The sequence below is a fragment of the Phacochoerus africanus genome, chromosome 8 (assembly GCF_016906955.1).
Source record: "Phacochoerus africanus isolate WHEZ1 chromosome 8, ROS_Pafr_v1, whole genome shotgun sequence".
NCBI lineage: Eukaryota > Metazoa > Chordata > Mammalia > Artiodactyla > Suidae > Phacochoerus > Phacochoerus africanus.
In genome coordinates, this window is record NC_062551.1 from 72357771 (window position 1) to 72410154 (window position 52384).

Consider the following 52384-nt stretch of genomic DNA (forward strand, 5'->3'; position numbering starts at 1 on the left):
GGAAACCAAGTTTCCAATCTCTCTCATAATAATCAATCTATTTGTATTTTCTATTTTTGGGGTGAAATTCAGGTATTTATAGTTTGACAAGGAAATCCTCCATTTTCAAAATCATGGCCACATAGTTTCATGTACTGTAAAAGGAACTTTCTAAGAATAATAAGAGAATAGAAGACAAATTTCACCCTATAAAAATTATGAACAACCGTGCAGAAAAACCAATTAAGGTTAAAAGGTGAACAACCAGAAAAAAAAATGTTCGCAAGAACAAAACAAAGATTTGACTATATGAAGAGCACATCTAAGTCAATGCAAAAGATAAACATATATAGCTAGAAAAAGAAATAAAGGATATGAACACACAAAATCCATTCATATGAATCTATAAGAGAATAAAGTCAAATAGTAAGTAAAATATGAAACAATGCTCTACTTCATTAGATCCAAAGGAATGCAAATGAAAATAACACTGAGAGATCATTTTAACAAGACATTAAAGCTGGCCAAATTCAAACACGATGATAATATCCATGGCTGGTGAGAGTACTGGAAAAAAATAATTTTGGAGGTGTGTAAATTGATACAACTTCTCTGAAGGGCAACATGTTAATATGTTATCAAAAGCCTAAAAAACATTATTATGTTTGACCCATCAGTTCCACATTTAGAAGTTTACTCCATGGAAATAATTGACAATTATGAAAAGATATAGAAAACCCAGAGGCAATGTAGAAGTCTTACGTCTTAGGGATTGGTTAACTAAATTACAGCATATATGAATGGCGGAATAATGAAATATTTTATAATAACTGAAAATTATGTTATAGAATTACATTTATTGATGAGGAAAATTACTGAGCGAAGAGAACAATTTCCAAAAGGACACATTCCATGTGCTCCCATTTAAACACACACACACACACACACACACACACACTGGGTTGGATCAGGTTTTGTGCCACTTATTCAATTCTGAGAATTTTCCTCAAGAAAAGAAGAGCAAAATTACAAAGACAATTCAGATTTAAATGTGAATATACATTTAGAACAAGAAAAGTAAACATGGTAAACTACACATTTTAAAAAACTGAACATGACAAACATCACAAAAATCCAGGAAGTGTTATTTAAATGCCTGGCACAGCTCTATCCTCTAGGCAAGGGACCCTGAAGCTTAAGCTTTCGACATGGAGAAAAGACAGGATGCTGACACACCAAAATGAAGGTGTATTAATTGCAGAATTAAAAAAAAAGATGTTTTAAAAATCAGTAAGTCTGAATAGCTGGTAGACTATTCTTTGCCATTAGGGTTAAATAAATCTTTTTTTTTTTTTTGTCTTTTTGCTATTTCTTGGGCCACATCCGAGGCATATGGAAGTTCCCACGCTAAGGGTTGAATTGGAGCTGTAGCTGCCAGCCTACACCACAGCCACAGCAACGTGGGATCTGAGCTGCATCTGCAACCTACACCACAGCTCATGGCAACGCCAGATCCTTAACCCACTGAACGAGACCAGGGATCAAACCCACAACCTCGTGGATACTAGTCAGATTCATTAACCACTGAGCCACGACAGGAACTCCAGGGTTAAATAAATCTTAACCCTAACCCAGATTTGTAACACAGCTGCCAGTTATGCAATGAGCTGGGAGTTCCGGTTGAGTTTGTTCCTGTTCAGTCAAGTTTCCCCAGAGCCTGGATGGGGGATGGGTCAGTCAAGGTGTAAGATTTGCCAAGAATTTTCTTTGTTCACTGACATTTTGGCGTTGCTCAAAATCAGGGGCCTGAGAAGAGCCTCACTTGGTTATGAGGCCCCCCCAACACAACTTCTATTTACGAGTTTCGTGACCTTGGGGAAGCTACTTAGCCTCATAGAGGCTGATTTTCCTTATACATAAAATGAGGGCAAGATTAGGTCTACCTAAAAGGTTGATGAGAGGGAAAAATGCATTAACCCATGAAGAGGGTTTGGCTCAGCAACAGACACAGGGAAGGGCTCCCAGCTTCATTTTTTTTGTTTTTTTGTTTTGGTCTTTTTAGGGCTGCACCCCAGGCATATGGAGGTGCCCAGGCTAGGGCTCAAATCGGAGCTATAGATGCCACAGCCACAGCAATGCCAGATCCAAGCCTCGTCTGTGGCCTACACCACAGCTCACGGCAACACCGGATCCTTAACCCACTGAGCGAGGCCAGGGACTGAACCTTCGTCCTCACGGATGCTAGTCAGATTCGTTTCCACCGAGTCACGACAGGAACTCCCCAGCTTCGTTTTACAAGTGAAGAGGCTGCCGCAGTCAGAGGGTGAGTACATGGCCCAGTGTTGTTGTGCTGGGTCAGGGGCAGAGCCGGAAGAGCGCCAGGGTGTCTGCTGGTGGGTCCCTTCATGCTCCCCTGAGAGGGTGGTAAAGACAGGGCTCGAACGGGCTTGACTGGGAGGGAGTCTGGTGTCTCGTGGTCAAAGGGTAAAAGCACAAGGAAATAAGCAAGAGTTACGCGAATTAAAGTGAATTTAGACTTTGGTGTTGCAGATGCCCTTTGCAGCTTTCATGCTGTCGTGGAGCTGTATGACTCAGGAGGGGCTAGGGGCCGTGCCAAATAATCCCCCATCGCAGTAGCTTAACCCCAGGACCCTGCACGCCTTCATCAGGCAGCACCTGACAGGTGCTTCTGGTTGGGTCCCCCTCCTGGGATCTCACCTGCAGGAATGACACAGGGTTCCAGCCTCTGCCATTGTGAGGCTTAGCCATTAGGAGAGCCGTCGGTATTTCTCCCTTCTGGAGAGGGGAAGCACCTGTCAGGTGTTGGCTGATGGAGGTGTGCAGGATGGTGTGGACACTCTAGACTGGGCCTGGACGTGGGGGTAGCATGGCCACTCACACCCCTGGGCCCTGCAGAAGCAGCAGGGGCTAGAAAGTGTTGTTCCCTGTGTGCCTGTGATGTGTGCCCGTGAGGAAAGTGAGGGGTCTGGAGAGCATGTGGAAGTGTCTCGGCTTCCCTCACTGACATCTCTTAGGGGTCCCCACACCCACGCTCAGGGGAGCTGCTTACAGACACCGTGACTTTGATGCCCCCAACAACTCCATGGGGTACTATTCTTCTTCTTCCCATTTTCCATATTTGGCAACTGAGGCTTAGAGATTGTAACTTGCCCATGATCAGAGTGTTGGCATTTGGCAGAGTCAGGAGGAGTCAAATCCAAGTCAGGCTAACTCAGCGTTTTTCAACCTCAGCATCACTGATACTGCGGACCAGATCACTCCTTGTTCTGGACCCTGTACCTTGTAGGGTGCTTCCCAACATCTCTGGCATCGACCCGTGAGCCGCCAGTGTCAGTCCCTGCCCCTCACAGGGTTGCGACAAGCAAGAAGTTCTCCAGATGAGGCCAGATGTGTCCTGGGGGTGTAAAATCTCCCTGTTTGAGAACCCCCGCTCTGACACCAGACTGGGGAGGGGGGCGAGCTGGCAGAGCGCGTCACTATCACCGTGAACGTGGGACATTGTGCTTAGGGGAGATTTTGAATGTTGATATCAATCCCTACCCCAACCCCTGGAAAGGCCAGCGAGCTCAGTTTTCTTCCGCTTTACGACGGAAAGGACAAATCCTGTTTATGCATTCCTTCATTCAATAGACATTGCTGAACACTCACTAAGTGTGAGACCCTGGTCTAGTCTTTGAAGAGAAACAAGGAACAAGGCAAAGATCCGTGTCCTCACAGAGGTTATGGTCCAGACAATTAACAACAACAAGCAAAGCGTGTGGTATCTTAGGTGGTGATAAATAATAGAGACACAGCATGAAAGTGGGAGCAGGGTATGCACACTAAGGCTGGGGGGACCCACGAAGTTCAATAAGGCGGCCTCACTCAGAAGGTGACATCTGGGCAGAGACCTGCAGTAGTGGGGATGGGAGTTGAGGCCCCCTGGAGTCTGAGGAAAGAATGTCGCACAAGGAATAGTAAGTGCCAAGGTCCTGGGAGCTCCTTGGCAGGCTGAGGATCCGCAAGCATGGCCTGAGTAGAACTAGGAGGTGGTTTTGAGGTCAGAGAGCAGGTAGAGCGTATAGTGTCTGTGATGGCCATGGTGACTTTCTAGAAGCAATGCCAAGGATGTAAGCTGGAACTTTGGTGCTCCCCTTTCCAGCTTGGTCAGGGTGCATGAGCCACTGTCTCCACTGTATGAGTCCTGTCCTGGAACCAGAGCCTCACCTGAGTCTGTGACTCACCTGGCTGCACCAATGCTTGCAGGACCTGGGGAGGTGGTAGGGCAGGTTGTGATGTATAAAGTGGAGGAAGTCTCAAGGCTCCCAGCCATGTCCTAAATCGCCTGTCTTGAGCACAGCCTCCTCTCCGTCTCTCCCGTGGCGGCAGCAGCAGGATGGCGGTTCTTTTCCTGCTCCTGGTCCTCGCCGCCGCCTGCATGATCTCCGTGGGGGTTGGGCTGTATGTTGTCTGCGACCACTTCCTCACCGCAGACATTCCTGCAGCCATTGGCCACCCCGTGAAGCTGCGGGTCCTCCATTGCATCTTCCAGCTGTTGGTGACCTGGGTGGGTTTTAAGTTTTATTTGTCCTCTCCTCTCTAGGATGAAGGAGGGAAAAACACATACCAGAAGCTTCTAGTCGAATTAACAGTCCTATCATGGTGATGGAGGCTGACAGCCCATCATCGAACCCAAATAATTTCTATTGGGTCGTGAGGTTCTTAACCTCTTCTTGGTGTTTCTTAAACTGGTCTGGGGTAAGAGCCACAACACTCAAAGAATTTACTTTCTCAGGTGAAATTCCACCCTACCCATGTCTTACTTTCTTTACAGCACCCACCACTCTGCGAAGCCATAAAGATAGGAGTAATTTTTCTGACTTTGGGGCCCTGGTTACCACCTCCCTGCTACCTAGAACCAGCCAACAACAAAATAAAGAGATGTAGCGCAAGCAGGCTAATTCATAGAGATGAGCGAAACGCTACAATGTGACATTTTAGAAAAATATTTTGTTGCTTTGGAGGGATGGAAAACTGTGTCTGTAATATAGTCAGATTTTGTTCCTTGTTGCTAGTGTGTGCAATTTAATCAAATCCTTGTAAGTATATCGTGTGAGGATGGCATAAAATTTGCCCATAAGGATGTGCAGCACTTTTCCAGAGGGTTGAAGAAGACTAAATATAGAAAATATGTTTCTTAAGTCTCTTACCTAATGAAAAGTGATTTCAAGCACTTGTTCTCATGGAAAACCTTGGTAGAGGAGAATCCAGGGGCCAAAGCATTTTTATCTGCAGGATCAGCTTTTACAAGATGGGATGGTTTGGTCCTGTGGTTTTCCTGGCCTTGATGCTCATAATCTACACTCTGGGTTTCCAAAAACGGTGTCTCAGTTTCCCCATTTGCAAAACTGGGAAATAAGGGTCGTCACATTTGGTGGAGATGCAGTGAGTTCATCTACCCAGATTGACCTATTTGTTGATTTGTTTTTTCGACAAAGATGTGTAACAGCTATGTGTCATCCTCCACGTACAGCTTTGAGGATCAGTGATGGGCAAGAGAAATAAAGTCACGGGCAGAGTTTGCCTGTAGGGAGTTTGGACGTGCCTGGCAATGGGGGAGGTGGGGAGGCAGCCATAAAGAAGCAAAGTCACTATAAAAAAACAAACAAATGACAGAATAGCAAGTGCTACAAGGGAAGTAAAACATGGCAGTAGAGTAGCAGGGCTTCTTAACCTACAGTTCCTAGAACCCCCAAGGCTGACAGCATGCAATGGGTCCATGAATTCTGATGGGGTAGAAATTGCCCCGTTTTCACTAACTTCTAAAACGAATGTAATATTTCCTTCCATTATGCATGAAGGCGACAAACCACTGTTGGGAGAGCAGAACCGTCGACTTTGTCACCGAGAGGCAGGATGGATATCTTCAAGGCACTTGAAAGTCATTGCAGAGAAGGCAAAAAATCGCATATGTGCCTCATTCCTTTGAAATTATGACAGCATGAGACCGGCGACTAGATCTTATTTTATGTGCTAATAAGGAAGCCCATTTCTATGTTATTATGGCCTACATTTGCTCTAATATTTTGATAACCACATTTAAGTAAAATGTAATAACCCCCCGTATTTTTTTTTTTTTTTTTTAGGGCTGCGCCTGCAGCATATGGAAGTTCCCAGGCTAGGGGTTGAATCAGAGCTGCAGCTGCCAGCCTACACCACAGCCACAGCCACGCCAGATCCTAGCTGTATCTGTGACCTACACCACAGCTCACGGCAACACTGGATCCTTAACCCACTGAGCGAGGCCAGGGGTCGAACCTACATGCTCATGGATCCTAGTTGGGTTCGTTAGTGCGGAGTCACGATCAGAACTTCTAAACCCACATATTTTATTTCATGTATTCAAAAGTATTCTGTGACAAGGTCCACGAGCTTCCCTGGCACAGAAAGTGTTAGGAACTCCTGGGAAGAGAATGCCCAGGGGGAGAGCCTGCATTACTGGTTTGTATTTATTTATTTTTTATTTTTTATTTTTTTGGTCTTTTTGCCATTTCTTGGGCTGCTCCTACGGCATATGGAGGTTCCCAGGCTAGGGGTCGAATCGGAGCTGTAGCTGCCAGCCTTCGCCAGAGCCACAACAACAGGGATCCGAGCCGAGTCTGCGACCCATACCACAGCTCACGGCAACGCCGGATCGTCAACCCACTGAGCAAGGCCAGGGATTGAACCCGAAACCTCATGGTTCCTAGTCGGATTCGTAAACCACTGCGCCACGACGGGAACTCCTGTATTTATTTTCATGATGCAAACTTTCAGTTGTTTATTTTTTGGCTGCACGCACAGCATATGGAAGTTCTAGGGCCAGGGATTGAATCCAAGGGGCAGCTGCAGCAGTGCTAGATCCTTAACCTGCTGCACCACAGCAGGAACCCCTCATGCAAACTTTTAGACAGAAACCAAAGGAGACTGAATAGGATTAAAGAAGCCCCAGGCACCCAACCCACAGAATTCAGTTATTGATTTCCTGCCAATCTCATCTCATCCGTACCCTCACCTTGTCTTGCATTCCCATTTCCTTAGAAAATGGATCCCGGGCACTGTATTACTTTATCCAAAAATATTTCAGTGGGTACCTCTAGAAAATAAGAACAGCCCCCCCCCCATTCCTTTTTAAAACCTATAACCTCAATGCAGTTATCCCAGTCTTAAAAATGGCAGTAAGATTTCCTGTTGTGGCGCAACGGAAACGAATCCGACTAGTTGCCATGAAGTTGTGGGTTTGATCCCTGGCCTCCCTCAGTGGGTTAAGGATCCTGCATTGCCATGAGCTGTGGTGTAGGTCGCAGACGAGGCTCTGATCCGGTTGCTGTGGCTCTGGTGTAGGCCCGGTGGCTACAGCTCCGATTCAACCCCTAGCCTGGGAAACTCCATATGCTGTGGGTGTGGCCCAAAAAAAAAAAAAAAAAAAAGAGAAGGGGTGGTCCAGAAAGGCCCTCTTTGGGAACAGACATCATGTCCAGGCCAAGGCGGGGGTGTTTCCAGTTAGAAGAACTCTGGAGGGGTGGCGGGAAACCTGGTTTGTGGGGGCAGGAGTGTCTGGGGAGAGAGGGTTGGGAGGGGCCGGTGCTGGGGCAGCGTGGGCCTGGGCCGGCGGGTTTTCTGCCTTCTGCCGAGTGACAGAGGCACAGGGGGGAAGCAGCAGCGCTGCGGTCCAGCCTGCCCTCCAGCCGCTCTGCGGGGGGCTTGGCGGCCACCGGACTCCCGCACAGCACAGACTGAGGAACCCCCCCCCCACCCCCGCCCTCTGTTTCCTCTTCTCTCACTGACAGGGGACAATTTTTGAGAAAATGAGAGTCTGTTCTATGCCTCAATTTGTTCGTTTCATTCACGACCTTGCGCCGCTAAAGATGGATCCGGATGTCGTGGTCAAGGACCTCTGGTTTGGGACGATCCCTGTGAGGCTGTACCAGCCCAAGGCGTCCTCAGGCGCCCTCAGGACTGGCATCGTGTTCTACCACGGCGGCGGAGGCATTGTAGGGAGCTTGAGTAAGAGCCCTTCCCTCAGACCTCCCGCCCCTCCGGAGTGATGGTCTCAGAGTAGAGCTGGGTGGTCTCAGTCGGGAGGTGGCATGCTGGTCATCTCCCTGCGGTCTAAAAGCTGCGGTTGTGACCAGGACTGTTAGCGGGGCCCAGCTCGTTTAGGTGGCAAAGTTATGGAATGTATTGATCTCTTCCTGGAAGTAAGGCTGTGTATAGACACATATAGACACACATGCATGTAATACACACACATGTAACACACATATGTACATGTATGTGTGTATATAATAATGTATGCACACGTGTGTAATACACATATCCACATGTATGTGTGTGTATATATAATATATGTAATTCACATAACATAAAATTTCACTATTTTAAAGTATACAATTCAGTGGTATTTAGTACATTCAAATGTATGACCACCATCTCTACTGAGTTGTAAATACGGATTTTTCAAAAAGGAAAATAACTAAAAGCACAATTTTTTTAGTTATATTTATGTATTTTTGGCTGTGCCTGAGGCATGTGGAAGTTCCTGGGCCAGGGATTCAACCCACGCCACAGCAGAGACCCAGGCCGCCGCAGGGAGAGTGCCAGATCCTTAACGTGCTGTACCGCAAGGGTATGCCTAAACACATAGCTGTGTTTCATGACAGGTATTGCTTGAGACAAATTCTAGTACAGATGGACAGGAGGATCAAATATTTGAGGAAAATCTAAGAGAGGGAACAAACTCAAAATTGAAAAAATTTTATTATCTTAATCTCCCGCCACCACCCCATGCTCCCTGGTGAATGAGTTAGGGAGAAAAGCCACCTTTATGTAGTGCTTGCTAATCTATGGAATGCCAGGGCCCCTTTGCTGTAGCTTTTGAGAATAAGGAATTTAACATCACTGTTTGGTCTGCCTAATCAATGATAGTAATAGTCAATATTGATTGATTGATATTTATTAATATTGATATTTACATGGCAGGCACTGTGGAAGCACTTTATAAGCGTGATCACCTCCTCTAAGCCCCCAATAGCCCTATCACTATCATTATCCCCATTTTACAGAAGAGAAAATTGAGCCTCAGGGTAGAAAAGCAACTTGCCCCTTACTACTTCAGCTCAAGCTAAAAGGAGTTCAAATTTGGGATCTGAACTCAGATCTGAATCCAGAGCTCACCTGCTAAACTGCTGTGCTCTACAGCCAGACAGCTTCTCGGATACTGTGAATGACCTGTAGAATCAGTGGGGTTGGGGATGGGGGCGAGTCTTAGAAGAAGTTGTCCAGACATCAAATCAACCCAGGCACTCCATCGTGGTGGTTATCTGTGAGAAGGGGCAGCTGAGGACGGCAGGCAAAGGAAGCCCACTAGCCTTCCTGGTGCGAATGTTTCAAACCTTTTCTTTTGTAGGAACTCACCATGGCGTATGCTGTCATTTGTCCAAGGAGAGTGATGCAGTGGTTCTAGCAGTTGGGTGAGTAAAAGGAGGATGGGGAGATCGGGGTGTGACCTTGAGCGGGGAGCCGTGGTCTGGAATGGGCATGGCTGATCTGGAGGGGCCCCTAAGTTATCTGCCGGCCCCTGTTGGTATTTAAGTCCTCAAGATCCTCCTGCAAAACTTGTGATCATAGGAGGATCACTTAGAATTTATTCTCAGGCAAGCCTGGGCTTGCTTCTAAAAGAGTCACAAAAGCAAGGAATAGGTTAGAGTGAAGGAAGCACCATTGGGTGGGTTCGGAAAGCTGGGGATAGTGCTGGTGATTGCTATATTGTTGACTAGTAGCTGGATGACAGGGCTTTTGGGGTTACAGTCTGTTCCCCCAATTGGCATTGCGACAATGGGAACAGCAGCTATAGCTTACTGAGCTTATGTCCCCAGCACTCAGGGCTTCATGTCCACTACCTCGCTTAAGCCTCCTACCATAAGTTCACCTGCTCAGGCTTCAGAAAGAAGTTTTTTTGAATTGAAATATAGTTGATTTACAAGGTCATGTTAGTTTCAGGTGCATAGCAAAGTGATTAAGTTAATATATATATATGTAAGAATATATATAATTTATATTCTATATATTATATCTAAAATAATATATAATATATATTCTTATATGTAGAATATAAGAATACATAGAAGGCATATTCTATAAAGAATACATTAATATATAAGAATATATGGAATATATATTCTATAAAAGAATATATGGGATATATATTCTATAAAGGAATATATATAAGAATATATGGAATATATATTCTATAAAGGAATATATATAAGGATATATGGAATATATATTCTATAAAGGAATATATAATCTCAAAGAATATATGGAATATATTATATAAGATATAAAATATATATCTTATATATAAAAATATATATTCTTTTTTAGATTCTCTCCCCTTATAGGTTATTACAAAATATTGAGTATAGTTCACCAGAGAGTTAATGAAAGAAATCTGGACTGAAGGATGTTAGGCACAGGTGCCTAGGGCTCTGCAGGGGCAGTGAGTGTCAACTGCTCCTTGCTTCCTTTTCAGGTACCGCAAAGTGCCCAAGCGTAGGTTTCCAGTGGCAATAAGAGACTGCATGGTGGCCACTACTCACTTCTTGAAGTCCTTGAATAAGTACGGGGTGGACCCAGCCCGGGTCCTGGTCTGCGGTGACAGTGTGGGCGGGGGCGTGGCTGTGATAATTTGTCAAAACCTTGTGGACAGTTCAGATCTCCCCAAAATCCATGCTCAGATCCTGGTCTACCCGGCTCTCCAAGCCATGGATTTCCAGTCCCCTTCCTATCAGCAGAACAAGAATGTTCCACTGCTCAGCCAGAATTTTGCCTTCTACTGTTGGTGTCATTACCTGGACATCAGCCCTGCCTGGAAAAGCAGTGTATTTAAAGGCACCCACTTGCCCACCGAGGTCTGGGAAAAGTACAGAAAGTGGTTGGGTGCAGAAAACATCCCGGAGAGGTTTAAGAAGAGAGGCTACCTGCCAATGCCCTGTGAGCCCCTGAATGAGGCTGCCTATCTGGAGACAAACTTAATTTTAGATTTGTTGAACTCACCCCTGATCGCAGGGGATGAAGTAGTGTCTCGGCTCCCCGAAGCTTGTATCGTGAGCTGTGAGTATGATCTTCTCCGGGACCATTCACTGTTGTACAAGAAAAGGCTGGAGGATCTTGGGGTTCCAGTGACTTGGCACCACATGGAGGATGGTTTTCACGGAGTGTTTACCACCCTTGACATGGGCTGCTTGTACTTCCCCTGCTCCAGGAGGATTCTGAATGCCGTGGTCCATTTCATAAAGGGCTTGTGACCATCTTTTCTTCCTACTGAAGTTGCAAGAGTGTGGATTCTGCCTTCATCCTTTTCCTATTGGGGCTCCCCGTTGCTGATGTAGGTGATGCTGAGTAGGGCTGGGGAGAGTGTCAAGGTTGCCTTCTCCTCTTGTGCCAGGTTCTAGAATCATAGAATGCACAACCTTGATATCGAAAGGGAGAGCAGTGGACAAGACAGGTTTTGGGGGGAGGATGGGGCTCTCTGTGATCACCATCAGGAAAATTTGAGCTGACATTCTTCAGTGGCCATTTGCAAGAGTGAATGAGCATGTAGCGACTGCTCATGGCCTTTCCGTGGGAGAGTTCAGATGGCCCAGGCTGATCTAGGGTATGGGCCACAAGAGAGTCTACTTATCTGGGCCTTGGATTTCACAAGGGCCTCATGTGAAATCTCAAAACTTCTTCTAATCTAGCTCAAAGGGCAGAGCTTTGATATCCTAATGCTGGGTAAAGGTAGAGAAACTGGTCTCACCCTCCTCTGGGTACTTGGTGACACTTTTCCTGCTGTTCCTCTGCCTCAGAGTCTCAACTCCCTGGGATGGAAAAGTGAAGACTGAATGGGTAGGTTTTCCATGGTGGTTGACACCTAGTGGCAGGTGAAGCCACTTGATTGGAGGAGCCCTGGAGCTCTTGGAGTCAAAGTCAGGCTTCCAACCGAGAGCCTGGAAGCAACACTGTTAAGTGTTTGGGGAAAGGAGTTTAGAGGGAGGGAAACTGAGTCCTGAGCCAGAGACCCACGAAGATGAAGTCTGACCAAACTCGAGCGTGTCCATGGCGGAAATCAAAGGAGGGCCCAAGGGACAGAAGATGTATTGGAGAGGGCTATTTCTGTCTTAAGACACAGAGCCAACTTAGATTGGCCTAATTCAAAGAGAGAATGTATTGGCTAATGTAGCTACAAATTCCAGGGATAAATTAGGCATGGATTGATCCAGGAACTCAAAGAGTGTCACCAGCTGCCTTCTCTTCTTTTCTCTAGTTTATGCTCTTCTGTGTGAATGGTGGCCCCAAGTACCACCATGCTTATATTCTCCCAGAGTCAAGTCCATTATTATGAACTTGACTCCTTTTCAGCAGTCCCAGCAGAAATCACTTTACAGCCTGATGGCTCTGTTGGCTTTCTGAATGGTGTATCCAGTTTCTATGAGCGAGAGAATGGAATGTTCTGACCAGGCCAAGTCCCATGCCATTCTTGAAGTGGAAGGTGGAGTCAACCAACTGGTGCTTGGACTGGGCATGGGGAGGGTGGGAGTACCTCCCCGACATCAGTGCTTACCAGCTATGGAAGGTCCTGAATCCTGAGTCAAGGACCACTGGGCAAGTTGACCACCTGCCACTTAGGAATAAAAAGGCCTTGGAAAGGATGGCTCAGGCTCCCATGCTGGCTCCACCTCATCTTCAGGAGGCTCTGCTCCTGGTTGGCCAGTGACTTTTATAGGCCAAGATCCAAGTCTCCTGCACAAAGGGTCCCATGTTTGCCTTTCCCTTGCTTTTAGTGGAATGTTCGTCCTGAAACATAGGGCAGCGAGGAATCTCATTGGCTGGCTTCTTATTCCATTCACAAGACCCACAGGTGGCTTTGTTGTAGAAAGAAGAACCCCTCACTGAAAGCACACAATTTGGTGGCCACTCAGTTCTTGGGGAGCATTGCCCCTTCTGACACAGGTCTCCAAGGTGAGGGTAGGTGGGATCCCCTCCTGGAGTGTGGCATTGGTTCACCCCTGCCTCTGAAGATGGGTTAGAGGGACATGAGCTGGCCTTCTGGAAATTTGGGTGATCAGCTCTTGTGTGGTGGGGTGATGAAGAGTAGGAGAACCATTGGAAGATGGTACCCAGGAGAGATGAGTGGGTTACACTTTAGGGCCTGGGAGAACCACCAAGTGGGCTCATTTCTGAGGCTGTTTCCTTCTGCAGATCCTGGAGAGATGAAGCATTTTCATCCACGATGACTGATTGGGTTGATTTGGGGGCTCCATACGCCTCTCTTCTCTTTAATCAGTTCATCACTATCCTTCCTGCAACCCATCCATAAGGCTCAGGGCATGGAAAAGGGATAGGAATTCTTGTTTACTGAGACCCAACAGCATGTAAGACTCCATGCATGTCTAAATCTTCCACCTCGGAGTTCCCGTCATGGTTAATGAATCCGACTAGGAACCATGAGGTTGTGGGTTCGATCCCTGGCCTTGCTCAGTGGGTTAAGGATCTGGTGTTGCCATGAACTGTGGTGTAGGTTGAAGATGAGGCTTGGATCCTGTGTTGCTGTGGCTCTGGCGTAGGCCGGCAGCTACAGCTCCTATTGGACCCCTAGTCTGGGAACCTCCATGTGCCGTGGGAGCGGCCCTAGAAAAGGCAAAAAGATAAATACATAAATACATACATAAATAAATCAATCAATCTTCCACCTCATTGTGATGAGGAAACCACCAAGCTGGGCTGCTGCCTAGGCATTTTACCCTATGACAGCCCTGCTCCCATCCAGAGTCTGGACATTTCGATAAAGACCCGAGCGTAGGATTCCCACCACAAGTCTTGGCTTTGGCTTTGCCCTGGTGGGTCACCTTTTAAAACAACAATCACTTATATCTGGAATATAATATACGGCACAAAGGAACCTTTCCACAGAAAAGAAAATCATGGACTTGGAGAACAGACTTGTGGTTGCCAAGGGGGAAGGGGAGGGACTGGGAGGGACTGGGAGCTTGGGGTAAATAGATGCAGAATGTTGCCTTCGGGATGGACGAGCAATGGGATCCTGCTGTGTAGCACTGGGAACTCTATCTGGTCACTTATGATGGGACATGTAATGTGAGAAAAAAGAATGTATACATGTATGTGTAACTGGGTCACCATGCTTTATAGTAGAAAAAATATGTATATAAATAAAAGATAAAAAATAAAATAAAAATTAAAAAAAACCCAACTACTTAGAGTTGAGCCTGTGAAAACTTAGTGACCGCCACCCCAGCGACCCTGTGAGTAACCAGTGCTTGCTTGCGGCCCCGCTCACCTCCTCTGCTCACTTGTGACCTGGAACAGAGGATTGTCCACCCCCCGGCTCATGGCATCCCCACCCCATTTCTGAGATCTGTAGAGAATAAATCTTGTGCCTTTACATCCTTTGTGTGAGCATGTGGAAACTTCACCTTCATTTGAAAGGACCCTGGGGTTTTCGCTTCCCCAGAGTGGGAGTTCAGGTGCTGGGGGAGCTCCCCGCCGACCCCCATCTCAGCAGCTCATCATCCGCAGTCTTAATTTTATACACTAGCTATGCCCCCCTTTCCTTGGCACCTCACCCTCCATGTGCATCATAGGAATCCTATAAAGTGGCTATTCTTAAGCCCTTTGTACAGATGAGGATACTGAGGTCCAGAGACATTAATAAGTACACTCATTTCCGACTCTTTCCAATCAAGTTCAAGGCCAGCTGATTGAGTAGTTTACCCAAGGCCACATAGTTGGCTAAGTGCCAAGCATTGCAACCCTGCTCTGCTGAACAGTAAACCTTTTCTGTGGAACCACGTGGCCCGTTAGCTCTTTTCTTTCCTATCCTTCAAAATTAAAATTAAAGTCAATGGAGGAGATGTTCATTTGTGCTGGATATTAGATTCCAGTTATCATGGACTTGGAGAAAAGATGTGTGGCTGCCTGATGGGAGGGGGAGGGAGTGGGAGGGATCGGGAGCTTGGGCTTATCAGACACAACTTAGAATAGATTTACAAGGAGATCCTGCTGAATAGCATTGAGAACTTTGTCTAGATACTCATGTTGCAACAGAACAAAGGGTGGGGAAAAAATGTAATTGTAATGTATACATGTAAGGATAACTTGATCCCCTTGCTGTACAGTGGGAAAAAAAAAAAAAAGTCAATGGAGGGAGTTCCCGAAGTGGCGCAGTGGTTAAACGAATCTGACTAGGAACCATGAGGTTTCGGGTTGATTCCCTGGCCTTGCTCAGTGGGTTAAGGATCCGGCGTTGCCGTGAGCTGTGGTGTAGGTCGCAGACGCGGCTCAGATCCTACATTGCTGTGGCTCTGGTGTAGGCTGGCAGCTACAGGTCCGATTCGACCCCTAGCCTGGGAACCTCCATATTCCACGGGAGTGGCCCTAGAAAAGGCAAAAAGACCAAAAAAAAAAAAAAAAAGTCAATGGAATGACCCACATGAGCTTGTGTGAGTTATTTCCCATCCATCAGGTGTCAGCTACCATCTGATATGAGGCAGGTTGATCGGGTCAAGTCTTCTATCTATCTATCTATCTATCTATCTATCTATCTATCTATCTATCTATTTTTTTTTGTCTTTTTAGGGCTGCACTCACAGCATATGGAGGTTCCTAGGCTAGGGGTCGAATCAGAGCTGTAGCTGGGGGCCTACGCCACAGCCGCAGCAATGCCAGATCCGAGTTGAGTCTGCGATTTACACCACAGCTCAAGGCAATGCCAGATCCTTTAACCCACTGATCGAGGCCAGGGTTCGAACCTGCGTCCTCATGCATACTAGTCAGATTCATTTACGCTGAACCACGATGGGAACTCTTATTTATACATACATTTTTGCTTCCTTGACTGTCACTTTCTTTAAGTCTGAAGGGATTTGGAGCTGGTAACCATAGGCCCCTCCAGCAGCGCCCAGCCGAGGTGCCCCCCTGACCTGGCTCAGGGGAGACAGACACCTCCACACCTTAAATTCACAGGACTTGGGTGGGATGATCTGCCAGTTAGCCCAGGGTAAGAGCCGTCACATAAAGGACAATGCATTGCATCACAAATTGCTTTCTTTTGTCGGAGGGCAGTTGAAGATGAGATCTTAGGGCAAGGTAAAAAAATTGTGCCCTCTTTAGGGTACCCTTCACCACACCCAGGACTTGCCTGCCTGTCTGACCCTAACCTTGTCCCACCCACGTACCCTCCCCCCTGCCCCCGCCCCCTCTGCTCCAGAGGGCCTGCCTGCTCTTTCCTCCTGTCCCTGGGCTCACGTGCATATACAGGCTCCTACAGGTTAGGCTCCATGGCAGTGACAAATGGCCCCCCAGTCTCAGTGGCTTATGAGAGCCAAGGTCTATTTCCTGCTCAGTGACCCATTACACATCCCTCGAAGCTCAGTGACAGCTCTGCTCCGCATTTGTCTACTCCTGGACCCAGGCTCTATTTGAAATAGCTCCGGTCTCACGGCAGAGGGAAATAAACACTGCGAATCACACACTGGCCCCCTAAGCTTTTGCTCGGAAGTGATGCTCACCTTTTCTGCTCCCTTTTCATCGGCCAGAGCAAGTCCTGTGGCCAAGGTGGACGTTGACAGGACAGAGAGGGGTAATCCCCTTCAGAGAGGGGCCCCAGATAATTTCGGACAATATCACAGCTGACCACACTCTCAGTCATCATATTTTCATACCCATTCTACCTTAAAAATTAATTTTAAATTATGTAAGTGGTACACAAATATATTCTCCTTTTAAAAAAACCCTTCAACTACTAGAGATAAGACTCAAGGTTCCCTTTTGACTACCCTCCCACAACTCTATTCCCTCCCCTCCCCCCTTTTTTGTCCTTTTAGGGCCACACCCCCGGTGTATGGAGATTCCCAGGCTAGAAGTCTAGTTGGAGCTACAGCCTCAGGCCCAAGCCACAGCCACAGCATTGCCAGATCCGAGCCACCTCTGCAACCTACACTGCAGCTCATAGCAATGCTGGATCCTTAACCCACTGAGCGAGGCCAGGGATTGAACCCATATCCTCATAGACACTAGTTGGTTTCATTACCACTGAGCCACAACAGGGACTCCTCTATTCCCTTGTATCTCTGGATGTATCCACTCTTAACTTTTTGGGGGAAGGTCTGGGAATGGGAGGTTAGTTTTCCAATCCTTCAAAGCCTGTTTCTGTGCATTTTCATAGGCAGATATGTGCCCACACATTTTGCAGGAAGGCTCTGCCGTATGTTGTACATACAGATATTATTCTGTACATGTTGTGCCACTTGAGGTTTTTTTTTTTTTTCCACTCAACTGTGTAGCTTAGGAGTCTATCTTAGTAACAATATAGGGAGTTCCTGTTGTAGCTCAGTAGATTAAGAACCTGACACAGGAGTTCCCGTCGTGGCACAGTGGTTAATGAATCTGACTAGGAACCATGAGGTTGTGGGTTCAATCCCTGCCCTTGCTCAGTGGGTTGGGGATCCGGTGTTGCCATGAGCTGTGTTGTAGGTTGCAGACGCGGCTCGGATCCCACATTTCTGTGGCTCTGGCGTAGGCTGGTGGCTATAGTTCTGATTAGACCCCTAGCCTGGGAACATCCATATGCCGCGGGAGTGGCCCGAGAAATGGCAAAAAGACAGAAAAAAAAAAAAAAAGAACCTGACACAGTGTCTGTGTGGATGCAGGTTCGATCCCTGGTCTTGTTCAGTGGGTTAAGGATCTGGCATTGCCAAAAGCTGCAGTGTAGGTTGCAGAGGGGCTTGGATCCTGCATTGCTGTGGTTGTGGTGTAGGCAGGCAGCTGCCGCTCCTATTCAATCCCTGGCCTGGGAACTTCCATATGCCATGAGTATAGCCACAAAAAGAAAGCAAAAAGCAATATCGATTCATCTTGCTCTTTTCTGACACTGCCTAGTATTCCATGGTGTGGCTATATCACACTTCTTAGCCGTTTAGACCTTTAGACTAAACCACTTGGACGCATTGTCTCTTTCCAGGTTTTCGGAAACAAACTGGTAGTAAACATTGCTGCAACTGCCCCCTGTTACAATTCCTCGGTCCTTGTCCTCCGAAAGGAAAAAATTCAGTTGGAGGACATAGAGCAGTTTCAAGCAGCAGGAGTTTTATTTTTATTTATTTATAATTGTCATAACAGATTTTATTCGTGTCATGTGATAAGAAAGGACACTGCAAAGATTTTTTTGGTTTTGTTTTTGTTTTCTTGTTTGTCTTTCTGTCTTTTCCAGGGCTGCAACCATGGCATATGGAGGTTCCCAGGCTAGGGGTCCAATCGGAGCTGCAGCCACTGGCCTATGCCAGAGCCACGGCAACGCCGGATCCGAGCGGTGTCTGCCACCTACACCGCAGCTCAGGGCAACGCCGGATCCTCAACCTGCTGAGCGACACCGGGAATCGAACCTGCAACCTCATGGTTCCTAGTTGGATTTGCTAACCACTGAACTACACCGGGAACTCCAGCAGGGGTTTTATTGAGCAAAGCAAGCTAAATTATGTTCCCCGAGGGGAGAGAGTGGGCTGTCTGTTGGGAAGGAGAAGCAGCCCAGCAGTGAGGGGAGGGCTGGGTTTTCAGAACAGTGGAAAGTGCCTCCCTGTGTCCTGCATCATTGGATTGACAAGGTCATTGAGAGCTTAAGTTATATAACTTTTCTCCTTGGGCACAGATGCTTTCACCCATCAGCACCCAAGGGAAACCCACCGGGGGAGCAAAAACCGCAATGCTAATGGATTATAAATACGGCATAACGAACCTTGGTGGTTTCGGGCCTCCGTTTAGGTCTTGGAGCACGTGCACAGACAGGTGCTGGCAGTTTGAAAAACCCATCTGTGGTTTTGCCCATCTCCTTGGGTCTGATAAGGCTGGGAATTTAGTGGTTCTTAACCACAAAAGGGAGGATCCCTGGGCGTGTCTTGGTCAGCGTCAAGGCGAGGGGGGAGAAAGATGCCTCTGCCCGGGATGAGGTGGGACCCGTTCATGTCTGACTAGCTTCCTAACACCTCCTTTCTGCATAAGTGATTCTCTGTGATAGATTCAAGAAGGATGGTTGACCCCACAAAATTTTACATATGGTTAGATGTTACCAAGATGCCTGTCCCATTCCCTTTTTCTTTTTCCCCAGCAGATCTCAGCTGAGAGGGAAGTAGTTGGATATAATCCCTAATTCCAAAAGCAAAAGGGACATAGATTGGCCTGAAAAGCAGTTGAGTGGGATGGAGTGGGCCGGCAGGTCTGTATTTTAAAGGGAAATTTCTTTAAGTCAAATAAACCTCTCCAAGAATCAGGCGAGGAGTTGAGGCAGGCTGCAAAATTACCAGTGTGTTTCCACTAACACACTAACTCCATCCAACAACGCAGAGGACGAGGACGCCAGAGTCCGCAGATTGGCTCCTTGTTCCTAGGTTGCCAGGGCTGGCTTGCTATTGTCTTGCAAATTGCTGTGCAAGGTTGACTTAGATAAGGCCGTGCCTGGGACTCAGTTTCAAAGTATTTCTTGCTGTAGGAAAAACCCCCAAGGGTCTGACTCTCTTACTAAGAAATAACTCCTTGCCTATGTCATCATCGAAGGATAGAACAATTTTTGTTTGTTTGTTTGTTTTTAGGGCTGCACCTGCAGCATATGGAAGTTCCCAGGCTAGGGGTTGAATCGGAGTTACAGCAGCTGGCCTATGCCACAGCCACAGCCACAGCAAGAACACTTTTAATTTTAAGTTGGAGAGACACATTCTGGGTTTATTACTGCTGCTTTTGCAAGGCCCCTTCCAGAAGGCAGAGTGATGAGAACCCGTGGTTGGGAGCCAATCAGAGGTCCAACATTTGCTTAACCTTCTAGTCCCTCAATTTTCTTGCCTTGAAATGGAATTAATCATATATAGTGCATAGAGGTGTTTGTGTAAAGCAGCCTAAATCAGTGTAAGTTGTGAATAGGTATCTGCTGTTGGTTGGATGCAGATACAGAGGTGCTGTTTAGCAGACTCACAGTGTCTCCCTCTGCTTTTGTGTTCAAGAATCTTCTCTTCAAAGAGACTCTAAAAGTGTTCCCTTTGGCATATTTCTGCCACAATTTCCCAAATTTACTCCTCTAATACAAGGAAAGGAATGGGTTGTGTTACTAAAATAAAATTGGTTTAGGCACAAAGGAAGGGAGTGTTGATTGTTTATTGACCCCCTACATATTACAGGCATTTTATGAAGGGCTTTATAGGTGACATTTTCCTGAATTCTCAAAATCTCATCTTAGGAAGTATGTGATATTTACTCCCAATTTACAGATTGGGAAACTGAGGCTGGCTTGGCTGAAGTTAAAACTTGGCTTGGAGTTCCCGTTGTGGCACAGCGGAAACAAATCCAACGAGGAACCATGTGGTTGCAGGTTCGATCCCTGGCCTTGCTCAGTGGGTTAAGGATTCGGTGTTGCGGTGAGCTGTGGTGTAGGTCACAGATGTGGCTCTGATGCTGCGTTGCTGTGGCTCTGGTGTAGGCCAGTGGCTACAGCTCCAATTAGACCCCTAGCCTGGGAATCTCCATGTGTCGAGGGTGCGGCCCTAAAAAGACAAAAACAAAAACAAAAAACTTGGCTGGTGAGAGGAGTGACCAGAAGCAGACCAAATTTGCCTGAGTATCCAGTGAAGCCCACACTGTTTTGTGTGCAAGAACCTGAGGCCGAGTGCTCATCTTGAAGACATGTTTCTAGGACGTTCTGGACCAGGAGGAGAGAAGTCTTGTGGTTATCCACCTCTGATGTCTCATCATAGCAAATGGCAATCACATCTGGAGGATGATAATATTGTCCTTGGCTTTATACTGTTTTTGTAATTAATTTTTCAGATACCAGGCACGGGAGAAGAGCTAGCCACAGGAACCCACAGAAACAACTGCAACAACAACCACCAAGGGCTGTGACATTGCTCTGCTTACCATATCCAAGGAGATAAACCTATATAAATATATTTATAGTCTATATAAACAAAATATATAAATCTTTATATAATATATAAATGTAATCTATGAGTCTAAAAGATAATATATAATATGTAAATCTGGAGATTTATAGACCTATAGATTTGAACATTTGGCAGGCAAAAAGGGGTAAGTTGATAATTCAGAAATTATAACATTTGGAACTTTAGAAAGTGACATACATATATTATTAATTAAACAGAAAATTTAGAACTGAAAAATGCAACCAATCAAATAAAAAAGTCAACGGGTGGGTTTAATTTCACATGAGACCCACTTGAGAGAGGGTATGTGAACTGGGATATAGGTCAGAAGAAACGAATCAGAATCAAGTACAAAGAGACAGAAGGATAGGAAATACAGAAAAGGGGCAAGAGTCATGGAGGATTTGGTGAGAAGGTGTGGCAAATAGGCAACTGATGTTCCAGAAAGACAGGAGAAAGAGGCAGAAGCAATAATACTTGAATGTATCGTGGCAGGAAATTTCCTGAAATGATTGACCAATTAAATATTAAAAAGTATTTTTTCCTTCTCAATATATTTATCTTTACACACTTCTTTCTATCTCTTGGGGCAAATCCAGAAATTACAAAATAATCCTACAATAGACGAGATCAACTATTCCCCATTTTGGCTCTTTGAAAAGACGGATAAAATTGATATATCTCATGAGACAAATAGAGGATAAAAGGCAGAAGCAGAAATAGTAAATGCTAGGAATAAGAAGGGCCTTCATAACAGATCCTAGAGATATAAGGAGATACTATGAACAACATATGCCTCCAAATTTGGAAATTTAGGTGCAACGTGTAAATTCCTAGAAAAATGCAACTCACTAAACTGACACAAAAGGAAAGGGGAAAAAAATCTGATTAATTTTGTAACTAATGAAAGATATTAAGTCCAAAATGAAAACCTTCAAAGAAAGATAAACAAAACAAAACAGAAATCTCCCAGTTCCTGCTGTGACTCAGTGGCTTAAGAACCCAACATAATGTCCATGAGGATGCTGGTTTGATCCCTGGCCTTGCTCAGTGGGTTAAGGATCTGGTGTTGCTGCAAGCTGTGGTGTAGTTCACAGATGCATCTCAGATCTGGTGTTGCTGTGGCCTCGGCGTAGGTCCTAGCTGCAGCTCTGATTTGATCCCGGCCCTGGAACTTCCATATGCCACAGGTGCGGCTATAAAAAGAAAAAGAAAAAACCAAACAAACAGAAATCTCCTGGCCCAGATGACTTGACTTAATATTCAGGGAAGAAATACATTAATCTTACATGAACTGTCCTAGAGAATGTCAAAAGCAAGCATGTTCTTTCTATGAAGTTAACAATAATAAAACCCCACAAAAACAGTGGAAATGAAAATTGCAGGCTATGAAAATCTTTCTCTTGGATATAGGACAAAATTATTTCTAAAAAATATTTAACAAGGAGTTCTCTTGTGGCTCAGAGGGTTAAGGATCCTGGGCATTGTCACTGTTTCAGCTTGGGTCGGTGCCGTGGTGCGTGTTCCATCTTTGCCTCAAGTGTGGCCAAAAAATATTTAGCAAGCAGAATCTAGAAATACATAAAAAGGATACTGTATCGTGATCAAGTTGTTTGTACTAGAAATGCAAGATCAGTTTAACATTTCAGAATCAATCAACACACTATCACATTGGACTCAATGAAAGAAACTGTAGGGTTATCTTTTTTGTGTGTAATTATCTTAATAGAAGAAAAAAATTAAGCATTTATTCATGAAAAAGTCTCAGCAAATTTAGAATAAAAAGAAATTTCTTGAGCTCAATAAATGGCATTTCATGGTAAATATTGAGCTTTTTTCCATTGATATTTGGAATAGGATGAGAGTTGCTCAATATCATTTTTATTCAGCATTGTACTGATGGTCCTAGCCAAAGCAAAGGACAAGGAGAAAACAGTTAGTATTGCAAAGAGGAAATAAAATCGTTATTATTTGCACATGTCGTTCTCCTGCATGCAGATTCTCAAAGAATATATGGGGAAATTATTAGAATTGATACTTAACAAGGTTGCTATAACATGGATAAACCTTGAAAATATTAGATCAAGTGAAATAAGCCAAAGACAAAAAGATAAATATTGTATGATTCTACTCTTTTGTTTTTTTGGGGTTTTTTTTTTGCTTTTTTTTTTAGGGCTGCACCTGAAGCATATGGAAGTTCCTAGGCTAGGGATTCAATCAGTGCTATAGCTGCTGGCCTACACCACAGCCACAGCAATGCCAGACCCAAGCTGAATCTGCCACCCATACCACACTCACAGCAATGCCAGATCCTTAACCCACTGAGCAAGGCCAGGGATCAAACCTGCATCCTCATGGATCCTAGTCGGGCTCATTACTGCTGAGTCATGATGGGAACTACTTGTATGACTCTACTCTCATGAGGTACCTGGAGTAGGCAAATTTTTAGAGATAAGAAAGTAGAATAGAGGTTACCAGGGCCTGGAGGAAGAAGGAATGGGGAGTTTTTCCTTTTTTGGGGGGAGGGGCACACCCACAGCATATGGGAATTCTCAGACCAGGGGTGGAATCAGAGCTGCAGCTCTGCCACAGCCATAGCAATGTGGGATCTGAGCCATGTCTGCAAACTATACCACAGCTTAAGGATCTGGCAATACCAGATCCTTAACGTACTGGACAAGACCAGGGATCGAACCCGTATCTCATGGAGAGCTGGGTTCATTTCCCCTGAGCCACAATGGGAACTCCTGGGAGTTATTGCTTAATGGGTATAGAGTTTTAGTTTGGGATGATAAAAAAGTTCTAAAAAGTTCGAAGTAATAGAAAGAAATACTTATACACTGATGGGGAGAAAGGTAGATTGACATAACACTTTGGAAAATAGTTTGGTATTGTCTAGCAAAGTTAACACACATACCCTGTGACCTAGAAATTTCACTCCTAGGTGTATACCTAAGAGCAGAGGTTTTCAAAGTATGGTCCACCGACCCCTGGGGATTCCCAGGCTTCTTTTAGGGGCTCTGAAAGGTCAATGCTATTTTCTTAGTAGCATTAAGATATTATTTGCCTTTTTCCACAGTGTTCACATTTGCACTGACGGTGCAAAAGTGATGATGGGTAAACTGCTGGAGCCTGTGCATAAATCAAGGCAGTGCCATTAATAGTCATATTCTTCACCGTCACATAAAAACATTGCTAGTTTCACATGAGTGTCCTTAATGAGGAATTCACATAGTGACTCGGTTAAGACATGACATTGTCTCTGTGAGGATGTGGGCTCAATCCCTGGCCTCAATCTGTGGGTTAAGGATCCCGTGTTGCCCTGGTTGTGGCATAGGCTTCAATTGCACCTTCAGTTCAACCCCTAGCCTGGGAAATTCCCTATGCCATAGGTATGGATGTTAAAAAAAAAAAAAAAAAAAGAGTGTCCTTGACGAAGTAAAGATGATTAATTTTATTAAATCTTGACCCTTGAGCAGATGTCTTTTCACATGCTATATGATGAAATGGGAAGGATACAGGAGAAAGCTTGGCTGTTGCAAACCCACGCTCAGTGGTTTGCTTGAGAAAAAGCACTGTGTATGAGATTGTTAAGAGTCATGAGTGAAATTAAGTATTTTTTTTTAAATGAAATACCATTTTTACCTGAAAGAATGACAACAGACAAATCATGGTTATTCCAAAGGGAACATATGACAGATACATTCTCAAAAAACGAGTAATGGAAAGCTGTCATTTCAAGGAAAATAATGGACAGTAGTTATTGCCAAAGACAAAGTTTGGGGTTTCAAGCTAAAACTGGACTTTTGGAAAACTTGTGTCCACCATGTGAGCTTGTCAACTTCCTAATACGTGCTTTTCTGATGAGGTCAGCAGGGATACTAAAAAAATGGAAATTTTGATATTGTGTAATGAAAGGTGTCAGCATTTGGAAGATCTCACAGCTCAGTAAAATAATATTTTTCAAATGACCACGATGATGTTACAAAATTACTAAAGGGTGAAAGATCTATCCAAGATCAACCAGTGGATTTTAATGTAATGAAGCGCAAAAAGTGCACTGAATATTTTCAGATTTCATGTTGCAACTAACCTTTAGGAAACTGCCACTCGTTGAGTTTTGGTATAGTAGCAAAAGAATATCCGCAATTAATTGCAAAGGCTGTTAAAATACTTCCCTCTCTTCTAACTACACATCTACACATCTAACTACACATTAATAAATACTAATTAATATAGAATATAATTCATCCGGCTGGCCAATTCTGTGGTGTAAATATTCCTGCCACGACTGATTCCAGTCTACAAAGGTGATTACAGAATGTACATCCTCCCCCCATTTTTAAAAGTTTTATTGAAGTATGGTTGATTTACAAGGTTGTGATAATTTCTGCTGTAAGAATGGAGTTTTGAGAAGGGATGTGCATAATTGGCTCTCATGAACTGGTATGATCTGGCTCTAGACCACTAATATTATCCACATTTAAAAAAGCTCTTTGGGTTCCCAATAATTTTTAAGAGACTAGAAAATTTCAGAACCACTGTTTTAGAGAAATGGTGATATCTTGGTACCAGGAGACATATTCTGTGTCCAGAAATTTATAGGAACCACAGCTAGATGCAACATGGATGATTCTTAAAAACATTAACCACAGTGAGGAAAAGAAACCAGATTCAAATGAATTCATGCTATAGGATTCTATTTATTCAAAGTCCACAAATGGGCAATACTAAGCTTTAGTGTTTAGGGACGCATCGTTTTGTGCTAAGCATGTATGGGAAATCAAGGAAGAGATCGCCATAGGAGTCGGGTTGGAGTGGAAGGAGGCATGTGGGAACATTTTGGGATGCTGGCCATGTTTTATTTATTTCTTGACCTACCTGCTGGCTTTGTGGCTTTTTTTTTTTAATTCATTTTTTCTGTACATTTATTTTTTTAGGTTTGTGTTACTATTTACAATAAAATTTAAAAAGTGGAATTGTACAGAAGACATGGCTCTCTGGAATTTTGATTGGAAGGATACCCTTCTTCCTGGCTTGAACCCTGCCCCAACTATGGTCCCTGCTAAAAAGAGGTTTGCTCTGCTGTCTTCCATGTTCTGTGGCTGCAACAGGGTTAATTTCAATGTGGGAACAAATAGTTTCCTGAATCTCCTCTGCTTTTGTTTAAAGGCTATTGGGAAAAACTTTCTCTGAAGTGCCTGCTTGAAATTGAATGCCTTCATTTGTGACAAGCAAGGCTACAGTATACTGCCTCTTTATCTTAAGATGTATAGCAGGCATTTTTCTATGTCAGCATATTTTTAACAGCTACAAAGTATTTTGGTATACGATATGCCACAATTTCTTTTCCTTTCTTCTTCTTTTTTTTTCTTTTTAAGTCTGCACCTGGGGCATATGGAAGTTCCCAGGCTAGGGGTCGAATTGGAGCTGCAGCTGCCAGCCATGGGCACAGCCACAGAAGCCCAGGATCCAAGCTGCATCTGTGACCCACACCGCAGCTCATAACAATGCTGGATCTTTACCCCACTGACTGAGTGAGGCCAGAGATTGAACCCTCATCCTCATGGACACTGTGCCAGTTTCTTAATCCATGGAACAACAATGGGAACTCCAAATTTGAAAGGTTTTTTTAGGGAAGTGCTTCCCCAAGGCATATGGTGTTCCCAGCCAGGGATCAGATCCGAGTGGATTTAAATCCCAGCTCTCCACATGCGTGACTTGAGGTAGCTACTTAATGCCTCTCTGCTTCAGTATCCTCATCCATAAAATGGGTATAATCATGGCATTGGCTTCATAGGGCTGCTTTGAGGATTAAATAGGTGAATACATGTAAACATGTCAGCATGGGCCTAGCACAGCATCACTCATTAAATAGTAGAACCTGATCATCTCCACTCATTCTGGTTGTGAAAATGCAGCAAGGATGATGACTCCTAGGGGGTGACAACACAGAAACCAAGTCCTTCTGGCTCCTGCTTTGGTGGTGATCTTTGTTGGCTTGATTTGCTTCTGTGGAATCAATTTTGCTTCTGAAGAATCAGCTGCTCCCTTAAAGAGAGTGTTTATACTTAGAGTCTATCACCATGGAGACAGTCAACAATAAGGAATCCAAGATCAAGTCACCTCTCCCTGGAGGCTCAAAGTGGACTTTCAGGGCCCTTTTATGCTGTGAAGTTAGCATAACTAACTTCAGGGTGCCATCTTCTACCACACGGCAGGACTGCTAAAAAGAAAAAAAAAGGCACCCCAAACTCAGCACGTATATAACATCACCCCATCCTCAAAACTTTGAACTGTGTCGAGTCAAAGAAACTCAGGGCAAGTCCTTACCATGCAGTATTTCACAGAGGTAAACCCTCAGTCATTCTCCACTCCAAGCTGGAAGGTTGAGACCAAGTATTCGACCAGAGTGCTCACTGGAAACTGGGTGGAGGAGAGGAGGAAGGTAAGAAAAGAGAAGGTGGGCAGAGGGCTCAGAGGGAGACCTAAGTAGGGAGAGGGAGGGGTGAGGGTATTGTTATTTCCAAAGCAAGGGTCGTAGGTGCTTGCATCTTTGGAAAGTGGCATCAGGAACTCTATGCTATACATAGGGGTGTTACATTCAAGCAACCGTCAAGGTCCCTATTATATCTGGAAAACATCACAGCACAGGTGTCAATATGGCTGTGCCTCACAGTACTATATTCAGAGGAGTGTTCTGAGGCATCTGATGTTTCCTGTCCCTAATTCTGCTGCACCTTGATTTGAAGAACATCTGCTCCCCCAGAATGTGTTAGCTGTCAAGGTAGACTTAATACTCCTAACAATGATGTCCAGGGATCAACTGTTGCTCCCTGGCAGCTGGCGCACAAACTTGCCCTACCTGTTCATTTCAGTTTTCACTTTCAAAAAGAACAAATGGGCTCTTGGTGTTCCTGTGTGATTTAAAGGCCATCACAAAATACTTTGCCTCAACTGCCAGACTTAAAATGGAATACATTCATTCGTGGAAATCAAGACTGACCCCCTTAAATATCTGTAAGGATATCTAGACATCCTCATGTCTTCTTGGCAAATAGGCAAGGGAAAGAGAGTGAGATAGAATTGGCAGCTTCGGTGTAAGTGTGGAGAAGGTTGGTGCTGACTTCTGAGAACTGGAAAAAAGTTGTCTTCATGGGGAACACAAGTATTTACCACCCCTGTGTCCAGATGTGGCTTGTGGCCAATTTAAGCTCTGACTGCACGTGGAGATCAGGTGTGTGTAATTCAAGGTCAGGAGGACTGGCTGAGCAATCCCTTCAGGCTTCTGTGGGCAAAGAAGTACCTAGGGATATTACAGGCTGGTGCTACACCTAGATGAGATTGCATAAAGAGAACAGAGTTGAAAAGATGCAAACTATTGCCTTTGGAATGGATAAGCAATGAGATCCTGCTGTGGAGCACTGGGAACTATATCCTGTCACTTATGATGGAGCATGATAATGTGAGAAAAAGAATGTGAATATGTATGTGTGACTGGGTCACCTTGCTGTCTCCTAGAAAACTGACAGAACACTGTAAACCAGCTATGATGGAAAGAATAAAAATCACTTAAAAAGAGAGAGAGAGAGAAAGAGCAGAGTTGGAACGATGTGAGAAAGATGGCAGACTAAGAAGCTCCAGGTCCTCGCTCTCCCACGGAAACCTTAAAAAAGCAACTGTAGCCACACTGAAACGACTATATAGGTGTTCTGGAAAACAATCAAAGGTCTATAGCAAAAAAATCAAATGCACAATTTAGAAAAAGCCACATTCAAAATGGTTGGAAATCCCATGATATTTTTACTTGCCTTTTCTCCATTCCCTTCCCAGCACGTGATGGTGCAGTGTGGGGAAGCAGTGGCCCAGATCCCAGTCCAGAGGAAATGGAGCAACGTCGTAACCTGTCTAAAGCTGCTTGATGGATTGGTCTCTGTTTTGCCTAACGCAGATCTCAGACAGGGAAAAGTGGACTGTTTCTATTTCAGGCTAGGAAAAGCTATAGAAAGCAGCAGTGGTCACAGACAGTGAAAGCTGCCAGGGGACTACAGACTTGCAAGTGTCTGAGACAGGGAATTATAGGCGAAGAAGGCATAGAACCTCTAAGGCCCCGAAAAGAAGCTGAGGAGAGATGCCTTGGGAAATTAGGGCATTTTAAAGTAGCCATATCCATGTATATAGGGGAAATAAAAAGTGTGTGTGTACACACACACACATGCGCCTAGGCAGGATGCATGCTCTTGCTCCAAAATGTCCCAAGAAGAACTTAAACCTTCATACTTGGCTGATTTCAAGACTTAGAACATGCCCTGGTACTTAGTGGAGATTTTTCCTTGAATGGAATTGGTTTGCAAAGACTAGGAGAGATGGCTGTTTTTTTTTTTTTTTTTTCAAATCCTCAATGTTCTACAATAACAGAAAAAAAATAAGACATGCAAAGAAATAGGAAAACCTGGCTTACTCAAAGAAAGAAAATAAAGTGGCAGAAACAGTCCCTGAAGAAATACAGGCAGCAGGAGTATCAGACAAAAACTTAAAAAAAAATCTTAAATATGGTTAAAGATCAAAAAGAAAATCTGGACAAAGAACTAAAGGAAATCAGGAAAATGATATGTGAGCAAAGTGAGAATATTAATGAAAGATAGAAATTATAAAAAGAAACAAAACAGACATGATGGAGGTGAAAAATATAATAACTAAATTGAAAAATTTCACTAGAGGCATTCAACTTGGACAGGAAGAGGAAAGAATCAGAGAACTTGAAGGCAGATCATTTGAAATTACTGAGTCCAGAGAGAGAGGAAAACAAAAAGGATAAAGGAACATGAACCCAAAGTCTTACAGGGAACCATCAAGTTGACCAATATACAGATTATGAGAAAGAAAAGAAAGTGAGAAAGGGCAGAGAGATTACTGGAAAAAATAATGGCTGTTACCTTTCACAAACTGGAAGAAAAGACACAGATCCAAGAGTCTGAGTGGAGTCCAAATAAGAAATTCCTGGGAGTTCCTGTCATGGCTCAGCGGAAATGACTGACTAGCATCCATGAGGATGCAGGTTTGATCCCTGGCCTTGCTCAGTGGGTTAAGGATCTGGCATTGCTATGAGCTGTGGTTAGGTCACAGAAGTGGTTTGGATATTGTGTTGCTGTGGCTGTGATGTAGGCCAGCAGGTACAGCTCCCATTCAACCTGTAGCCTGGGAACCACCATACACCAAGGGTGCAGCCTTAAAGAGACAAAAAAAGAAAAAATAAATTCCCGAAGAGACCCACACAGAGACAATTATAATCAAATTGTTGAAAGTCAAAGACAAAGAATCTTGAAAGCAGCAAGAGAAAAATACTTATCACATAAAAGGGAGCCCTAATAAGCGTATCATTAAATTTCTCAGCAGAAACTTTGCAGGTCAAAAGGCAGTGGGGTGGAGTTCCTGTTGTGGCTCAGTGGTAAAACGAGCCTGACTAGTAACCATGAGGTGGCAGGTTCCATCCCTGGCCTCCCTCAGTGGGTTAAAGATCTGGCACTGCCATGAGATGTTGTATAGGTCGCAGACGCATCTCGGATGTGGCATTGCTGTGGCTGTGGCAAAGACCAGCAGCTACAGCTCTGATTTGACCCCTAGCCTGGGAACCTCCATATGCCATGAGTGGGGCCCTAAAAATACAAAAGACAAAAAAAAATAGAAATTTTAAAAAGGCAGTAGGGGAGTTCCCGTCGTGGCACAGTGGTTAACGAATCCAACTAGGAACCATGAGGTTGAGGGTTCGATCCCTGCCCTTGCTCAGTGGGTCAAGGTTCCGGCGTTGCCGTGAGCTGTGGTGTAGGTCGCAGACTCGGCTTGGATACTGCGTTGCTATGGCTCTGGCGTAGGCTGGCAGCTGCAGCTCCGATTCGACCCCTAGCCCGGGAACCTCCATATGCTGCAGGAGTGGCCCAAGAAATGGCAAAAAGACAAAAAAAAAAAAAAAAAAGGCAGTAGGGTGATATATTTAAAGGGCTCAAAAAAAAAAAAAAAAAAAAAAACCCGCCAACCAACTGAGACTGCATTAGCCAACAAAACTATCCTTCAAAAATGGAGAAGTTAAAACATACCCAGATCAACAAAAGCTGAGGGACTTCATTACCACTGGATCTGCTCTATAAGAAATGCTAAGGAGAGCCCTTGAAGTTGAAAATGGAACAATGCTAGATAGTAACCTGAAACCACATGAACATATAAGGCCCTCTGGTAAATATACATGCACAGGCAAATATAAAAAGCATTATTAATGTAGCTTTGTTTTGTAATTCCACTCTTTTCTACACGGTTAAAAAAAATGATTGCATAAAACAAGTTAACACTGCATGTTAATGGGTGTGCAGTGTATCAAGATGTAATTTGTCACATCAGTAACACAAAACGGGAGAGGATGCAGGTATAATGGAGTAGAATTTTCATTAAGGAGTTAAGTCAGTATCAATTTAAAAGATTGTTATGAATTTAAGAAGTTATATGTAATCCCCATGATAACTGCAAAGAAAATATCTCTAGAATCTATAAGAAAGGAACCGAAAAAAAATGTGTTGCTACCGAAAAAATCAACTAAACACCAAGTAAGACAGTGATAATGGAGAAAATGAGGGACAAAAAGCCCTATAAGACAAAAAAGGAAACAAATAACAATACAGTAAAAGGAAGCAACAGTAATTTTTTAAAATGTAAATAGGTTAAATACTCATCAAAAGACATAGATTTTGGCAGATTAGGGGAAAAAAGTCCTAGATTCACCCACATGCTATCTATGAGGCTGCCTTTAAATCTAAGGACATGTAAAGGTTGAAAGGAAAGGAGAGAAAGAGACATCTCCTGCAAATACGAACCGAAAGAGAATGGAGTGACTCTACTGACATAAAAAATAGACTTTAAGTAAAAAAAAAAAAAAAAAATTGCAAGAACCAAAGTGTGTATTGAAGAAAAGTTTATGAAAAAATAGAAAATATGATAGACCTATAACTAGTGAGGAAATTAAATCCATAATCAAAAACCTCCCCCAAATAAAAGCCCAGGACTATGTGGCTTCACTGGTAAATTCTACTTAGCATTTAACTACTTTAACTTAGTAAAGACCATATATGAAATGCCCTCGGCAAATATCATACTCGTCCAAAAGAAGGCAGTTGGACCCATACCTTGAACCACATACAAAAATTAATTCAGGAGTTCCCGTCGTGGCTCAGTGGTTAACGAATCCGACTAGGAACCATGAGGTTGCGGGTTCGGTCCCTGCCCTTGCTCACTGGGTTACCGATCCGGCGTTGCCGTGAGCTGTGGTGTAGGTTGCAGACGCGGCTTGGATCCCACGTTGCTGTGACTCTGGCGTAGGCCAGTGGCTACAGCTCCGATTCGACCCCTAGCCTGGGAACCTCCATATGCCGCTGGAGCGGCCCAAGAAAATGGCAAAAAGACAAAAAAAAAAATTAATTCAAAAGGGATCAAAGACCTAGATGTAAGACTTAAAACTATAAAACTCTTAAAAGCAAACATATGGAAAAAGTTTCATGACATATGAATTTGGCAGTGATTTCTTGGATGTGACAACAAAAAACACAGGCAGCAAAAGAAAAAATAGATAAATTGGAGGAGTTCCCTTTGAGGCTCAGCGGTTAACAAACCCAGCTAGGATTCACGAGGATGTAGGTTCCATCGATCCCTGGCCTCACTCAGTGGGTTAAGGATCCGGCGTTGCCGTGAGCTGTGGTGTAGATCAGAGATGCAGCTTGAATCCCACGCTGCTGTGGCTGTGGCTGTGGCTGTGGCTGTGGCCCCCAGCTACAGCTCTGATTCGACCCCTAGCCTGGGAACCTTCATATGTTGCAGATGCAGCACTAAAAAGCAAAAAAGAAAAAAAAGATAAATTGGAATCACCAAAATCAAAAATTTTATACATCACAGAATACCATCAACACTACCAACAGAATGAAAACAGGGTCTTGAAGAGAGGAGATATTTGCACATTCATGTTCTTAGCAGCATTATTCACAGTAGCTGAAAGGCAGAAAGAATCTAGTGAAGAATGAATGGGAAACTGTTGCTTAACGGGAACAGAGTTTCCGTCTGAGAAGATGAAAAAGTTCTGGAAAGGATGGTTGATGATGGTTGTACAATAGTGAGAATGTGCTTAATGCCACTGAACAAACTGTACACTGAAAAATGATTTAAATGGCTAATTCTATTTGGCATATTTGATGGTAAGGAATTTTAAAAAATCAACCAAAAATGTAATCTAATAGGGGAAAGAAGGAGTACATTGGGAAAGAGTGAGGAGTAAAGGGGAAAAGAAAGGGAGAAGGCAAGCAGGAGGGAGGAGCACGGAGAGAGGAGAAGGGGACAGGTGCACACCTGACACGTGGTCACATGGCACCAAAACAGCTTTTCTGAGGGGTCTTGGAGGGAGGGGTGCCAAGTTCCTGAACACACTCCTTTCCAAGTACTGAAAGGGAGGGTTAGGGTCAGGGAGTTGAGCCTGGGTTGCTCGGGATGCGCTGGTGTTCTTATTTACCCTCACTCTGTCCAGCTTCCAGCGGCCGGGAGCTGAGGGGATGCAGTAGAAGTTTGAGAAGAGGCATCACAGAAACAGTCCTGAATATTTGGTCTCTTCCAGTTCACTAAAGCCACTGAGAAGACCCCCCAGAGCATTTACAGAAAAGAGTACGTTCCCTTCCCAGGCCATAGACCCGACCAGATCTCCAGGTGGTACAGCAAGAGGAGAGTTGAGGTAAGAGGGCTCGGGGCCCCACACTCAGGCCTGGGCTCCTCCCAGCACTCCAACAGCCAGACTCTTCCAGGCCCAGCTCCTCCTTGGGAACACAGGAGTGGTCTCGTTAATACCTTCCCCAGCCAAGGGACTGCCAGTATCATTTACCCTTATTTCCTGGATGAGCAGATGTCCCTCTAATCTCAAGCTGGTGAAGTTCCCCTTCTCCCACATCCCAGCACTTCCCTGCACCATTTCCCCCATTTCCACACTCTTCCGATAGGATACAGGCAAAGGATGTGGGGAAACAAACAGACAAAGGTAAGTGCTAAGGTGAATGTAGTCGGGCGTCACGCAAGGTACCCCAGTAGTAAGCAATGGAGATATGGACAGTGTGTGCATTGTCTATGCACAAGCTTCCCGTTCTTCTGTATGAAAAGTAAAGGACCAGTCAGCACGCTTTCACTGGTTAGAGGCTTGTTTGTGTGTGTGTGGTTGTGTTCCAGGCTTCCCACTTTTTCCAGGGAGGAGCAGAGCACTCAGAGCACACCTCCGACGCCCAAGACCAGGCATTCGAGACATTCATTAAATTACATGAGAGGTGCGTCGGAAGTGCAGAGATCCTGGCTTTTGCAGCAAGAGGAGAGAGAGCCTCCTCCTGTATCAGTCCTTGTGGGTACTGCTTACCAGGCTCAGCTTGAGGAGAGTAAGCTTGTAGGTGCTCTTCCACGGGCAGCACAGCTGAGCCATGTCCCTTCTATGCTTTGGGTGTTCCCCCAAATTGCTTCTTTTTGCCAGCGCGCTGCTCATAGAGGTGATTTCTGTCCCCCCTACTCTCACCCCACATAACTCTACCTCTGCCCAAATTCTGGGTGGGTGCAGGAAGACATGGAATGAGGGATAGACATCCGTCAGGATGGAGGACTTTAGAACTGGAAGGGACCCAAGGGGTTGTCCAGCTCAGCACTCTCGTTTTCAGGTAAAAGTTGCCGGTGGGTGAGTGTCTTGTCTGAAGTCGTGTAGCATGTTGGTCAGGGTCTAGGCTGGGGGCTGCCCGACAAATCAAGAAATCAATCCAGGAGTCTCCTCAGATTCCTCTTTATCACTCGCTGGTGTTGACTCTTCATCTTACGCATTTGGGGATTCATGTCAGGGAAAACAGTGCCACTTCTCAGTTCTGTGCTGGCATCCCTGGACCACACTGGCAACCCTGGACGGTGCTGGCATCTCTGGTTTGTGCTGGCATCTCTGGGTCACACTGGCATCCTCAGACCATGCTGATGCTCTGGGGCTGGGAACCATTAGCATCAGTGTTCAGCAAACATGCAAATGCATTTCAATACAAGGAAAGCAAAATTAGAACTCACACCCTGGGACTCCGAGGCCCCAGCCCTCAATGCATATGAGACATTTAGCCTGGCTCTCAACACACATTAGGTGCCCTTTCTTGAAGACTTTTGTTGGCCCATCACAAACCTGATGAAAGGATAACCTTAGTTAAAATGAAGATACCTCCTCTGACATGCACAAAACATAGAACCAATCAATTGGATATTTGTTCCTAGGGACTCTGTTCAAATAGTCTGTTTGTGTGCAGAGGACCCTGGGCACAGCAGCACTTCCGCACGCTGCCTCTGTTCTGCCACCTCTTCTGTGTGTTGCATCCTGTGCTTCCCTCCTGGGATGGCTTTCCTTTCTTCTCACCCCACTTCAACCTTCTCCTTTTTTTTTTTTTTTTTTTTGCTTGTATTTAGGGCCATACCCATGGCATAAGAAGTTACCAGGCTAGGGGTCAAATCAGGGTCAAATCAAAGCTATTCCTATCGGCCTATATCACAGCTCACCGCAATGCAGGATCCCCTGACCCACGGAGCGAGGCCAGGGATCAAGCCTGCATCCTCATGGATACTAGTTGGATTCATTTCCGCTGCACCACAACAGGAACTCCTCCCTTCTTAAGCAAACGCTGCATCTACTCTTCAAATTGACCATGGGTAGATGGGGTTTTTCATCCCCTAGGCAGGTGTGTTAGTCCTGCTTTTTATTGTCTGTATTTTATGCTACTTTGATGTTGTAGGGGCCTTGCTAATCCTGGAGAGCCTGCCCATGGCAGGGCTAGCTAATTCCTAGGGACAATAAATAACTCATCCACCATCATCCCTCTCGGATGCACACCAACCAGTCGAGAGCCCATTCTTCCAACCACCTCCTTTATCTCCCATACTAGGCCAACATTCTCCTGCCCTAAGTCACTCCAGGCCCAGGTACCAATGACCAGAGACAGTCTGTGATCCAGAGACTGCTGAAAGTGTTCAAACGGTGCAGCCCTACACTTCTCAAACTTGCCTACCCTACCTTGTCCACGCCTTTGTTGGAAAGCACAACGAAGGTTCAGGGACACTCTCTCTTTCCATTCCTGCCTCCTGATGGACCCTGGGGCTTCCCCTGTGGCCCTGTGTGATGTGGCCTGCCTCCTTCTCTTGGGCATTGTCAGTAACACACTCTTCTTCCAAGGGCTGTCGGCTTACCATTCCTGATCAAAACCCAAATCCTGTGTACACGGTCAAGACAGCAGAGCTGTGCCCCAAACCAAGAGAAACAGCAAGAAAATCCCTCTTGGCCTCTCTTTTTTCCCTGCTGTGTTGCCTCCTCAGAACATCCTGTGGTTGATGGGAACCCCTCCAACTTGCTTTCCCTGACCTTGGAAATACACTCCGGACACCCGGTGATGTGGCTTTTGGGAACCCTTCTTGATATCCGTGCCCATCCCCCTCGTCTCCCTCCAGCATTGTGATCTGACTGATCTATAGGACTGCCACTTGAAATATTGGGTGCAGTCAGTGTTTGGGGGCCAGAGCAGACACAGATCTCCCCGTCCTGCTCCAGACAAGAGGGCGAGCATGGAAATCCACATTATCCTCCCCTGTAAATCAGCCCAGTCCCCTAGGACTCCCTTCCAGCGCCAAAAGATTTTCTTAGGAAAAACACTGAATCAGGCAAACGTCCCAGAGTCAGGAGAACTCAACTTTCTTCTCCCTGTAAATAACTCCCCACCAAAGAAATCACTCCCTGAGCTTCCAGCTGGGGGAGCCATAAATCCTTTGCAGGGGAAGGCAATTTATGGAGCGTTCTCTGACTCTTCCCACAGTAATGGATTGAAATAGACAGTGCAGATGTCGGGCTCCGTATTCAGCCCCCTTCACTTGCCATGGAAACAGGCACTTGGATGGATGAGACTTGAGACAAATCAAGGGAGGTAATGACAGCACACGAGGGCATGCAGTGAGGTGGCTTGGACTCTTCCTGTTCCACTGGGTGTCCTGGCTGTCATTCTAATGTGTCCCCATAGCTCATTCTAGGAATGAGTTGAGTTGGTGTAGGCTGGGGGCCGCTCATACAGAGCGGGAACTGACTGCAGCTGAGCTGGGAGGTGGGTCAGGGTAAGACTGATCAGCATGTCTCCCATTGGCTGAGGCAGTTGCACCCCCATGGAGACCCCCAGTGGAGACCCCCTCTCCATCAGCACCATAGACCTCCATGGGGAGCAGTTTCTGCCTCCATCCACAGCCAGGTAGATGCCTGGCTCGGGCCGCTGACATGTGCACTGTGTTTGTCCTTGCAGGGGCTCCCGTACAAACACCTGATCACCCACCACCAGGAGCCCTCGCACCACCATCTGATCAGCACCTATGATGACCATTACAACCGGCACAACTATAACCCGGGCCTACCCCTCCTCCGCACGTGGAATAAACATAAGTTGCTGTGGCTCCCAGAGAAAGCCGACTTCCCCCTGCTTGGTATTTTTATAATCCCTCATTGCCCCCTGCCTTGGGCTCTAAGGGATCCATAACCACAAAGGGCTGAGATTGGCCTGCCTTATGCGGGAGGACCCATGCAGGTGACCCTGGCCGCAGCTCAACATGAGAATGAGAAGATAGGGGAAGAGCCCTATTTGCCCTCCAGGCCACCTGCCCTCTCCCTGTGACACTGGAGGATGTCGCTGTGTGACGAAGCCCTCACCTGCAGCAGGGTGTTTACCTGGAGCACAGGTGATGGGGAGAACATCACGCACGCTCACAACAGTCATCCATTCCATAAATACTGAGTATTGCCCTATTGCAGCACCTGGAGCCATAGCAGCGACAAAGAGGGAGGAATTCCTTCTCTCAGAGAGTTGACATCCCAGGGGGAGGGGACACAGAGAAAACCCCATTAATGAATAACATAACCAAAGATCCAGTAAATACCATCATGCTGAACTGGGGTATGTGGGATGAAGTAAAGAAAATGGGTGATGGAGAGAAAGTGAAGTGGGTATGTTGAATCTCCTTTAGGATAATTTTCTGGAGGAGAGAGCAGAGTTGGGAAAGAGGGGGCCATGCAGGAATTGGCAGGGAGAGCATTCCAGAGGAGGTGATGGCGAGTGAAAAAGCTGCAAGGCAGGGGTGGAGGAAGTCCACATAGGGGCTCATTGGCCAAGAGAAGGAATGTGGATTTTGTTCTTCCTGCAGTAACAAGACTGATCAGATTTACCAGGAGCGTGCCTTGATCTGAGGTACATTTCACACTAGTCCCCATCCTTTGCATCTTGTGACAGTTCTACCCTTTAGTGCAAAGGGACACGTGGCAGAGAGTGAGCTGCTTGTCACAATGCGTGACTTTTGCAAGGGTTTCTCAGGAGATGGTTCTCACAAGCTCACTGTTCCTGGTCCTTGGGTCAGACAGTTAGGTGCCTGAGAGCTGATGCGGCCACCCTCAGTCAGGTCATGGGGCTGACTTGTCAAGGCCTCTGGCAGTGCCTGGTCCCTCCTGGAGTACATAGGGAGCAGCAGCACCCTGAGGCATCAGGGCCCGGCAAAACCAAAACTCTCCTGAAGCCTCTCTCCCTCCAGTGCCCTGCCTGCTCAGCTCCCTGGTACAGCGGCCCGGGAGGCCCTCCAGGGCCCTGCCTCCCTCTGTCTAGTCGAGGCTGGCCTGCTCCTCGAAGCCCTGTTCACCCAGACCCTGGTTTGTCTTGCAGCTCCGCCTACAAACTACGGACTCTATGAGCGCTTGAAGCAGCGATGGCTCCCACCACCCGAGGCCACCCTGAGGGAAAGCATGTACACTTGCTCCTACCCCAGACCACCGTCAGGTGCTATGTCCCGGCGGGAGCATGCGATTCCGGTGCCTCCCCCTCGCCTGCAGCCGGTCCCACGCTTCTGAGACTTGCCACCCACCCAGCACAGGGGGAATCACCTGGAGACCCACTCCAGCTGCAGAGTTTTTAACCCAGCCCATCTTGGGGGTCCTTGGGATCCCCAAACACAAATCATGATCTGTGTTTTATGGTTCCTGCACCTCCTCCCAATTCACAGATGCCTTTCTTTTCCAGCCCACAAATAAAGCCCTTTGCCACAAGGAGTGCCATGTGTGTGCAGAAGAGAGGCTTGAGCATTAGGAGAAGGTGGAAGGACCCCTGAGTTCCCGCATTTCACTCAAGGGGAAACTGAGGCCCAGAGAAGTCACATGACTCCAAGTTCTCACATCTTGGTACCCCCCTCCAGGAGGTACCATGTTTGTTGAATGAATAACTGATAAATAAATGGGCAATAGAGGAAGGTTGTGGTAGGAGACCAAAGTGAAAGCTTGGGGTGGAGCCAGCTGACCTCCTCACACCTCCTGCAGTCCTCTGTCCATCCTACACACATCCACTGAGCCATAAGCAAGCCAGGCTCTGGCTTCAGAGCCTTTAGTCCAGCGGGAAAGGAATGCTAAACAAATACTGATAGGACAGCATGATGTTGGGGATGGGCTTACAGATGTGGGGAACTTGGCCAGTGGGTCATGAGGGGGATCCCTGAGAATGTTATTAAATAAATGGGTGCATGAAAGAGCAGTAGGGGGCCATGCAGACATGACCTAGTCAGGAAAGAGGACATGTAAGCTGAGGTCAGAATTCTAAGAGGGATGAGCCAGGTGTCAGAACAGGTAGAAGGGAGGATAGGGTGGCTCAGGCTGCAAGAATGGCTTGTGTCACCGCTGACTTGGGAAGAAACTTGGCAGGTTTGTTAAAGGCCCAGAACAATGCTGTATTAGCTCTTATTTGCTGCTGTCGCAAATACCACAAACTTAGTGTCTTACAAGTAACACAAGCTTGTTCCCCTACTGCTCTAGTGGTGACACGACCAGAGGGGATCCTGGGGCCCTATTCCTCCTGGAGGCTCTAGGGGTGAATTATTTCCTTGCCTTTCCAGCTTCCAGGGGGCACCTACATTCCTTAGCTCGTGGCCCCTTCCTCTACTTCCAGAGCCAGCATCAGGGTACGTTCCTTTCCCTCTGTCTCCCTCTACAAGGACCCTTGTGATTACATCAGCCCCCTGGATAAAACAGCACAATCCCTACCCCATATCAAAACCCTCCATCACAACCACAGAGTTCCTTTTGAATATAAATGAACGTATTCCCAGGTACCAGGGATGAGGATGTGGATCTTTTCATCTGGAGCCTGCATGCCAGGCGGGAGTTCTCTGTGCTCAACACAGGTTCCATCACTTAACCCTCAATCCCTCTAGTCCTTTCCAGGCTATTGAGAAAGTGGAGGTACAATGGCTGGGGTCGATCCCAGGACCTCTGGCTGCCCACACCTGGTCAGCACTCTGGGAGCTTACACACATGGACACACGGTCTGAAAAGTGACTGTTAACACAGCAGGGCCCAGAATTTCTTGAGCTGGATTACTAAGTGTTCAATGTCAGACTAAACTTTGCTACCAGATGAACAGCTGGGCTCCCCAACCAAAAGGAGTGGCCCAGCCAAGGGAGGATTTTCCTACCTTCTCTAAAGGAGAGAGAAGGTGGGAGGAATGGAGATGCTGAAGGTCTTTTTCTGGCATCCTTGTTTCACCTGGACTTTCAAAGGTAGGAGCTTCAGAATTGCTGGTGGGAGTAGCAGGAGATGGAAAGAGATGCTTTTTATTTTTGGCCACACCCAAGGCAGTTCCTAAGCAGCGAGCTGAGCCACTGCAGTGAAAACGAAAACACAGGATCCTTAACTCAATGCACAAAAGGGAAGTCCCAAGAGACGCTTATCAAAACATAGATGTTGGCCCCAGGCTCTGTGTTTCTGGATCAGCGGGTCTGGGTGGAGCTGAAGAATCACATTTCTAACAAGTTCTCAGGGATGCTCATGCTGGGCACCACTGCAGTAGGTGGAGCTACTCCACTTTTATTTTATCTGATCAATTTTTTTCTTTTTAGGGCATCACCCACATGATATGGAGGTTCCCAGGCTAAGGGTTGAATCAGAGCTGCAGCTGCCAGCCTGCACCACAGCCACAGCAACGTGGGATCTGATCCTCATCTGCAGCCTACACCAGATCCTTAACCCACTGAGTGAGGCCAGGGATTGAACCCCCGTCCTCAGGGATGCTAGTCAGGTTCGTTACTGCTGAGCCATGACGGACACACCCTGAGCAATTTTTGGAATAACAGATTCTGCAGGGAAAATCATGTGGTAAACATCTGGACCTCACCCTCTCTCAGGCTTCCTCCAGCAAGAGAGCCCATGATGCCAGAATTTCATTACAAAGTTAAAAAGGGCAGCACACTGCCAGGTGCTGGCACGGCATAGTGCAATATTCAAGAGCACTGATGAACAGAGCTTCCACTTCCACCACTGACAGGCCTGGGTGACTTGGAAGAAGTTGCTGTCCCTCGATGAATCTACCTCTTTTCTGCTACTGAATCCATATAATCTCTAACTCAGATAAAACACTGAGCCCAGAGTTTGGTGTAGAATAAATCCTCCATAAATGGCAGGGCTGTTTGACATTCAAAGACCAGAAGCATAATCAAGAAAACAGCCGACGCCACATCAGATGATGCAGACCTGAGGCAGGGTCCACTCACGTGCCAGCGCTTCCCCCAGCCAAGAAGCTATGGCTTGACTGTGGGACCCAGCAAGGTAGGAGCCAAGCTTGGATGCACCCACCTGGAGTTGAGCCCATTGGCTGGGACAAGCCTGCCCCCTAGTGGCCAATTTGACTGTTATTTATTGGTGGCTCTAGCTTCAGGTTCAGGGATTCTCTGGCCAAGGGAGCAGATGTAAACATAAATCAGAATCAGATTTCCACACCCAGGGATTTTCTGGGTTTTTTGTTTGTTTGTTTGTTTGTTTGAAAACATCTGGGGCCTGTTGGTGAATGTAGGTGTACGGATGCTCAGAGAATTCATGCCCGAATTGGAAGGCTAAGCCCTGTTGACCTGCAACCCTTTGGGGTTCACTCTGAGGTCCCAGTTCCAGCCAGACATTACCTTCTTGACAGCTCACTTCATGCCCTGGGCTCAGGTTCTTTGTTTGGGAAAGGAAGGGTTTCTGAGGTTCCAGGGGCACTGTAGGTGCCCCTGTTACTCCTGAATCTGGCTTTCACGCTGGATTTGGTTTTCCCTGAACTTGGACTCGCACAGCCACTGCAGAAGGAGAAGCTGGGCTGCATGTGGTTCCTGAAACCCAAGTTCCCAGCTCTCACCCTGGGATCTTCCCACCCACTGCCCACTGCAGCCTCAAGCCTCAAGGCAAATTGTCTGGCATCTTCCTCCAGGAGACAGGAACCCCACCTCTCCCAGGGCCCTGGGGGCAGAGGGCGGCAGGGGGAGGGGAAGAGTGAAGGATTCCAGACAGGAACCAGGGAGACTTGGAGGTCAAGGGACCCATGTCAATGATGCAGCCTCTGAGTTCATGTCAGCAATGCCCTTTAGGAATGTAGCTTCAGTGTTGCTACATTTTCTTTCTTTTCTTTTTTTTTTTTGTCTTTTGTCTTTTTTGTTGTTGTTGTTGTTGCTATTTCTTGGGCCGCTCCCGCGGCATATGGAGGTTCCCAGGCTAAGGGTTGAATCGGAGCTGTAGCCACCGGCCTACGCCAGAGCCACAGCAACGCGGGATCCGAGCCGCGTCTGCAACCTACACCACAGCTCATGGCAACGCCGGATCGTTAACCCACTGAGCAAGGGCAGGGACCGAACCCGCAACCTCATGGTTCCTAGTCGGATTCGTTAACCACTGCGCCACGACGGGAACTCCTCTTTTTTTTTTTTTACATTTTCTTTTTAATATTTCTTTTTCCTCAAAGAATATTGGAAAGTAACTTTTGTCATAAAAGTTGATTTTTAACCTCTGGCTGTGAATTTTACTTTTAAAAACATTATCCCGAAAGATGTCTATGGGACATATTTGGCTTTTGAGATGCCGTCCTGCAGCCTCTGACACAGGGAAACCGCCCAAAATGACCTCTGATCTGACTCACAATGACTCTGATGATGTGGGAAGAGAAATCCCAACCTTTTTCTCTTCTGGACCTGAGACTCACCTTGGTCAGAAGCCTGGCTTTGATATCGCTGGGGCTAGAACGGCCCTTGTACCCCGCAATCCTGCAACCCCAGGTATAGAATACAAAGTCCATGGGAATCATTTGCCAATTGATCTTGACTTTTGTATGAGTACAGTTATATGGCACGTGCTATTCTGTACTCGATTTTTCTTTCATTCAATGATGTAATCACCTGAAATCTAAAATGGCCCAACAGACCCCTCACTTTCTTTTTCATATGTATTTCTTTCCCTTTCCTCTCAGTCTCAGGAAGTCGCAATCAAGGTCTAGGAGGTTCCTGGAACCCTGCCTTACCCTGCTGCCTCACCGTCACTCTGAAAGCCAAGTGCTGCTGAGTGTGCCTCCAGGATGTGCACAAAACTGTCTCCAGATGCCAGGAGCATGGAAGGGTTTTCTGCTGGTGTCCCTGCTTCCTTGTTAACTCCCCAGCAGGGTCCAACAGCGACCAGGGAAATATGCATCATGTCGTGTCAAAACCCTACTCACAAACTTCCAGGGGTCCCCTTGCAAGCCCCTCCCTGGGTGGTCACACCCTACCCCCTAGCTTTCCTCCCTGGCCAGGCAGATCCTCTTTCCTTCCTGTGAGACCATGGACAGCAGCCAATTCTGGGCCCACAGTGTCCCCTGGTGGCCAGAGCCTCAAGCTCTTCTGGACGGCTGGGCAAGGGGTGAGATGGGGAGGAAGACAGGCCACTGGATTTGAAAATGTTTTGAAAGAGTGAAAGCTTAGGAGAAGACCACATGTGTTATTGAGAACGGAAAGTCTAATCCCTGCCCCTCGGGGATGGCTCCTGATATCGGGGTTATGGAAATGGGGCTGGAACTGGAGAGCAGCTGGCTTTAGCATGGGCCTAAGGTGCAAATCCAGGGCCTTCAATCAGAGCTTTGTCCAGTCTGTGCAGGACTGGACACTGAGCATCCTGGATCCTAGATTCTGAGCCACCTCCTTCCTGCTGGCTCCTCTCTTCTGTGGGCAGAGTCTGGATGTGAGGGGCCCCTGGAGAGAGAGAGAGATGTGGCATCTCAGGGACATAGGTGATCCGTGACACTAACAGAAATGACGGGTGGGGATTTGGGACTGAGATGCCCCCAAAGACAACCTTGCAGCATCCCAGCCTGCCCCAAATGTCCACTTCTCCAAGGTCCTGACAACCTGGGTGGGAAGAGTGGCCTCAGAGACTGTGCACAGTGAGAACTGGGGCTGCTGGGGAGAAAATTCCTGTTTTAGAGACAAGGACTGGGGCTTCTTTTCAGCAGTTTGGGGGCATCATTACCCCCAGATCCCTGTGACTTTGGTTGACTGCTTTTTTTTTTTTGTCCTGTGACTTGGTGTGTATTCCAAGAGGAAAGCACTATGATGAAGGCAAAGCAGATGACCAGCTCAGGCACTGTCTGGCTGCATGTGCCTGCATGTTGCTGACCTCACAATCATTCTAATACTAAGTATCATTCTGGCAGAAAAAGACACGCAGTTGGCCAAGTACTGAAAAGATGCTCAGCATCACTGATCAGGAAAATGCAAATCAAATCACGAAGAGATATTACCTCACACCTTTTAGAGTAGCTGTTACCAAAAATACAAGAGATACCATGTATTGGGGAGGGGGGGTGGAGAAAAGGGAGCCCTTGTGCTCTGTCGTTGGAAATGAAAGTGGGTGCAATCACTGTGGAAAATGAGATGGCGGTTCCTCAAAAAATAAAAATAGGACTGCCACAAGATCCAGCAATTCTGTTTCTGGGTATATGTTGAAGGAGATGAAATCACTTTCTCAAAAAGATATCTGCAGCCCCAAATTCACTGCAGCATCATTTACAATAGCCAAGATATGGAAACATCCTAAGCGCCCCTCAATGGATGTTGGAGAAAATATGAGAGGAGGGAATCTATATATATATTATATATGTATATATAATATATATATAAATGCATATAAATATAGAGATATATTTTTGTCTTAAAAGAAGGAAATCCTAGCACATTTCATAAAAAGAATGGACTTTGAAGACTTTATGCAAAGCGGGATATGTCAGAGAAAGATACGGTGTAGTTTCATTTATATGTGGAATCTTTTTTTAAACTTTATTGAGATTTAATTTACAAATGATAAAATTGACCCATTTCAATAATTCATTTAGGGAGTTCCCGTTGTGGTGCAGTAGTTAACGAATCTAACTAGGAACCATGAGGTTGCGGGTTCCATCCCTGGCCTTGCTCAGTGGGTTAAGGATCTGGCGTTGCCGTGAGCTGCAGTATAGGTTGCAGACGCGGCTTGGATCCTGCGTTGCTGTGGCTGTGGTGTAAGCTGGCGGCTACAGCTCCGATTTGACCCCTAGCCTGGGAACCTCCATATGCTGCGGGAGTGGCCCTAGAAATGGCAAAAAGTCAAAAAAAAATTCATTTAGGTCTTTGTATATAATGGATACAAATCCTTTTAAGAAAGTGACTTGCAAATATTTTCTCCCAGGCTGTGACTTGTCTTTTCATTTTCTTTCTTTTTTTAAATTTTTTGACCCTGATAATTAAGATGTGTTCCAATTTAATCATGACATGGGGTTATGTAATAACAATAATGACCTTATTCAAGATAAAGTTATTGATATATGCTAAATATTTAAATATATATGTACATATACATATGAAGTATGTATACTATGGAGCCTATTTGTGAATGCAGCATACTTAATTTCTTTATTCTAAAGTGGTAATTAAAATGTTTTGCCAGCGCTGCAAAGAGAACGGAATCTTTTATATCTGCTCTATGTCCTTATTCTTTTAGCTTTTATGGGTGTTCTTTTGACTTTCTTGCAATTCTTGTTCTAGGTTATTCTGGGCTAGAAATTCTTAATATCTTAAGTATGCATATATACACAAATGTATATAAATATAGGATATATTATGTCTTAAAGGAAGGAAATCCTACCACATTCCACAAAAAGGATGGACTTTGAGGACTTTATGCAAAATAGACTATGTCAGAGAAAAATAAATACAGTATATTCTCATTTACATGTGGAATCTAAAAACCTGAACTCCCATTTTTCTTTTTTTTTTTTTTGTCTTTTGTCTTTTTGTCTGTTGTTGTTGTTGCTATTTCTTGGGCCGCTCCCGCGGCATATGGAGATTCCCAGGCTAGGGGTTGAATCGGAGCTGTAGCCATAAGCCTACGCCAGAGCCACAGCAACGCGGGATCCGAGCCGCATCTGCAACCTACACCACAGCTCATGGCAACGCCGGATCGTTAACCCACTGAGCGAGGGCAGGGACCGAACCCGCAACCTCATGGTTCCTAGTCGGATTCGTTAACCACTGCGCCACGACGGGAACTCCCCCATTTTTCTTTCCTCATGGAAGCATCTTTTTTTTTTTTTTTTTCCTTTTTAGCTTTTATTTTTAGGGCTGCACTGGCACCTTATGGAAGTTCCTAGGCTAGGAGTCAAATCAGACCTGTAGCATATGGAAGTTCCCAGGTTAGGGTTCACATTGGAGCTGCAGCTGCCAGCCTACACTACAGCCACAGCAATGCAGGATCGGAGCTGGGTCTGTGACCTACACAACAGCTTACAGCAATGCTAGATCTTCAACCCACTAAATGAAGCCAGGGATTGAACCTGCATTTTCACGGATACTAGTTGGCTTCATAACCTGCTGAGCCACAATAGGAACTCCCAAGAATTTTTATTGGTTACTAGTTTCAGTTAGCTTTATGAGGCATCATTTCCACAAAGATGGGACCCATGTAATTTTCACATCCTAAACTCCATCCAAGCCTACTGGAACCCCGGGGAATAGGGTAAACATGTATAAGATATGATCAAGCAGTTCCCATCATGGCTCCGTGGTAACGAACCTGACTCTTATCCATGAGGATGCAGGTTTGATCCCTGGCCTCCCTCAGTGGTTTAAGGATCTGGTATTACCATGAGCTGTGGTGCAGATCGAAGACACAGGTGGGATCTGTTGTTGCTGTCGCTGTGGTGTAGGCTGGCAGCTGCAGCTCCAGCTCCAAGTTGACTCCTAGGGATCAAATTGGGAACTTCCAGGTGCTGTAGGGTCTGCCCTGAAAAGTGGGGGAGAAATAAAAGATCAAAAATAGTGAAAGAAATAGTTGTTATATTCATTCAGAATTTTATATAAGAATGGATTACATTATAAAGTCAATTATGTGTCCTGTATTTTACATTAACCTGCCATGGACAGCACCACCTTACCTTGTTTACCTTGTCTCCCCCTCCCCCTTAAAAAATCATGAGCTCACAAAGCCCGTTTTGCCTCCTGCACATGGTTTCTATCCCATTTATCTGTGACTCAGTTGATTCAGGCTCTTACAACAGAATAGCATAGACTGGATATTGTGGGTAGCTTGAAGAAGGAAAATTGATTTCTTACAGTTCTGCAGGCTGGAAGCCTAAGATCAGGGAGGCAGCAAGGTTGGGCTGTGGAGGGAGCCAGCTTCTTCGGTTCCTCACATGGTGGGGGTAGGGGAGCTCAAATATCTTCATTCCCTGATAAGGACACTATCCCCATCATGGGGCTCCATGACCTCATCCAGACTTAATGACCTCCTCCTGGAGGGGCGCCCCTCCATATTCCATCAAATTAGGGAATAAGGTTTCAAGTTATGAATTTGTGGGGGATTGGGAACCAGCATTCAGTTCATAGCAACCCATCACCAAAAAGAGGGGACAAGATCGCAGTGGACCAAGTCAGCATTCCACAGGCATCCTCCTCTCCCACACCCACACCCAAACCTCCTGCAAATGGCCAGTGCTACTGTGCCTCCCTTATCTGCCCCCCTCCATGGGTCTTCAACATGACAGCTTTGCCCACACGCCTGGGTGAGGGTTGTGTTTTGATCCCCCCTCCCTTCCTGCCCCATTGTTCCTCTATAGCTGATGTTCATGCAACCAACACAATGAGGATGAGAGCACTAATTAGATCATGGAAAGCTTCCAAATGATTCCCTCTTCGTTCCAAATCCCCAGGACCTGCCTGCACCCTCCATCCTGTTCCTAATTGTGCAGGCACGTCACTGCATTAAGGTTTGCACAGTCCAGCCTGAGCCCCAACACAGTCCCCTCAACTGACAAACTTTCTTTGACCACAATTTATTCAGGATCCTGAAACTTTTCCTAGGATTATCTGTGCACTTCTATGCGAAAGCCAGTTTTAACAAGAACACTTGAGCAGTTCTGCAAAAATCCCCATCCTTGATATCAGACCACCCACCATATCTGCTCTAAATTCCTCATGCTCTCTCTTGGTACTGGATCATACAAGACTTTTTTCAGCAAGAATTCTGTTAGATTAGTTCAGCCAGAATTCTTTGCACCCCTGATTCCCCTCTTAATAGTTTTCCTCGGCTGAGAATTCCCACTTGTATCTGTTGAGTTGTGGATGAAGCCCAGTTCCACCTTGAGGTATGTTTTCCTCTATTGCAATAGTCCTGAATAAAATTTGCATGCACCAGTTAAATCTATGCCTGTCTCCGGTTTTTCTCTGACACTAACTCCCATAGCTGATTCCTGCTCATGCAGGAACGCTCATTCTGAATATTCCTTCAATTCCCACATATCTGAGAGTAAGCGACTTGGAGTCTGACGGTTTTTGTGGCTTTCCATATTAGCCCTTGAGTTTTTTATTTTTCCCCCATAGAATTTGTTACAACTTGCCACTTTAAGACAATTGTCTTTTTTTGTTGTTTTTAGGGCCACACCCACAGCATATGGAGGTTCCCAGGCTAGGGGTCTAATCGGAGTTACAGCTCCCACAGCCAGAGCCACACCAAATCTGAGCTGCGTCTGCCACCTACACCACAGCTCACGTCAATGCCAGGGACTGAACCCACAACCTCATGGTTCCTAGTTGGATTTGTTTCCACTGTGCCATGATGGGAACTCCAATTGTCTTTTTGGATCTCATAGAAGCTGGGATCCCGTAGAAACATGCCCATCTGGGACGCTGGCATTTCCCCATTTCCACTGACGTGAAGACTCTCCGTCCTTTCCAACATGTAGGTTGCCTGACACCTTGGAGAAGGGGGTCTTCTGATCCTGTCACTTAAGAGAATGTACCAGTTGTTCACCACAGGGATGTGAGCAGGAGACTCTCTAGCAGAGACCTAGATTCATGAAGCTAAAAATGAGAAGAACAGCGGGGATGCTTAGATTTTCTCTGAAGGTTATTTGTGGTGGATACAAAGTGCCCATACCATGGCTCACCCACTTCCTGTCCAATAAACAGAAAAGTTTATGATTATCATTGTTACAAATCTCACTCTATTGGATGTCATTAATAAAAGAGATTGATGGCCTGGGAGTTTAAATGTCTATTGAGTAGAATCTAGTTTAAACATGATTTTATTTTTATTTTTTTAGGGCCACATGTATGGCATTTGGAAATTTCCAGGCTAGGGGTCGAACTGGAGCTGTAGCTGCTGGCCTATGCTACAGCCGTGGCAATGCAGGGTCCTTAACCCACTGAGCGAGGTCAGGGATCCAAACCAAGTTCTGATGGATACTAGTCAAGTTCACTACCGCGGGGCCATGATAGGAACTCCATTCCCTGCCCCCCCATGGATACTAGTTGGGAGCCACAATGGGAACTCAAACCCATTTTTTTAAATTAGAGTATAGTTGATTCACAGTGTTGTGTCAACTTCTGCTGTCCAGCATAGTGACCCAGTCACACACACACACACACACACACACACACACATCTTTTTCTCATACTACCTTCCATCATGTTCTACCCCAAGAGATTGGACATAGTTCCCTATGCTGTACCATTTTTTTTGTCTTTTTTGTTGTTGTTGTTGTTGCTATTTCTTGGGCCGCTCCCGCGGCATATGGAGGTTCCCAGGCTAGGGGTTGAATCGGAGCTGTAGCCACCGGCCTACGCCAGAGCCACAGCAACGCGGGATCCGAGCCGCGTCTGCAACCTACACCACAGCTCACGGCAACACGGGATCGTTAACCCACTGAACAATGGCAGGGACCGAACCTGCAACCTCATGGTTCCTAGTCGGATTCGTTAACCACTGCGCCACGACGGGAACTCCTGCTGTACCATTTTTACGCAAAGGCTGTTTACACCCTTGGCAGAAATGTGGTGAAAGAAACCTTCTGGAGAGTAACCAAGAGGAAGAACCCCCTTAAAAGAATCCCTGCCTTGGTGACCAGTGGTACATAAGAATTGTTTGGGTGTCAATAAATGGGATGGGAGAGGGGCACAGAAAATTCTTAGGAGTGGAGAAAGTGTCTCCCATTGTATGTGACTTTAAATTTCAAAAGAATCTGCGGATGATGCAGACCAAAGCAGGTGTCATCCCTGAATATGGCAGATCCTTAAACGCCAAACAGAGCTTCTGAATTTAGTGTGGGAAAGGTGTTGGTGTTTGTGAACAGTGCTTCACATGAAAGGAAAAACAGTTTTATATCTGTGCCTAAGGGTGTCTCCTTGGTCAGAATCTGTGTCAACTACTAAGTTTGAGGAAACAGAAATTATCAAAATATACTTGGAAAGGGGCCAGGGCTTACATTTTGGCTGCCAAGGTACCCAGAAAACGGCTGGGGCTATGTGCCATCTGGAAAGTGTTCTTCGTGGGGGGAAAAATAAATTAAAGAAAATATCTCCAGGTAGCAGCTGCCGCCTGATGACAGGGTTGGTGTGTATGAACCGTGGTCATTCCTCCACTGGATCCACACTCCCAAAGAGCCCACCGTGCTCACCCTCAGTGACTCTCAGTCCTGGGAATGTCTGATTTCCCAGGGCTCACAATTCTCCCTCTGCTCTCCTTCTCATTTTTAGTCTCTCTCTCTCTCTTTTGTTCCTTTTTGGCCGAACCGCAGCATACAGAGTTCCTGGGCCAGGGATCAGTTCCAATCTACACCAGATCCTTAACCTACTGTGCTGGGCCTGGGACTGAACTTGTGTCCAAGCCTACAGAGACTCTGCCAACTTCCAATCCCACTGTGTCACAGCCAGCACTCTAGATTTAATTTTTTGCTTTTTTGTTTTCTGTCTTTTTAGGGTTGCACCTGCCGCATATGGAGGTTCCCAGGCTAGGGATTGAATTGGAGTGTAGCCGCTGGCCTATACCACACTCACAGCAACGTGAGATCTGAGCCACATCTGCAACCTACACCACAGCTCATGGCAACACTGGATCCTTAACTCACTGAGTGAGGCCAGGGATTGAACCTGTGTTCTCACGGATACTAGTCTGATTCCTTTCCACTGAGTCGCGCACAACGGGAACTCCAGTCTTTCTATGTCAGATTACTGTGCTGATTCCAACTTTTTCAGAGGAAGCATTCTCAAAGATGACACTGTCTCCTCTTAGCCTTTCTCGTTTACTTTTAAATATCACTGGAAATATCTTTAAATCTCCCTCTTCCCTCAGAGGGAAAAATTTAAAACTTTGATTTTACACTGCAGACCTTCACTCCCTCGGTTCCTTAGGAATGCCCAGCTGCACACTGTCCAGCCCCCACCCTTGCATCTCTTGGGAATTTTGACATGTCCACCATCAGAGAAAGTGAGGCTTAAGGCTGCAAAAACAACCGCATCTCCAACAGCACTTCCCTGCCGCCCGACTAGGCTCATGATCTCTTGTTTCCAACATCATACCTAAGTGACACGTTGATACAGGGATGCTTTAATTTTGTTTCCTTTGAGAACAACACCACTATCTCCACGAAGGTGTTTCAATTCTCGGATGGTTTGACAATTAATATGGCCGAAGATTGTCCAACAATGACGCTTTTAATTATTCTTTTATTTTCTGATGTCAGGAACCAATAATCCCTTCCCTATCTCACACCCCAGAATATAACGGTCTTTGTTGGTAGAATTCGATCAGTGCTTGTGGCGCAAATCCATGAATGCGTTTGTGGTCACCCCTCCATCATGCTTTTCTCTCTCCTGAATGGATATCTGATTCAATCAAGTGATCTGAGGGAAAATGACCCAATCAGGATTCATCTGATCCAATCAGGATGGGCTGTCTGGAATCTCATCAGGTATCCCTTCCTGATTGGAAGTTGGTAGATGCAAAAAAGGATGATTTGATTAAAAAGGTCTATAAAAGCCCCAGTCACCAAGGAAGAGCTACAGAATCTTCTGGATTTGGAGTCTCCGAGTCAGCTGGATTGTCCCTCAGGTCTGAGGTCTGAGGTCTGAGGTCTGAGGTCTGAGGTCTGAGGTCCGAGGTCCGAGGTCCGAGGTCCGAGCACCCCGCCAGCCACTTCAGAGGTGTATGTTACCAGGCTCAGGTA

The 52384-nt window shown here is 45.8% G+C and overlaps 2 protein-coding genes across 2 annotated transcripts; both read left to right on the forward strand.

Moving 5' to 3' along the window:
* Positions 1-4192: 4192 nt before the first annotated feature.
* Positions 4193-13494, forward strand: AADACL3 (arylacetamide deacetylase like 3). The gene is made up of 4 exons (XM_047791175.1): positions 4193-4546; positions 7809-8025; positions 9428-9491; positions 10553-13494. The coding sequence occupies exons 1-4, from the start codon at positions 4376-4378 to the stop codon at positions 11325-11327; spliced, it is 1227 nt and encodes a 408-aa protein (XP_047647131.1). The 5' UTR covers positions 4193-4375; the 3' UTR covers positions 11328-13494.
* Positions 13495-27113: 13619 nt separating this feature from the next.
* On the forward strand, positions 27114-39144 carry CFAP107 (cilia and flagella associated protein 107). The gene is made up of 4 exons (XM_047791742.1): positions 27114-27450; positions 33646-33759; positions 37361-37538; positions 38762-39144. Exons 1-4 carry the CDS (start codon positions 27337-27339, stop codon positions 38944-38946), a joined length of 591 nt encoding a protein of 196 aa, XP_047647698.1. The 5' UTR covers positions 27114-27336; the 3' UTR covers positions 38947-39144.
* Positions 39145-52384: the final 13240 nt, after the last annotated feature.

Coding starts and splice junctions, on each gene's coding strand:
- AADACL3 (XM_047791175.1), top strand. CDS start 4,376: ATGGCGGTTCTTTTCCTGCTCCTGGTCCTCGCCGCCGCCTGCATGATC. Junction 8,026..9,427: donor AGGCATTGTAGGGAGCTTGA/GTAAGAGCCCTT, acceptor TTTCTTTTGTAG/GAACTCACCATGGCGTATGC. Junction 9,492..10,552: donor GCAGTGGTTCTAGCAGTTGG/GTGAGTAAAAGG, acceptor CTTCCTTTTCAG/GTACCGCAAAGTGCCCAAGC.
- CFAP107 (XM_047791742.1), top strand. CDS start 27,337: ATGCAGTATTTCACAGAGGTAAACCCTCAGTCATTCTCCACTCCAAGC. Junction 27,451..33,645: donor GGGTGGAGGAGAGGAGGAAG/GTAAGAAAAGAG, acceptor GGTCTCTTCCAG/TTCACTAAAGCCACTGAGAA. Junction 33,760..37,360: donor ACAGCAAGAGGAGAGTTGAG/GTAAGAGGGCTC, acceptor TTGTCCTTGCAG/GGGCTCCCGTACAAACACCT.